General features: G+C 43.6%; 2 protein-coding genes and 2 long non-coding RNA genes across 6 annotated transcripts; 2 read left to right on the forward strand and 2 right to left on the reverse strand.

Moving 5' to 3' along the window:
• Nucleotides 1–12,168: 12,168 nt before the first annotated feature.
• Nucleotides 12,169–17,577, reverse strand: LOC126992349 (uncharacterized). Of its 2 annotated transcripts, none has more exons than XR_007746491.1 (6): nt 17,315–17,577; nt 16,586–16,663; nt 16,184–16,308; nt 15,315–15,385; nt 14,728–14,904; nt 12,169–12,904 (listed from the first exon to the last, which is right to left on the reverse strand). It is a non-coding gene; the product is annotated as an uncharacterized LOC126992349 (long non-coding RNA). The 2 variants fall into 2 exon arrangements; XR_007746492.1 differs by lacking the exon at nt 12,169–12,904 and adding an exon at nt 14,534–14,557.
• Nucleotides 17,578–22,377: 4,800 nt separating this feature from the next.
• Nucleotides 22,378–27,086, forward strand: LOC126992360 (neogenin-like). The gene is made up of 5 exons (XM_050851067.1): nt 22,378–22,532; nt 24,284–24,389; nt 24,679–24,786; nt 25,861–26,066; nt 26,828–27,086. The coding sequence occupies exons 4-5, from the start codon at nt 25,869–25,871 to the stop codon at nt 26,993–26,995; spliced, it is 366 nt and encodes a 121-aa protein (XP_050707024.1). The 5' UTR covers nt 22,378–22,532; nt 24,284–24,389; nt 24,679–24,786; nt 25,861–25,868; the 3' UTR covers nt 26,996–27,086.
• Nucleotides 27,087–27,916: 830 nt separating this feature from the next.
• LOC126992361 (uncharacterized) lies at nt 27,917–48,129 on the forward strand. 2 transcript variants are annotated; one of them, XR_007746497.1, is made up of 6 exons: nt 27,917–28,075; nt 28,726–28,914; nt 29,482–29,644; nt 30,154–30,299; nt 46,632–46,891; nt 47,991–48,129. It is a non-coding gene; the product is annotated as an uncharacterized LOC126992361 (long non-coding RNA). The 2 variants fall into 2 exon arrangements; XR_007746498.1 differs by lacking the exons at nt 46,632–46,891; nt 47,991–48,129 and adding an exon at nt 36,830–37,836.
• LOC126992359 (uncharacterized) lies at nt 30,318–46,132 on the reverse strand. Its single transcript, XM_050851066.1, has 2 exons — nt 45,105–46,132; nt 30,318–35,999 (listed from the first exon to the last, which is right to left on the reverse strand). The coding sequence occupies exon 2, from the start codon at nt 33,224–33,226 to the stop codon at nt 31,517–31,519; it is 1,710 nt and encodes a 569-aa protein (XP_050707023.1). The 5' UTR covers nt 33,227–35,999; nt 45,105–46,132; the 3' UTR covers nt 30,318–31,516.
• Nucleotides 48,130–55,499: the final 7,370 nt, after the last annotated feature.

A 55,499-nucleotide genomic window follows, 5' to 3' on the forward strand; every position in this document is an offset into this window, starting at 1 on the left:
TGTCTGCCTCACACGCCACCTCCACATCCGCCTCGGCTTTAAAGGGTCCCGATGGCGTCAAGATAAGCTCCGATAATCTTTCCTTATTTATTGGTGACCGGTTGGTCGGTTGCTGGATGTGCCTTGCTCCGCGCCCGGCCTCGTGTGGCGTATGTCTGTGTGGCTGTATGTGGATGTTTATGCATGAAGTGGTGTATGTCTGTATATCTGTATGTGTGTGTATGTTTCTATGGCTTTGGATGTATGAATGAATATGGTTTGTCTGTATTTCTCTGAGAGTATACGTCTGTGTGTGTGGGTGTATGTATTGGGATTATGTATGACTGTCTATGGAGTCTAAATATCTGTCTTCGGAAGAAAGGAGGAAAACAAATAGTTCAATGTGATGACTGTTGATTATTGCATTAAACTTATCAGTATCAACGAGAGAAGCAATCTGGAAATGGATGAAGCTACGTATATTGAGCTCACTCATCAGTGACTACATGTTTTCCCTTCCTCATTATGCTATATAGTCTGTCAGTGAAGGGAATAAGAGAGAGAAGAATATATGAAGAGGGTAACGCTTGCCTCTCCTCTCCCTAGACTAATATATAAATCCTGCTTGCCGATGTCCTGTGTTTTATGTCCGTTTTGGTTTTCTCCCTCGTATCTCTCCTTGGCAGGGCCGTGATTGCATTGGATCGGCCTGATAATCTTCTTATATTTATAGGCGATCGTATTCTCCTCCTTCCCCTGTTTGTAAGGTTCGGTACTGATGTCGTATTGTATATGCTCTTTTGTTTTCTTCGCTTTTTTCGTCCTTCGGTGTTCTGATGATGGTCATTTTTGCTTCTTGGTTCCCCTCAATAAACAATCTTTCTGTATTTATTAGCGATCGATTGCTGTTCTTAACCATGTATTTAAGGGATGATTGTGATGTCGTATGCTATAGCTCTCTTGTTTTCTCATTTTAGTCTCGGTGTTCTACTGGACATGGCCGTTTTAGCTTCTCAATTTCCCTCAATAAACAATAGTTCTGTATTTATTAGTGATCGGGTGCTGTTCTTTCCCGTGTATTTAGGGACTGATGGTGATGTCGTATGCTTTGTGCCTGTGTTTTCACCTTGTCTCGTTTTTACTGGTCATGACTGTTTTTGCTTCTCGATTCCCCTCAATAAACAATCTTTCTGTATCTATTAGCGATCGGGTGCTGCTCCTTGCCATGTATTTTGGGGTTGATGGCGATGTCGTATGCTTTGTGCTTTTGTGTTCAGCTCCTTGCCACGTCCTTTTTACTAGTCATGATCGTTTTTTGCTTCTGGATTCCCCTCAATAAATAATCTTTCTTTATTTATTAGGAATCGGGTGCTGCTCCTTCCTGTGTATTTAAAGGCTGATGGTTATGTCGTATGCTCTGTGCTTATGTTTCACCTTCTTGTCTCGACGATTTTACTGGTCATTGTCGTTTTTGCGTCTGATTCTCCCAATAAATAATCTCTCAGTATTTATTGGCGATCGGTTCCTGGCGGCGGACTCGTAAACTAGGCCCCGATGACGCCGATGACGTCCCCGATAGCCCGAGAGTGTGAGGAGGTGGGAGTGTTTTGTGTGTTCCCGATGGCGCCAGATAGATGACTCGTTTCCGTGTGTTTTGGGCCGTGTGTTGGGACGCGCCGATGACGCCCGCTAGCCCAGGGCAGGGTCGTATGTGAGGCCTGAGTGCTGGTTTGTTGCTTCGTTCTTGGTTGTCTGGCGGTGAAAATCTTGTATGTGGGGAGTTTGAAGTGAGTATTAGTAAGGTCATTTGTTTTCTTTCGTATGTATTGTTCTTGTGGGTTCGTACGTAAGGCCTTCTCGCTGTTCTGTTCCTTCGTTCCTGGTTTGTCTGCTGCTCGAAGTCTTGTATATAAGGGAGTGAGCTGAGTTTATTAGTACAGCCTTTCTTCTTCTTTCCTGTGTATGTATGTAAGTAAGGGTTCTTGTAATCTTTCCTATGTATTGTTCACGTGTGTTCGTACGATGAGGCCTTAGTGCTGTTTTGTTCCTTCGTTCTTGGTTGTCTCTCATTGGAAGTCTTGTACATAGAGAGCGTGAAGTGAATATGTGAGTGGGTCTTCTTGTATTTTTTTCTGTGCATTTTGTATTTGTGTATATATTGCTGGATTCTCTGAGACGGCTCGAAAGAGTATGCGAGAGGCGTTATAAATCTTTCCTGGTGCTTGTCTTGTTGGTATGCGTGAGTCTTTACATGTATCTTGTCTATATGTTTATTTTCACCTGGAACTCCCGACGGATACCAACACCCTGCTCTGCCCATCCCGACGTTATAACATACAGTGCTACACAACCTTGTCCGTCAGTTATTAGTAAGCGTGTTGCCTCCCTATCATCATTGTTTCTTGCTGTGAGTCCTGAGAGATCCCCGATACCCTGCCAGGCTTGTTGGTGTCTCGCGCTGATCAGTTTTGCGACATTGATTACTCGTGTGATATCCTGATAGTCCGTGCGAGGTGGTAATGTGTGTGCTTTGGCGACTCCTAATGATTACTCGTGTAGTGTTCTGATAGTACATAAGGGGTGGTAATGGGGGGTGTTTTGGGGGGAGTCAGGTATGTGGTTCTTTCTTTGTTTTCTGCTCACCTGCAAGTTTTGATTACTCCAGTGTCCAACAAGCTAGGTGTGTGATGTACTGATAGACTTCTTTAGGTGGTAATACGTTTCTTATCGATGTCCCAGAGTAGCATTAACTCGGCGTCTAAATGGCCCTCAGAATCTTCAAGGTGTAATAAGATTCTGTTAGCACCATGATCCCCTTGGGCTTTACATGAATAACTCTTTTTGTCTTCTCGTAGGCTTGATTTGATCCCTCTAATGCTCATATGAATTTCCTAGTTCTTTTCTTTTCGGCAGTAGTGTTAGTGATATGCATTCATCTGCGAGTTCAGGGAGCGCCAGTGCCATTAAGTTTCATGTAATAACCGGTCCTCCTTCTCTTACAAGATCTCTAAGTTCCACGTAATGCTTCTCTTTCTCATCCAAGGTCTCTGTGACGTATATTACTCCTCCTTCTCTCTTCCTAGATCTCTTAAGTTTCATCTAATATTCCTCTTATTCATCCAAGCTGTCTTATATATAATTCTCCTACCTCTTCCAAGGCCTCTTAAGTTCCATGTGATGCTCCTCGTTCTCCTTCAAGATCTTAAGTTTCATGTAATCCTCCTCTTCCTCCTCCAAGGTCTCTGTTTTATATAATGCTCGTCATTGCCTTCTGTCGAGAGTACAAGCAGCTCTTTTCGTCTCAAGGTCTTCGCGTGTCGGTCCCACTTCTCGATGGCGCCGATATTCGTGTAATTCTCGTGCGCCGATCATCTGTTTGCCGGCGGGGCGTCCCAAGGCGCCCCGATAAGTCAGTCTTTCGCATGCCGATCGTCCGTTTCTTGGCAATCCCGATGACGGCTGATAGGCTGCGCTCCTCACCCGCGGGAGACGATCGGGAGGAGGAGGAGGAGGAGGAGGAGGAGGAGGAGGAGGAGGAGGAGGAAGACGAGGCACTTAATTTACCTTTACTTGCCCTTTTTTTTTTTTTTTCATTTACAGGTTTGAATCATTCGCCGCAGTCCATATTTTACATTTTAATCATATAATCCTGTGTGTGTGTGTGTGTGTGTGTGTGTGTGTGTGTGTGTGTGTGTGTGTGTGTGTGTGTGTGTGTGTGTGTGTGTGTGTGTATGTATGTATGGCTTTCTCTGTCTACCTATGTCTAGCTAGCTTAACTATGTATGTATGTGTATTTGTGTATGTGTGCGTATTTGTGTATCGGTTCTATATCTATATCTATATCTATCTATCTTTATGTGTGTGTATTTATGTATGTGTGAATGTCTGCAATATAAACTTTCCCTTCGCAATGTCTCGGTGGGCGGCAGGAAGCATGCGAGAGAGAGAGAGGTCGTTGGGTCGCGGCGGCGTTGTAAATAATGGCAATGATCGTCCACGGCTTTGTAAGGACCCCGCGCGCCTTGTATCTGCGGCGAGGATCGTGAAGGAAATATGAGGCGTGTCCTGCGGGTAGTGGCGGGCCGTCCAGGTTGTCGTGGGGGTCGTTTATTCTCTGTAAATCATGGGCAGGCCGAGTCGAGGTGTCGTGGAGGCGAGGAAGAAGTCATGTCGGAGCTTGGCGAGGGCTGGGCGCCGTGTACGAGGTCGTGGGGAGTCTGGTTCGTCGTCTTGGGAGGGGAGGAAGTGGGGAGAGGAATGGTGGAGTGTTGCAAAGACGGTTGAAGAATAGACGAAAGCTGGAAACTATATAAGGGAGATAATGCAGTAAGGGAAGGGAGATATGAAGTAAAAAGAGGCAGGAAGATGAGGAGGGGGGGAAAGAAAGAGGGGGAGGGAGATTAGAAAAAAAAAGGGGCTAGGAGAAGGGGTAGAGGTAGGATGTATGTCCGTACGTTCATCAGGGCAGGAACACGAGAAGGGTTATGATGGGGTGGGAGCCGCGGCTGACCCATCCATCTTAGCCCTCCTCCTCGCTTAAGGGGGGTGTCTTGCTTGCCCTGTGTGTGTGTGTGTGTGTGTGTGTGTGTGTGTGTGTGTGTGTGTGTGTGTGAATATGTAAAGTATCGAGTGTTTTATGAATATACTCCACACTTTTTTTTTTTTTGCGTATTTCATCCATCGTGTTCTGTTTAGCGTAGTTTATCCTCATCCCCCTTTTCTTTTTAATGTTATAGTTCACGAGGTCTTTATTCCACATACTTTTTGGTTATCTTTTTCCATCGTGTTCCTTTTAGTGTAGTTTATCCTCACGTCTGTTTTCTTTTTTGTCTTGTAATCGTATATTTCACAAAGTCGATATTTCACGTCGCTGGTTGGCATGCAAATATTCTACCTTTTCTCTCTCTACTTCTATCTTTTCCTTTTTTTTTTTTTTTTTTTTTACATATAATCTTCGTTTTCTTTTTATTTTGCTTTTCCTTTTTCTTTTTTCTTTTTCTCCTATACAAACGTTCTTCCTTTTCTTTGTTTTACTTTTCTATTCTTTATCTTTTTATTATTATTTTGTTTCTACTTTTCAGCTCTCATCACATTTTTCTTTCTTATTTTCTTCTCCTTTTTCTTTCATTTCCATTTTTTCTCTCTCCGTTTAATCTTAGCTTTTCCTCATCCATCAGATCTTTCTCGCTCTCCTCTGTTCGCGTCGGGTCGAATGTTTCACTCTGGATGTTGTACACGGATGTTTCAATGTTCACTACACGCGTTTCTGGCCGGCAAAAATATATATCCATTCTTCTACTGTTTATTCTCCTTGTTCCTATCTGTTTTCCGTCCATCCATCACTCTGGTACGCTCAATTAGGAAGTTGCATGTTTTCCTTTCTAACTTTGATGGGTTAAATGTGTTTTTTTCACTTCGCTGTGGTCTACTGAAGCTGGTGGTTTATTTTTTTCGTTATAATATTTTTGTTTTTGTTTGTATCTTTGTTTCATTTATTTGCCATCATTTTTTTGCTTTCTTCTCTCCGTTTCTGGAAGTTAAATCGATAACTTTATTTCTAGTTTTTCCTGTATCTTTTTTCTTCCATACCTCCATCCATTCTTTAATTTTTACCTTTTAGTTTTAGTCTATTCTTCTATTTCATCTATATATCGTTCAATTATTTTTATTTCATATCCATCCTTCTCTTCTCTTGATTTTTTTCTTCATTTATTCATTTTAATCTATTATCTTTTTTTTTTCCGGCATGACACTGTTTCTCATTTGTTATTTTCATGTACCTCTTCCTATATTCCTCTCTCCATATGTTCGTCTTTTAAATCCATTCATCTATTTCTTCCGTCTGGTAGGCCGCTATTTCCCCTCATCCATCCATCACTTTGCTACGCCAGCCGATACTTCTTTTCTCATACATTATTTTTTCCGTCCCTATGTACTCAGCTTATCCCGCGGTTACCTTGCCACTCAGTCTTCCTACCTACGACCGTCTCCTGTTTACCCTCTAATAGCACACACACACCACACACACACATGCTCCCTCCTCCTCTTCCTCCTGTAGCGGCAGCCTAGGCCGCTACAGCGAAAACCAAACATTTCTGTTTGTGTGTTTTCGAGGCAGCATACGTTGTAGCTGGTACAACGCCGTTTGGGTCCGTTAAAGCCGCCTTGTAGGTTAAAAGACACAACTAATAGCCAGTGATGACTCCATTGAGGAAGCAGTTTATTTTCGAGTATATAAAGGACTTTAATATCCTGGATGGATATTTACAATGGTTGATATGCAGAAATATATACAATGTTAATGATATGATGTTAATATGTATGTTAGTGAGTTTGTTATAATGTTAGCTATGATATATGTGTATGTGTTTGGATGTAGTGACTTGGGTAAGATGAAATACAGAAAGTGAGGAATGGTATGTGTGGATATGAAGGCAGACTGAAGAAAAGGTTCAGGAAGAGGAGAGGCTTAAGAGAAAACGGAGAGATTTAGAGGGTCACTACATAACTCCCCCCCTAGTGACGAGGTAGGAGGAACGTTATATGTTTCGTGTGACACTGGACATTGTTTTGGGGCACTGGAGTAAGAGACACTGACACAGTGTTGGTTGGTGGAGGATCTGGACGCAGAAGGTACGCTGGCTTGACCCGGTCGATGGCGATGACGTCGGACTTGCCGTGGCGGTCAATTGTTATGTTCTTGCGCGTCCTCTTGATGACGGTGAAGGGGCCATCGTATGGTTGCTGCAGAGGCTTCTTTGTGGCGTCCACTCGCACGAACACGTGTGTGCAGGTGTCGAGGTCCTGGCTCACGAACGTTTTGGATGGTGATGTACGTGGCGGCACTGGCTGGAGTCTCTGCATTGCGTTCTTGAGGGTCCTGGCGTAGTCCTGTATGTCGCAGGGAGGGCCAGGAGTGGGCGAGAGAATCTCTCCTGGGAGGCGGAGAGTGGTGCCGTACAGGAGCTCTGCAGATGAGTGGCCAAAGTCTTCCTTGAGGGACGTCCGTATGCCGAGGAGGGCTAGGGGCAGAGTCGTAGTCCAGTCGCTGCGGTCCTTGACTGTCGCTGCCAGCGAGGCCTTGAGTTGGCGGTGGAAGCGTTCGACAAGACCATTTGACTGAGGATGGTAGCTGGCGGTTCTGATCCGCTTAACTCCCAGTATGGACATGACCTTGTCCCACAGGTTCGACTCGAACTGGCTTCCACGGTCGGATGTGAGGCTGAGAGGCGTACCAAAGCGCGACACCCAGGTGTTGACGAAGGCTCTGGCGATGGTGTCCGTCGTTATGTCTTCGACCGGGACAGCTTCGGGCCAGCGTGTGAACCTGTCAACGCAGGTGAGGAGGTACTTGTAGCCGTTGGAGTGTGGGAGTGGGCCAACGAGGTCGACGTGGACGTGTTCAAGTCTAGAGGATCGGGGCGTGAACGCTGCTGGAGGCGAGACGGTGTGGCGCGTCACCTTGGAAGCCTGGCACTGGACGCAGGTGCGGGTCCAGTCTCTGACGTCCTTGTTGATCCCCGTCCATATGAAGCGCGAGGACATCATCCGTTGTGACGCTCGGATCCCGGGGTGAGAGAGGTCGTGCAGCTGGCGGAAGAGTGGGTACCTGTGGTTCTGCGGCAGGTAGGGCCGGATGGTGGCGGTAGACGCGTCAGCGTACAGGTGCACGTTGGTCCCGGGGAACTCGACTCGCCTCATCGACAAAGCGGGGTTATCCTTCAATTGCTGCAGCTCGGCGTCGTCGACTTGGTCTGCAGCAATGGCGGCATAGTCGATGAGGGAGGAGGATGTTGCAGAGATGTTACGGGAGAGAGCGTCGGCGGGGATGTTGTCTTCGCCTTTGACGTACCGGATGTCTGTCGTGAACTGAGAGATGAAGTCGATGTGGCGCAGCTGCCTGGGAGAGTAGGTGGACTTGTTGTTGATGAAGGTTGTGGCAAGAGGCTTGTGGTCGGTGTATATGTGAAATTCCCGGCCTTCGACGAAGTATCTGAAGCGCTTGACAGCCTTGTAGATGGCGAGAAGTTCTCTGTCGAAGGCGCTGTACTTCTTCTCGGCGTTGTTGAGTTTCTGTGAGAAGAATGCAATGGGTCTCGAGGCTCCGTTTACGTGCTGTTGCAAGACTCCACCAACGCCGGTGTCTGAGGCATCCGTGGAGATTGAAGTAGTGGCGTCTGGAGTAGGGAAGCTGAGTGTGGTAACAGCCTTCAGTGCCTCCTTGGCTTTGGGAAAGGCGTCGTCAGCTTTGGGAGTCCAGGCGAGTGTGACGGACTGGCCTCTCTTGCAGGGCTTGATCATGGAGTAGAGTGGCTGGAAGATGAGCGCGCAGTGTGGAATGAAGCGGTTGTAGTAATTGATCATCCCGAGGAACTGCTTGAGCTGGCGCTGAGTTGTCGGCTTCGGGAACTGTTGAATGGCGTCGCAGCGGGAAGAGATGGGAGTGATGCCTGAAGGAGAGACGGTGTGGCCGAGGAAGTCGACGGAGGTAACACCAAACTCTGACTTGTCAACGCTTATCTGGATGCCGTAGTCCTGGAGACGGGCGAAAACTTGCTCTAGATGTTGGCGGTGTGTGTCGGCGTCAGGACTGGCGATGAGGACGTCGTCGATGTAGGCGAAGCAGAAAGTCAGTCCTCGCAGCACTTCGTCCATAAACCTCTGGAAGGTTTGGGCAGAGTTCTTGAGTCCAAAGGGCATCCGTACGTACTCGTACAAGCCGAAAGGTGTAACGATGGCTGTCTTCGGGATGTCCGCTGGGTTGACTGGGATCTGGTGGAAGGCTTTGATGAGGTCGATCCTGGAGAAGATGGTGGAGCCAGCAAGCTGTGAGGAGAACTCCTGAATATTCGGCACCGGATAGCGATCCATGACGGTGCGCGAGTTGAGGGCTCTGTAGTCGCCGCATGGTCGTATGTCACCGTTCTTCTTGGGCACGACGTGGAGGGCAGACGACCAGTTGCTTGAGCTGGGGCGGATAACACCTTGGCGCATCAGCGACTCGAACTCGGCCTTGGCTTGTTGGTAGCGTTCTGGAGCTAAGCGGCGAGCCTTGGCGTATGCTGGTGGTCCGGTCGTCTCGATGTGGTGCGTGACGTGGTGCTTCACAGGCTTGTTCGCTGTGTGTGGCTGTGTCAGCGTCGGGAAAGACTTGAGGAGAGACGCGAACCGGTTGCCTGCGCCGATGGTGGAGATGTGGGTGCTTTCGCCTGCTGCTGCTCTGGTCCTGGTTGAGATGGATGTCAGTGGATCCAGGAGCTTGCGACTCTTGAGGTCGATTAGGAGATTGTAGTGAGACAGGAAATCGGCGCCCAGGATAGGTTGTGAAACTGTTGCCACGTAGAAGGTCCACTCGAACGACCTGCGAAGGTTGAGGTTGAGCTGGAGCGTCTGTTTCTTGAAAACAGGGATCCCTGTGCCGTTAGCAGCGTAGAGGCGAGCGATGGTTGGTAAGGACCTCTGGCTTGGTGTGGCGGGGAGGACGCTGACTTCGGCTCCAGTGTCGATGAGGAAGTTGGTGCGGGAGAGTGGGTCGAAGATGTGGAACAGCATCGAGGTGTGTTGGCGGACGCTGTGAGCTGTTAGTCCACGCCGGGGCTGTTGTGACGAACCCTGGAAGCCGCAGGGAGATGTGCACTGCCTGGCATCCTTGCCGAACCTCCTGTGGTAGTAGCAGACGCCGGAGCTATGTGAGGGGTTACTACTGGAGGTGGAGTGGCGGCGGGGTGACGAGGAGTGGTGGTGCGGTGACGAGGAGTGGCTGTGTGGTGACGAGGAGTGGCTGCGTTGGCTCCTGATGTCCCCCCTGAGCGTGTTGACCTCTGATCGTAGCTTAGTGATAAGAGCCGTGAGCTGGTGGATCAGACTGGCGCTGGTGACGGTGGGGGCATGGAGGCTGGCCACGCCCTGCGCAGCGTCGTCGTCAGACACCGTGGAGGGGCACGTTAGGGCAGGGTTGGTGTCGGTTGTGGAGGCCATGACCGCGTGTAGAGGCGCTGGCAGTGTAGCCAGGGGCCGCGGCGGCTGGAGGCCGAGAGTCGCGTCAGGCATCCCGGAGGTGTAACGGAGCACAGCACTAAGCGGTAAACTACGTCGGGGAAGCACTGACTACCGACGGGGAGCACTGCCGGGAGGGGCGTCACTACACACACACTCACTCACTTATGGCTTGTTACATGCCATGGGTGTCACTGCGCAATCACGCACTCGCTCGCTGTTTGAAACAGTGATGGTGGGTAGGGGCGGAACGGCACTAGTGTTGTTGTCGGGGCGTCACTGCACATGCATGCACACATGGCACGTCACTGAGCACTGCTGGGTGTAGGGGCGACGCTGCACTCGATGTCCGCGGAGCAGGTAGAGGCGCTGATGGTAGTCGGGGGCCACTACGGCGGGAGTGCCGCCTCAGGAACACCAACGGTAGTGTCGATGCTGCGGGAGTAGAAAGGCGCCGACGGGGGAAGCCGGAGACCGCAACGGCGGAAGGCTGGTGTGCTGGGCTGGCGAAGGAGGGAGACAGCCGTGGGAGGTGTGTGCGGCGGGTAGAGGCTGATGCACGGAGGTGAGTTACCCGTAGGAGCGGGTGGCTGGGCTGGGTGGGGCGAGGTACAGCGGGGTGAGGGAGCCGTAGGGGCGGCGTCGGAATGGCTGGCTGGGCTGGGCAGGGTGTTGAGGTACCACGGCGAGTAAGGCGACACATGCGTGGGGGGTGGGCTGCCGGCTGAATCCTTGAGGGAGGCCGAGGCGAGGTGGCGCGGGCGAGGGCAGGAACTGGCCGGCGGCAGGAGAGGTCACGTTGGGAGGGCCGGAGGCGGAGCGCGACCTGCTGCGGGCCGGTGGATCCTCCGGGGGCGGTAGCTTGGGCCGCGACGGAGCGGACGAAGCATGGCCAGCAGCGACAGCAGCAAATACCCGAGGTGTACCTCGTAATTCAGGTCCGGAGGTCACCAATTGTAGCGGCAGCCTAGGCCGCTACAGCGAAAACCAAACATTTCTGTTTGTGTGTTTTCGAGGCAGCATACGTTGTAGCTGGTACAACGCCGTTTGGGTCCGTTAAAGCCGCCTTGTAGGTTAAAAGACACAACTAATAACCAGTGATGACTCCATTGAGGAAGCAGTTTATTTTCGAGTATATAAAGGACTTTAATATCCTGGATGGATATTTACAATGGTTGATATGCAGAAATATATACAATGTTAATGATATGATGTTAATATGTACGTTAGTGAGTTTGTTATAATGTTAGCTATGATATATGTGTATGTGTTTGGATGTAGTGACTTGGGTAAGATGAAATACAGAAAGTGAGGAATGGTATGTGTGGATATGAAGGCAGACTGAAGAAAAGGTTCAGGAAGAGGAGAGGCTTAAGAGAAAACGGAGAGATTTAGAGGGTCACTACACTCCTTCTCCTCCTCGTCTCCTGCAGCTCCGGGAATTACTTTAGTATGCAAACGATTTTTTGATCAACCAAGCGTTTAGGTGGCGATTTTATATTCGGCCCTTATTGAAAGCTACGACTCCCTTAAGACTCCTAAGCACGGGTGTTGAGGCAATATTCGCTGGCATCTATTTACATCGCGGACGAAAATTACCCTCGTATGCCCCCCCGGAAATTTAAAGTTCATAGGATGTTTGGCAAACGTTTGTAAAAGGTGCGCAAACTTCACAACATGAGCTTCAGTTGAACCTCAACCAAGCCTGAAGAGTACCTGTTTTTGGGTACACTTTTTGGTTTGCGCAAACCTTATATGAACTTTAAAAACACCTAAAAATGAGCTGTAAAAAGACTTTTAATGAACCTTAAATGAATTTTTAATGGATCTCAAAAAATCTTTATATGAGCTTTAAAACACCTAAAAAGGAACCATAAAAAGCCTTTTAATGAACCTTAAATGAACCTTTAACAAACCTCAAAAAAACTTTAAATGAACTTTAAAATGCCTATAAATGAACCATAAAAAGCCTTTTAATGAACCTTAAATGAACTTTGAATGGACCTCAAAAAATCTTTATATTAGCTTTAAAAACACCTAAAAATGAACCATAAAAAAGACTTTTAATGAACCTTAAATGAACATTGGATGGACCTCAAATAATATGAATCGAGTTCTAAAAAATGCCTTCATAGGAATTACTGCCATTTGAAGAAAACAACATGGTTTCCTTCTTGTTTTATTATCTCCACATATACATCGCATTCTACCATAAGGAAATCCATTATGCAAAGGTACCTCTTTTATCTATATACCTTATATGAATCAGGCATTTGTAATTATTTATGATGCTAGCAAAAAGAAAGTTTTGTGTTATTTTGCATGTGTTGTACTTAGTTGACACTGACAGTGGAGACCAGTGCTTATATAACACTCAATAAAGAACACATGCATAAAATTATTTTAGCCACAAATTTGGTTTCAGGCCAAATCTGAATCATGTGCTGCATCAGACTCTAACCTCATCAGCTGCATGTTGTCATGAACTTTGGACAGAGTTTGCAGACTGGAATGTTTCCTCATGTACACTGTTACCAATCTGAAGTATGGCTCTTCCATGTTCAAATTTGTGCTTCTTTGCTGCTGCCCTTGTAGCAGTATTTTTTAAATATGTTGAAAGAGCAGTTGATGCCTCTTTAGTATCAACTGAAAGGGTTTTTATTGTTGTTAAGAGTACTGTATCCATAATTGAAGGCATCATTTTGCACATTGACAACTTTTTTGTGCCTGACTTCCCAAAAGCGCTAACATATTGCCATACTGAATCATCAGCTAATCTTTGCATTATCGACCTAACTATATCCAGAGCAGCTACTTTAGCATTCTTCTTAGGCTTGGGAGCTAACTCAATGAGGATCTTAAGGAGGTCGTTCCTGTTCTTCTTAGAATTTTCACATCCTTCCGAGAACTGCTTCTCCCGTTCAAGTAACTGTTGAAAAACATAATTCTTAGTTCATTATTGTTTATTTTATGTGTACATGAGGAACAGTTGTGCAATACAGATATATGAATAAGTCTGTTAATGTAAGCCTATTACATACTACTGCAGAGATGCTTGGTAAAATTGTACTTTTTAAATAAGATAAGTGACAAGAGAACAGGAGATTGAATTACCTTGGTTCAGTCCTACACAAGTATGGAAGAGCAGAAGGTGATATAAGAAAGGGAATGAAAGAGTGTTGCTGGGCGAGGGGTCACACACAGGCCGCAGAGATGACATGATCAAATGAAAAGAATAAGTTAACTGACTAGGAAGGTGCATTTGCACAAGACGTGGTAGCTAGGTGTTAAGAGGAAGAAAGCACATAAATGGGACGACAGGTTATTGCAGTATTTGAGGAAATTATACAGCAGAAGTGAAAGGGGATATGCGGAAGCAGATAAAAATTAAATGGGAACATATCCTAAGAGTGATCAGAAGTCTGCCACATCATAACCAAATAAGACACATACACACCACAAACTCAAAGTATCCCACCTCCAAGCACTAATATACCCATATCACAAAAAAATAATCACTTCAAAATTTTATGTTAACACTTAGAGCAATTGGCTTTAAGCTAATTGTTATGAACTAATAAAAAAATAGGGTACTGTGCTGTAGCACTTAATAATTTCATGTAAATGCACTTGAGGTGAGGATATTAAAGAATGCAGATGGTGGTAGTGGTATGGATGTAGGTATGGTATGGTACTGACTGTGGCAAGCAAGTGTTGCATTTAAATATTTTCTTTATACTGAACATATCAAAGTCATGCAGTTTCAACATTTTTTGTCAAATCTAGGCACTAAATTTGAATATAAATTCTTTACAATTAGTTATAATAATTTATAATCATCCAGTCAAATGACCATCACCAGACATTCAAACAGAATTATACAAGGAAAAATTCATTAATCTAAATACAAAGCATCATGCACGTCACCCAAGCAAGTTAATATTGTAAGAGGCATGTCTAACTACATATACAACTCAGTACATTGATGTAAATATTATACATATGTATGAAGGCTCAAAAGGAGTGAAAGGACAATGTGAACAAAGTAACACCCATCAAAAATATGTGATGAATTAATTGCCCAAGGCCAGTTTCAACCATGTGAGACATGAGACAGCCTCTGCTATGGCTGCATCAGCAGAAAGGCCTCAAACAAAACCACCCACTTCCTGCTACAACTTTCTGTAACAATTGGTGGCAATGAAAGCCTTTTCATGAAGCTGTGAGTGGGACTTACACATGGGACAACAGTGGGCTACCATTGTGCCATGCCTGTACAAAGCAATAAGTTATGCAAACCCAAAAACTGCAGAAGCGTGTATGCAGGTCTATCTTTTCAGCACTGAAAATGTCAAAGCAATCTGCCCAAAACTGAAATTACCTGAATGCTCAAAAGATAGGTGTGCTATATCGCTTCCTTAAACAAAACTATAATAATAATGCCTTATTAAGAACCACCACCACTATGTTTATCAAGCAGTATGATACAAAATCATGCTACTTCACCCAATAATCTGCTGTTATCAACATCAGATGTTCAGTCAAGTAACGGGACATGAAAAGCAAATCATGTTCTCGTTCTCTGTAATTTCAGATGTAAATATGATATAAATTGTTAAGAATTGCTTCCTGTTATAAACGAACAAAACATGTTTCATTCTATCATATAAAAAATATCATAGCATTCCGAAGTTAAAGAAAATAAAATTTATTATTTAATCCAATTTTGATTACACCACACTGATTACTTACTTCTTCCAGTGATGTAGCTTAAAAGCCAAAAGACTTCAGTTCATCAAAAGGGTTTTCAATAATCGACTCTGTACATTCAGACGAGTTCTCGAGCTTGCTCTTCAACTCTCTCACCTCCTGCTTCACATCTCGCACCTCCTGCAGCAAGACCCTGAGAAGATCGATCACACTCACATCCTGCAATAAAGGATATTTTGCCTGTATTTACAGAACATGGCACAGTTAATTAATCTCTATTACAAATGTAACACTTCTCCCATAAAACATCACCAAAAATACATAACAGCAAAAATGCAGTATCTGGAATTCAACATGGGAGAGGCAGTACCATACATACTGGCATGCCTACTTACAAGAGCCTTTGATGTATACATTAGTTTGTGACTCGTGAATTAATTACTTGCCAAAATATGTACAGTACTCTTAAATCTTTATGATGTTTGCAACTGTTGGAACTTTATACAGGTCTGGCTAACCCCTGGGAAAACAAAAAACATATTGAATACAAAATATACAAACTTATATCACCAATTCATATTCAAGAGTAAACTTGTAAGTTGTAAATTATTCCACAACTTCATACACACCTCCTCCATCTTGTGTTGTGTTTCAAAACTACTCGGAAGACTTTCAGCAATAAGGCTCAGTGTAGCATCCCCTGTAATGAATTCAGCAAATCAAAATGAGTCTTTCCACCGAGAGCACGCATTGAAAGGGGGGGAGGAGGAGTGGTAGCAAGGATGGTGGAGAACAGGACAGACAAGGGATAGGGCAAAGGTTATAGGCAACAATCAGTGATCAATGACAAAGCATTGGTGGTTGTGGGCAGTAGTGTGTGGGGATGGCATAGATATGTAATGAATTTAATTCTAAATTTAGATGTATATTTCAATCTCAGAAGCCATGGAAATGCAAGATATGTACGTCAATGTTACTAGCAGGGGTGTGGAGTCGGAGTTAAAATTTTCCGACTCCGACTCCAGGAAATTTTAAAGTTGCGACTCTGACTCCAACTCCTGCCCCTATGCCCCTCCCCCTCTATTGAAATTTTTTCTTTTTTTTTAGATGCCTGTAGCACCGGTAGACTCTCTTGAGGTCCTTTTTCTTACATGTATTTACATCCAAATTACGCAAACTCTATTAAAACAACATCTAGATAATGTAAAAGAAAAAAAAAATCACAACTACATTACATGATAAATGATATTACGTTAAGGAGTCGGAATCGGGGGTATTTTTATCGACTCTGACTCCAGCCAAAAGTAGCTGACTCCACCGACTCCGACTCCACACCCCTGGTTACTAGTATAAACTTACTTGATATAAAATGTTACATCTAAAGTGGTACAATGGTATCTGCATCGTAACATTAAATATATGTGGCAAAATATCAGTAAATATGTATATTATTTTAAAGCATATAGTATTATGGTATACAACAAAATGTTATACTTACGTGAGCCCTTTCTGTCTGTCGTGATGACGTGCGAGGTCTGCAAGAAGATATGTCTGAGGTGCACTTCTTCTTGCAGACAGGACGGTCATCATCAGACTCTGATGAAATCAGCATGGCCCTACTACCTGTCAAGAAAGAACAACATTAATAAAGAAATTTAATAGAGAACTTCAGTGCTCTTGATGCTGAGGTAGTGGGGAAAATATCCTACATGTAAATGCTTGAAAGCGATAACTTTCAGTGTTTTTATGATGGACCTTACGGAAGATGGCAAAAACAATTCCTCCCTTGGGGTTTATCCCCAACGAAACTATGAAAAAAAAAAATAATAATAATAATAATAATATTATGGAACATTATTATAACAAATTACATAATAACACAAATAATACTTAATTCCACCTAAACTTGAAGATACAGGAGATCCTGAGTGTTCTGAATCAGACTCGGATGATGCAGGTCCTGACATGGTCTTGAATTCTGCTGGTTAGAGCAAAACATTACAAAATGAAAAATGACAGTAATCCATATCATATACCAGTATACATTTTTAGTATTTCAAATGTAGTGTATAGCATAAATGGAAACAATAGGGCCGGGAGGGCATGAACTTTTTTAACCAACAACCAGGATTTTTCCACTATTTGACTATGACTATAATGTGCTTCTTAGAGCCTCGGAAGATTTTCAACCCTCAAGGGAGGAGGGCAGTCGCCCCCTTCAGCCCCCCTTGGCTACGCCCCTGGTGCCTCACTGGTCAGTTATATATATCCAAACCTAAATTAATGTACAGGAGTGAATTGAGTCAGTTGACCGTGAAATATCGGCACATGTGTATGACAATTCCCCACCCCCGGGCCCATACACCCGGCCACCTGTCACCCGTATACTCATTAACTTTTTAAAATTCGATAGCGCAGTTTCTGGGCTTATGCCACATATGTATGGGGTTCAAAATGTATAGAATAATGAGATCTAACCCATGGTTAGGATGAGAAATAGGACATATGTGTAACATTCGGGAATAATACCGAATTAACACCAGGCCCCCCGAGGTTATCCACAGGGGAAGAGAAATTACAATTCTACCCCATATTGTTGTAGAATATATATATAAAGACACACACTTACCACAAAGTAGGGTGGACACCTTTACCGTAGCCGCCAGCAATACGGCTGTGCAGGTGTCCTGTCCAATGAACCCTCCAGCCTCCAGGAATGGCAGCTGTCCCGTATTCCTTCTGCAGCGTGCACGCTCGCCGACGACAACAAAGTGGCGTGGTTGGTGTTAACAAGCAATGGAAGACATTGGGAGCCAAAAATGTGCAAGAAACTGACTTCCCATTCCCAACCGATGATAAAGGTCTCTGATTCCCGCCCAAACTAGCGTTGGCGCCGCCCCGCGGGATGGCGCTGGCGGCAGAATTCAATTGTCCCGCGCAGTTCAAATTTCGCCTCTCTCTCTCTCTCTCTCTAATTATATATATATATATATATATATATATATATATATATATATATATATATATATATATATATATATATATATATATATATATATATATATATATATATATATATATATATATATATATATATATATATATATATATATATATATATATATATATATATATATATATATATATATATATATATATATATATATATATATATATATATATATATATATATATATATATATATATATATATACATATATATATATGTGTGTGTGTGTGTGTGTGTGTGTGTGTGTGTGTGTGTGTGTGTGTGTGTGTGTGTACATGTGTGCCATTTTCTGACCAAAAACTTATAACAATTTTGAGGAGGGATCAAAAAGTCTGCAATCAAAAGGTGAAAAGATGTTTGCATGATTAATTTGAACAACTTTTGAATCAATATTTCTGGCTGTGGGAGTATTGAAACCATTACGAGAAAACACTATCATTTGTGTTATATAGAGTTACAGCTTATCAATTAAAGTGTTGACCACATGATAAAAACGATTGTTAAACGTTTGTTAAACGTTTGTGATTCACCATCCTTAAAAGTAATTTTATAAACCTTATAGATAACAGTAATTTCAATATTTAAGCTAACAAACCCCATGCAGCAGATATAAGAGTATATTGCAGTAATATTTAGTCACATATTGAATCACAACTCTATGCATAAAACGTTCGTTAAACGTTTGTTTGACGTTCATGAATCACAAACCTTAAAAGTGCCTTGATAAACCTGAAATGAACAGTGTATGTGAAGCTCGCGAACGTTCGCTTCCGGGGGGGTGAAAGCCGATGGACAGATTAGATAAGCAGATTTAAGGAGATAACGCGATGAGGGAGAGTTAGGCAAGCATGAAAGTTGATAGCAGCGACGCAGGGGCCAGAAAAAATGCGCAAATGAGAGGTGCTGAAGGAGGGAATGAATATACATCGTCTCAATGGGTAATATAGATTAAATTAGTAGATCATGGAGATAACGCGATGGGGAGAGGGAAGTCAGCAAGCCAGTAAGTAAGTATGAGACACGCGGAGGCCGGCCAAGGGAAAAAACTAGCTAAATGAAAGGTAGTGAGAGAGAAAATTAATATACATCGCCTCATTTGAGTATTACATAGATGATGAGATAAGAGGATTAAATAATGGAGCAGTAGGGAGGGAGAGTTGTAGGCAAGTAAACAGAGCAGACCAAGCGAGGCAGTAGAAGGGAGGAGGAAGAGGGAGAGGAGGAGATGAAAAGGACGAAGATGCTAGGACGAAAACACTAATAAAAGGAGACATAGAGGAGGAGAGAATTAATGTATATGTACTTAGCGCTTCAAAGGAAGACTAAATAAGTAGATTAGAGAGATGAAACACGATAGATAGACAGATAGTTAGATAGAGAAAGACAGACAGACAGACAGAGATAGAGAGGACGAACGAACGAAAGAAGAACCAGAAATTAAATATAAAATTAAGTAAAAAAATGGAAGAGAGAGAGAGACAGAGAACGACAGACATAGAAGACGGACAAGCGAAAACCCAGACCCCAAAAAACGAAAAAAAAATATATTGAAAAAAAATGAAAGGAGAAGATGGAGCAAGGGGAGAAAAAAGAGGAGGAGGAGGGGGAAGCAGGAGGAGGTGTTGAAAGAGAAAATGAATATATATCGCCTGCCTGAGTAATATTCGTGGGCGTCGTCCCCGCGTGTTCTAAAACTATGCAACAGTAACAACAGCCTTGTATACACACGACTGTTATAGCGCGTCCCCCAAGAGGCTGCAACAACGGCTCCGAGTTACGATAAGAAGTTTTGAATTATTCGTCAGATTACTCGTAGAAACCAAACACCTGCATGTGTGTATGTATGGGGGAAGGGGAGGTTGTGTGTGTGTGTGTGTGTGTGTGTGTGTGTGTGTGTGTGTGTGTGTGTGTGTGTGTGTGTGTGTGTGTGTGCCTATAACTGTCTGCGTTTGTTGTTTGTGTATCGGATTGTGTGTCTGTATTTTTCGGTGTGTGCTTGTGTCTGCCTGTTTGTTTGTCCCACTCTGGGTCCCCGTGCGTGTTCACCATTCTGTTTGTGTCTGCGTGGTTGTCTTTCTCTCTGTCTGTACAGCTGCCTGTGTGTGAATATGTGACTCAAAATATTTCCTCTTCTGATACCAACACGAACGCCATATTTCCGCAACGAACTCATAAAATCTATCTAAGCCAGTCCATTATCGATACCTTCACTAACGCCATCTGTGCATTAAAAACACAACTCTTCTGTCAAATACAGTGAGCACACTTTGACTTCTGTCAGGAATTTTTGGAATACAATTATACGAATACTTCCTAATACGGTTTTCCACTACTACTACTACTACTACTACTACTACTACGAGAATCAGCACTCTCTTAATCAATCAATCAATCAATGGGGGCATACGCCAGGGGGTGCGTCGCCTCGCCCACCCTACGACGCCAAGCCCGGGGGTCCCTCCGGGCGAGTCTCCTGCAGGCCCCCTTCCCAACCCGAGTACCTCCCGGCAGGATCTATCGACTTGCTTAATCCACGAACTCCGTGGGCGTCCCCGTGGCCTCCTCCACTCAGGATTGTCTCTCACAGAGACAACCCGATGAGCAGGATCAGCTTCCGGAAAACGTGCCCGTATAGCCGGAGTTGGCGTTGACGGACTATGCAGGTAATATATGTCGAATCAGCCTCACGGAGTAGTCGCCTGTTTGACACAAAGTCCTTCCAGCGATATCCCATGATTCTGCGTAGACACTTATTACCAAAGGCATCAATCCGCCTCTCCAAGTCCCCGTTTAGTGTCCATGTCTCACAACCATGGAGTAAAACAGGGAGCACACGGGACTTGAAGATCCGCGTCTTTGTACACCTGCACAGGTATCGACAACGCCATATACTCGTGTTGAGCGAGTCCATAGCACCGTGGGCCAGACCAATCCGCCGTAAGACTTTCTGGCCAGACTCACCGTTGTTATGAACTACGCTACCAAGATACGTGAAACTTTCCGAGATTTCAACGTCCTCGCCACACGCATGAACAGACTGTACTGTGTCATCCAGCAAGCCTCCAAACACCTGTACCTTGGTCTTGGCCCAGGAGACCTGGAGTCCCAAGGGCTTCGCCGCCTCGTGCAGTGCCTCGAGAGCCATCACCAAGACCTCCAGCGACTCCGCCAGGATTACTGCATCATCGGCAAAAACAAGGACCCTGGTATTGCCAATGGATGCTCCGCAGGTCCACAACTCTGCCCAGTACCCAGTCCATACAGGTGTTGAAAAGCGCTGGGGCAAGGTCACAGCCCTGCCTCACTCCCGCATTCACGGGAAAGAAGCTGGACAAGCCCCCACACACACACTTCACAGCACTCTCTGTCCCAGAATACAGGCCAGTCAGCAAACCAATAGTCCTCGCAGGAATCCCACGGAGTCGCAGAAGATCCCAGAGTGCCTCACGATCGATGCACTGAATCAAACGCCTTCCTGAGATCGACACAGGCTGCAAGCATCCCCTGTCGAAACTCACCTCGGCGCTCCACCACTCGTAAACCTTCTATCAGTCGATCAATCTCATTCAAGCATTCAGTTAGTCAGTCAACCAGTTTGTCTGTCAGGCAATCGGTCAGTCCGTCAGACAGTCAATCCATCATTCATTCAGTCAGTCAGTTAACCAGCTATATAGTCAGTCAGTATATCATGCGGTCAGGCAGTCAGTCAGTCAATTAGTCAACCAGTCAAGCAGTCAAGCAGTCAGTCAGGCAGTCATTCAGCTAGTCAGTCAATTAGTCAACCAGTCAGTCAGTCAGTTAATCAAGCAGTCAGTCAGTCAGTCAGTCAGGCAGTCATTCAGCTAGTCAGTCAATTAGTCAACCAGTCAGTCAGTCAGTCAGGCAGTCATTCAGCTAGTCAGTCAATTAGTCAACCAGTCAGTCAGTCAGTCAGGCAGTCATTCAGCTAGTCAGTCAATTAGTCAACCAGTCAGTCAGTCAGTTAATCAAGCAGTCAGTGAGTCAGTCATTAGAGGAAACAAGAACAGTTTTGTGGTGAGGAAGGTGCTTGAAAAATAGTGTCAGTGGAATGCAGCACTTATATTTACCGGGATGATGTCAGCAAGGAGAGTCAATTAACAGTTTAACTGGAGCACACAAGTTTAGCAACTAGACGAATACAAATGAATAATAGATAAATTTACACATCATAGATAGACAACTATAATATAAGGGAAGTACAATGTTCCAAGTACGACAATTTCGTGTCGCTGGCGAGTCACACGGGCGTGAAGTTGCCAGCTCGTTACACTCAGCATGTTATATTTGCCGATCTCCCACCCAAAACCTGTCTCTGGCGCCCAAGAACGAGACTCAGATATAGTTATCACTAAAACCGTTGATTCCTGATGTGTTTTGGCAATGGTTAAGCGTCGAAAACCGGTACATGCACGAGGGCGAGATGATGAAGGCAAGTTATCCCAGCATCGTTTCCAGATTGTCGTACTCGGAGCATTACATTTACCAGCTTCTCCCGCATAAATATCACCAGGAAACAAGAATAATAAACCATTTCAACAATAACTACAATTAACTATCGTTATTGTGACCCAGGAAACAGTTTTTGGGATGGAAATTGGGAAATATGAGAAACTGAGTACGACAATCTGGCAACGTTGTACAATAATCCCAGCCATCAGCTGTTCAGTGTTTGTTTACCTCGCGTGGTGGGAGAGAGGAAGGGACGCGGTGCTCCGTGCTGCCCCTTGTTATCCTTGCTATCCACGTGCCCCCCCTTGTTATCCTCGTGCTCCCGGCCTTGTAGCGGTGCCGTGGCGGGGCGTGTAGGCGTTGACATGTAAGCCCCGGTCGTCTACCCTCCGTGCCCTATGGGGGTCCGTGGACGGGGCAGGTAGTTTGGGTTATTCTGAGTTAACGTGGAAGGTCAAAGTGTGGGGTCAGGGTCACCGGGGAAGGCAGTGAGGTCAGGTTATGGTCGGGGTCAGTCTTGTGGTGGTACCGACTGGGTTGCTGAAGTGCTAGTCCCTGAGGTCAAGGCCAGGGTGTTCCAGAGGGTCAGCCGCCTCACAGCCCAACACCTTGGTGCTGTATGAAGTGTTCAGTGTCCACACAACACACTGCCGGATTGCCTTGACGCTGCAAGTAGAAGGGGGGTTGAGGGGGGTGAAGGCCCCTCATTAGGTAGGTTAGGGCAAGTTAGGTTTGGTTAATTTAGGCTTATTGGGCAGGCAGTGCGGGGAGCAGAAATATGCGGCACAGGACGGGACATGGAAGCAGTGGCCCACTACACTTGCCGGTGTTGTGAGGAATACCTCCAGGCAGAAATATGTCGCTGTGCTGTCCACCACTGTTGTGGCAACACTGGTGTTTGGAAGCAGAGAATGAGCTCCAAGATTCAAGCTTTTTCTGTAATAATTAGGACACCAGCATGAAAGCCTTGCAAAATCAAGCAAAACTGAACTTTTTAAAAAATCTATTTATATCACAGTTTTTGCTGAGTACCTGCTTTTGGTGCATCAGTTTTGCATTTGTCGGAAGTTATCAAAAACATTAGGGCATCAAGCATCTCATAGCATCCACTGTTTGATCTCTCTGGGGGACACTGGCTTTGGCTTCCAGTGTAACGCTCCGCCCTCAACCTCTGGTCTTGAACGCCATCACCACTGACCTGACCACCCTTTTCACAGCGGCAGGCATCCACCCAAGGTCTTAAACCACCCCAGACAAAATGCAGCAGTCATTTGAGGGTGGAGCGGAATATTCTGGAAGTGGACCCAAACACCTGGCCGCCCTTGTGGGGGGGGGGGGGGGATATCGAGATGCTTGACGCCCTAATGTTTTTGATGCATTCCGTCAAATGCGAGACTGATGCACCCAAAGCAGGCACTCAGCAAATACTGAAATACAAACAGAATTTTTCTGAAGAGTTCACTTCTACTTGATTCCACAGCCTGACTTTCATGCAGAAAAGAATTTTAAAGAGGAGAACCTTGCACCGGTCATTTATTTCCTCTCGTTTACCAATAAATAAAACAACGAGAATGGTCTGCTACATTTTTGTTAACAACAGTGTCACTCATTGTACTGAAGCGTAATTGCCACAAGCCCCAGAGAAACAGGGAATTTACAATAACTGAAAAAAATAGTTCAAGCCAGGTGGACCCTGTGACCTAAAACCCACGGACTGGAACTCTGAATATACCTCACTGGAGGGAACTTAGTCTGTTAACCCGTCCGCTGCGGTTGGCATGGATTTGGATTTCACTGTTAGCCTAGTCTCATATAAATAGTTTCATGTCTTTCTCTGTCTCTGTGGTGGATAGTGGAGTGTTTCCCATGTGGTGTTGGTGTGCTGGATATCCTCTCCCAAGGTGCAGGACTGCATTTTCTTCATTGAATTGTAGCAGCCACTTTTTGTTCCACTCCTGTAGCTTGATGAGGTCTTCTGCTAGGAAATGCACAGTCAAGGGGTCAAATATACTTTTCCCATTTCATTTCAACAGAGTAAATTTTAATGTAAGTGGAGTTTTTCCATGTTGAGAATATGCTAACAGCTCCTCATTTTCATTTTCCATTTCCATCTTGCAGCACTCACGGTCATCGGCACTGCCCATACACTCAGTCCACCCTGGCGGGGACCTCACCAATGACCTCCATGAAAACAGGGTCCCAGACAAGCCAGTTGGTCTGAAGGGTGAGTGTTTCCCTCAGTGTTGTGATTTACATCCTCTGTCCCCTTCAAATTGTCCCTCCTACCTCCTACCTCCTTATCCATCACTTACATTCTTAATTCCCAACAAACAGTATATACCTAATATATGTGTTGTGCATAGAATTTAGGATAACTTACAGGTACAATACATTCGTATAATTTTGTTTTCATGGTACAAAATATTCATGTTTGGAAGCCATGATAAAACCTAGAAAGTGATCATGATGGTGGAGTAACTGTGTTATCTGCAGTGTCTTGTGGTCCATTACAGCCGTGGCGCTGCTGTGCGGCTACACCATTGCCTGGGACCGAGGCGTGGCGGACATCTACTCCAAGAACGTGGACAGCAAGCAGTGTGGTTACATCATTGATAAGCTGGGTGTGTAAGATGATCATTTGTGACTAATTCTCCATTTTCTGGCCTAGTAGTATGCAGACCTGCAGTGTGATTCTCCACAAGACAGGGATTTTGAATTAGCCACTTCTACATTTGTGTTGAGCCAAGAGAAGGTAAAGATTTTGTTAGCCCGTCAAATGCGATTGGCACGGATTTGCCTTCACTGTTAGTCTGGTAACCTTTCTCTGCCTCTCTGGTGGACAGTGGAGTGTTTCCCATGTGGTATTGGTGTGCTGGATATCCCCTCCCAAGGTGCAGGACTTTACATTTTTCTTCACTGAATTTTAGTAGAAACATTTTGATCCATTTCTATAGCTTGGTGAGGTCTTCTGGTAGGAAATCCACAGTCAGTGGGTTAAATGATATCATAGTTAACCATTTATTGAGTCTGTTAACATTTCACACACACACAAACACACACACACACACACACACACACACACACTCACTCACACACACACACACAGAAAAGTATTTACACAACATCATAAAAGTTAGCTCTCCATATTGTGAAGACCCTGGACCATGAGGGCAATTATTGAGGGAAAGGAGGTGGTATTCTAAGTTGCCATTTTCAGACTCATCATCGTTCAGGCTCATTCCTCTGTCTGCCCTGAACTCTCAGATATTTCCTGGGTGGTCATAATGTTAGTCAGGTTATTCATTGGTTATCCTTGGCCTGTTATCTGTCTTTCTACCTGTTGTCTGTTAGTCTATCTTATTTGTTATCTGTTCTGCCCAGTTTAACCCCTTGACTGCGGATTTCCTAGCAGCAGACCTCGCCAAGCTACAGGAATGGAACAAAAAGTGTCCGTGGCTACAATTCAGTGAAGAAAAGTGTAGTCCTGCACCTTGGGAGGGGATATCCAGCACACCAATACCACATGGGAAACACTCCACTATCCACCACAGACAGCGAGAGAAAGACCTGGGACTATGTTACCAGGCTACAAGTGAAGGCAAAATCCGTGCCAATCGCAGCGGACGGGTTAAGGGTCGTGAAAAAATTGTTGTATTGTTACGATTAGGTCCATAACAAGTTCTCCATCTCCTCAGAACCCAACATGGAGTTTGTGATAAGCCTGCGAGCCTTCAACAACGTGGGTGACGGGCAACCGGTGTACCAGCAAGTCCGCACCCAGCCAGAGGAGGAGGAGGTGGTGGCACCCACGCTGGACCCGGCGGTGTGGGTGAAGGCCGTGGTGCTGACGCCCTTCACCGTGGTGCTGCAGTGGGCAGACACCATGCTGAGCCAGAACCAGGTGATTTATTTATTTATTTATTTATTATTATTATTATTTTTTTTTTTCAAGGGAGGCAACTCAAGGTAAACAAATTAAACAACAATTAAAAGGCCACTAGATGCCGTTCCAAACACAAGCATGAAGAATGGGAGGTCAAAAGAGGTCAGTTTTGGGTAGTGTTGCTGGGCTGCTTCAGGGAGGGCAGTCATCAGCTGGAAAATATATGTTTTATCTCATGTTCTTTGTGCACTGTGTCACGACTTGCCACTTGCATCAACACAGCAGCGGAAAAGTTAGTCATTTGTCAAGGAACTTATTCACCACTTACACATTCTTGTTTCCCTGCACACACTCCCTTATTCGCCTCATATCCACCTCTCCACATCCTTATTCGTAACTTGCATCCTTCTCCCTCCTACAAACAGCCCCTCATTCACCTCATATCTTCCTCTCTATATCCTTATCCATTACTTACTCATACTCTCGTCCCAGCAAACTCCCTTATTCACCTCACGTCCACCTCACACATCCTTATCCATAACTCATGCATCCTCTTTTTCCTGCACACAGTCCCTTCTACACCTCATATCCTCCCTCATACATCCTTATCCTTCACTTACACATCCTCTTTTCCTGCAAGCACTCCCTCACACCCTTCCTATCCTCCTGTCATTCATGTCTCATTTCACAAGCCAGTCCTTCATCCAGTGACCTTTCTTATGTTTTCCCTCCGTCCTTGTACCTGACTCCCTGTTAATACTGACCTTTGACTCCTGCAGTACAACAGCTGCACCACCTTCTCGTCCTCATCCTCCAGCCGCTACGTCAACGCCACGGATGTGACCTGCCTCATTGACAGCCTCAAGCCATCAACAGTGTGTGAGTTTGCTGTGAAGACCATCAGGGTGAGACCACAGTGCTGGAAGCCTTCGTTCTTCTTTCAGTAAATATTCACTCAGTCCTGCAACACTTCTCAAGGAAATCCTGCACAGCTGAATCCTTGCTGTGATGAGGCACAGAGAAATTATGACTCATAGGGTGAGCTATTATTAGTGTCTGAGATATTGATTTTTTCATTGACCTTTTGCAAATACTTAAAAATGAACCTTACATAATGGTATTAGAAACAGCACAGCAGGGTTGGCAATGATTTAATCAAATTGATTTAATCAGATGATTAAATCATTGATTTTATTTGTATTTTTTCTGAGTAAAATATTCCATAGGTAAAATGATGTGCTCCAAAGATGATAAAGTAAAACAACCTGTTCATGTGCAATGATTCATTTATTCTCTTCAAAGTATAAAAAAAAAGATTCCTACATTATTATATCCTCCTGCGCTAATGTTGCCAACTTGACATGTTTTTTACTAGGTAAAAAATCAGCCTCCTCTAGTCTTTACTAACTTGGCTGGCAATGTATCATAATAGCAACCAAGGTTTGCAACCAAACTGTAACAGAATAGAAGTAGATATTCTTCTGTATGGTAATAATATAATATTCTGTCATGAAAATGACAACTTCAGGCAACTCTATCTGTCCTAAACCTGCTCCTGTACCAACTACAAACAAGTACTGAACAAGTATGTATCTGGATCCTTGACTGTGCTCAGACTTACAGGCCTAAACTTAAACTTAAAGTAACCTATGGAAACTTTTGAATCACTCACCAGGATATATATATATATATATATATATATATATATATATATATATATATATATATATATATATATATATATATATATATATATATATATATATATTTATATATATATATGTATAAAATGCATGATAGGGGAACTTTGAAGTTTTGGTGTGCCAAAATCACACTTTTTCCCACACACTTGTCCCCATCAGGTTTGGCGTGAGTCCCCCTATAGCCTGGTGGCCTCCAACACCCTGCTGGTGGCCCGGCCGTCCTGGCCCTCCCTGGCCAGCCATCCACCACCACCTTCACCCGGCAGCCGTCCACCACCACCTTCACCCGGCAGCCGCTGCAGCGGAACAATGGGAGGATCACAGGTGAGCTGATGGGTTACCAGGATGGCATCTTCAAATTATAAAAATAAAAAAGAGTCAGTGTGCCAAACCACAGTGATGTACTAGACTACATAGTTAAGGGAACACACCTTCACTGACGTGGAAAAGACCTGGATATATAGTAAATAAACAGTGACTTAGGTCATGGTGGTGGGCAGCGTGGGCCAGGCAGGAAGCAAGAACCATACATCTTGTCAGCCACTATAAATACAATTTGCCTGAGCCACTACCGGGCTGGGGTCATCCAAGAGGCCCCTCCAAAGAGCCTACTGGAGCTATGGGCAGCACTTAACCCAGTAGCTGCAGGGATCATGTTTCTGAAAGGCCACTCTAAGCACTGCCTTGGGCCGACCATCAGGACCCACCGGGAAGAAGCCTACCGGCGCAATAAGCCGTGACGTAAAAAAAAGAGAGAGAGAGAGAGAGAGAGAGAGAAAATCATCACTCAGGCAAACCATTTTATAATATATATCAATGCATTTGTGATCAGTTTATGCATCATCTATTTTGGGGGGCTTATATCATAGCAAAAATTAGGCCCGTCGCTGCTTCACGGTAAAGCCACAAATTTTGCCTGTCACTGGTACACGGTTAAAAAAAGATTATTGAGAGAGTAATTTTGTTTGTTCCAGGCTACGTGATATTCCTCACCACGGACCAAACCGTCAGTGATTGGGTGACGGGGGAAGTGACGGGGGACTGGCTCACCCTTACCGTCCATGGACTGACGCCTTCAAGGAAGTATTTGCACAAGATGCACTCTCACAATGTCAAAGGTTTTGGTCCATTCTCCTCCGTGGAAAGCTTCACGACTCTTCCAGGTAAGGAAGTGTTAGTCTTAGGGAGCCGTCATTGCTGTGGTGCATCAGTCACTGTTCTCCCAGTTATGCACATGTTGTGTCCCACCACACTGTCCCTCATCATGGAGCACTCCCTCCCTGAGGCTGACTTGAGGCCCATTACCTGCATGCTGTGTGTTGTGGTGCATCAGTCACTGTTCTCCCAGTTATGCACATGTTGTGTCCCACCACACTGTCCCTCATCATGGAGCACTCCCTCCCTGAGGCTGACCTGAGGCCCATTACCTGCATGCTCTGTGAATGCCACCTCTGGCTCTGTGGGCATGTGGGTAAACCCTGCTTTCCAGGTTGTTTATGTAAGACACAATCCTTAGTAAAGAGTGTGCCCAGAAAGTTGGGTTAGAGCAGGTTGATGGATCCTGCTGGGAGGTACATGGTATGGGGAAGGTGCCTGCATGGGGACCTGCACAGAGGAACCCCCAAGAATGGTGTCATAGTTTGGGTGAGGCAGGCTGGCAGAGGCCCCATTGATTGACTGATTGATTAAGCCAATGTTAAAAATATTATACATCTGCTCCTGTGTTCCAGCTGTTGACAAGAGCATCGGTGAGCCCCCAGGCTGGTGTGTGGAGCGAGAGGCCTGATTGTGCTGGTGATCGCTGGCGTGGCAGGAGCCATGACCAGCTGGGGGCCTTCTTGGCCACCACACTGTACTGCCGCGGGTCAAGGCGGAGCCCAGGCCAAGCATTGTGTAAGGTGGCAGGACAGTTTCTTGTTGGTGTGTTTCATCCCATGACTCATTTCAGCAATCCTTTACACTGACTGCAGGAACTTTTTATTCACTTTGTAATATGGAGAACAAGGCTGCAGGGCATAGTCCACAAAGACTTAAGTTTGCCAAGATTAGAGGAAGAAAAAGAAAGGTAAACTTGTTCTTAGGAAATGTTCAAGATGGACTTTCATTTTGTGCTATACATAGTTGCAGGGTAACAAGTGACCTCTGTTTGTGATATCTGTGTCTCTTGGTGGAGCAGCTAACACGTGTTTCTAACTTGTGATTGCTTGCAGTGTGCTGGCTGGGAGCTATTTCTTTAAATGAATTCAAATATGCTTTGTTGAACTCAAACCTCATGCCTTTAACATCCATCCTGTTTTGAAGATTTCATGTGCCCTTCCATCTCCCTCTGGACAGCCCTGCGAGGTACAGCAGCAGCACTCAGTAGTGTTTAGCAGCTAGTAAGATGCATCACTTCCTTGCAGTCTTGGCGGCAGCTGCAGTGAGAGCAACAAGCCTGGCGTCCAGCCTCCAGACCTGTGGATCCATCACGGCCACTTGGAGCTGAAGAACTTTGACAAGGGTGAGCACAGCAACTCCCCCAACCACGCCTCCATCATCCAGCACACAGGTGGGTGTCTTTGTCAGTCACTGAACAGTGTGCAGCTCATGGGAGTCCTGTCATTTGTGTGGTATTTTTTGTAATATTTGGTTGCTGGTGTTTTGTTGCCAGTCACTGCTGCATTGTAGTGTGCCAGTGACGCCACACACAACCTTACACAACCCACAGACACTCCAGTATGAGAGTCATCACACATTACAGAGTTTCCATCTATCTCTATCCAGACACTCCCTCCTTGCCTGCTCAAAGTTTCTCAAAGATCTTTCCCCCCTCTCCCTAACGTACTCTTGCACCCTATCCCTCCATTTCACTGGAGGTCGTCCTCTAGCATTCCCTCCCTCTATCTCACTCACATACACCCTTCTGGTCATCTTACTCTCCTCCATTTGCTCCATGTGGCCAAACCACTTTAAAGTCTGTCGCTTCACTTCTTCCACCACTCCACGCTTCTTCCCTTCACCCCTGTGACACATTCCAAAACGCTCGTACACACTTTCATTACTCATTCCATCCATTCTACTCACACCACAAGCACTCTTCAAATAACTCATTTCCAATGCCTGCACTCTAGACCTCTGACTTTCATTCCAGGCCCTCGTTTCACTTGCATATGTGAGGGTTGGTACTATTATTGTATTTCTCAAATCCCTCTTTACCTCCATGCTCACACTTCTGCCATTCATGATTTGTCTCAAAGACCCTACCACCCTTCTTCCTTGCAATGCCCTTTCTCTTTGTTGGAATTATCAACACCGTGGCTAAGATCTGGAGGTGAACGGAGGGAAAGGGCTGGTGGCGGCTTGGTCTCGCTCTTCTTGCTGAGTCGTGTTTATTTTCAACAACAGGAACTTGTACAGACAAACTCGAGAAAGGCAAATATATACCTATCTCAGTTCAACTAAGAATACAAAACTTGATTTACAGAAACTAGATGAAATTAATTATAATAAAGGAAAATAATGGACTCAGCAATTTCAGCTTAAACTTCTGGATTTATAAAAATATGTGGAGGAGTAATTAAAGAAACTGTACTTTCATGGGAAACTTAAATAACTTCTTCACTAACTTCAACATTCTCCCCACCATAGGAGTCTAGCACTCCTATTACATATGACAACTGTATTCCTGAGTATAAAGCATCAACCTTAAATTATTCATACATATCACTTACGAAATACAATTCACAGCCTCAGAAACTAGTCCGTCAACTTGAACTTCAACTGAAGTTACAAGTCAAGTTTTCTAGGAACTTTAACAGACCTACCAGAGCGAGTACGAGTTTCAGCAGCTGTCTCAGGAAGTGGACTAGAATCTGAGGACTCCTGGACAGCTGCATCAACTTCAGGTAAATCTTGGACAGTCTCATTAACATCAGTATACTCATGGCTAGATACTTCCAAGTTATGTAGCTTCTGAACTGCCCTATTTAGTACTCCTCTGGAAGTCTTCACATTTACACTTCTGAGAACACCATCCTGACCAGCGAAAATATCCACAACCAAACCCAGGGGCCATTGTAGCCTTGGAATGTTGTCCTCCTTCACCAGGACTAAGTCACCTTTTTTAATACTGCATTTTGAAGTGAAACCCTTAACAACTGGGGACAAATTGGAAATATAATCTGAGCTCCATCTCTTCCAAAATTTGTCTAAATTCTGGTTTCTCAAATGTTCTCTATTCCTCAGATCTTGAGGGGAAATACAGGAAGGTTTAGGGTCGAACTCAGAGTGAGTACTAGCATTTCTGCCAATGAGGAAATGTGAGGGAGATAAAGGCAGAGAACTATTAGGTTCATCCCCAACACAAGTGAGAGGTCTTGAGTTTACACATGCTTCTATTTCATGTAGTACAGTCTCTAGTTCACTTCTGGATATATACTTAACACTTAAAGTTTTCCTCATGGCAGACTTCACAGTTCTTATCAAACGTTCCCACCATCCTCCCCACCATGGAGAACGGGGGACTATAAACTTCCAGTGTGGAGATATGTGACCATAAACCTTCTGTATTTGCCCACTGCAAGCAACAAAAGTTTTGGCATTATCTGAGTACATCACTGAAGGTAGCCCTCTCCGTGCAATGAATGTGCGTAGGGCAAGCATGCAATCCTCAACACTCATAGAGTCAGTGAGCTCTAAATGTATAGCTCTGACAACAGCACAGGTGAACAGTAAAATGTAAAATTTCTTAGAAGGGAAATCAGAGCAAAATAGAGGACCAGCAAAATCCAGGCCAGTCACTGTGAATGGTGGAGCAGCTTTAACTCTCAGTTCTGGTAGTGGGGCTACTGGCTGGCTACAAGCTCTGGAGTCATGTCTCTGGCATCTTACACATTCCTTGGTCACAGTCTTAGCAATTCTTCTAATTCCTATAATCCAGAAACTTTCTCTCAAGGTAGATACAATGGTAGAAACACCTGCATGTTTGAGAAAAAGATGCTGAAACTTGACCAGTAGCTTTGCTAGGTGACATTTTGGAATTATTATTGGATGTTTACAGTCAAAGCTCAATTCAGCATTTTCCAGTCTACCTCTGATTCTCAATAAACCTTTATCATCTAGAAAGGGATCTAGATTAATCAACTTTGACCCCTTAGGAAGAGGCTTGTCACTTAGCAGAGCCTTAATCTCATGAGGAAACATATCTCTCTGTACATGATAAAACATCTTTACCTTAGCATCATCCAACTCCTTGGCTGAAAGTGGACCAGAAATCTTATTATCAGGTGTTATACAATTATGTGTATACCTCAACACCCAAGCAACAACACGCTGAGCTTTACTAAAGTCACCCCACCTCTCAAACTCAAACACAGGTGGAGTAGGGTGTACAGTTACACATGCTAGAGCCTCAGTAGTCTTGTACTCCTCATTTGTACAAATTGATTCTGTTTCCTTTATACTAAGAGGTTCAGCTAGCCAAGATGGTCCACACATCCACAATTTACTTGACACAATCTGATCACCTAAGACACCTCTAGAAACTAAATCAGCTGGATTCTCATGTCCAGGGCAGTGATGCCAAGAACTTGGTGGAGTTAAGCTTTGAATTTCTGTGACTCTGCAACAAACATTTTCCACTTCACAGGGTCACCCTTGATCCAAGCTAGAGTTATCTGTGAGTCAGTCCAGCAAAATACCTTGGCATTCATGTTTAGATGGAGGGCATGCTTCACAAAACTTACTAATCTAGCACACAATAAAGCCCCCATCAGCTCCAATCTGGGCAGAGTTATGGTCTTAATAGGTGCCACTCTAGACTTTGAAGTGACTAATGCAACCCTGTAGGCACCATCTGGTAAGCAGGTACGGATATATACACAGGCACCGTAACCTTTCTGTGAAGCATCTCCAAAGGCATGAAGCTCTACATCAGTAAGGCTATTCCACTTAAGAAAAGGAAAATAACATCTGTCCATCTTCCAATCGCTGAGAGATGCTGCACTCAGGACCCATCTTTCAAATTTATGCTTCACATCCTGAGGCAATTTATCATCCCACTGAAGACTCAGCCTCCAAATATCTTGAAAAAGTATTTTGCCAAACATCACAAAGGGATTGATAAGACCTAGAGGGTCAAAGATCTTGGCAATCAAGCTCAGCATGCTTCTTTTGGTATATGTCAACTCAGTCTGGGTGTTCAATTCTAATCCTTCAAAAGAAAACTCATCAGAAGTGTTACACCACTGTAGGCCTAACACTTTAGTACCTTCTTCTCCATGTACTTGATCAACTTTATCCTGAAACATGGAAGTTACTAATTTACTGTTTGAAACCCACTTAGTCAGAGGCATGCCAGCATGTGCCAAAACCTCACAAGCCTCTAAATTTGCAGGCAGCTTCCTCCACACTGTCAGCACCACTCAGCCAGTTATCTACATACATATCCTCTTTCAGTTCTTGTATTACTTCAGTACTTGGATACTTCTCTAAATGATGCTTTATTGTGGCATTCAATAAAAATGGGCTGGCAGTGTTTCCAAAGGGAACCCGCAGGAATCTCATGTACTTAATCTCATCCTCATTTCTCAACATGAAACGGTGTACATCTCTGTCTCGTCTTTTCACACACAACTGTAGAAAGGCCTTGGTAACATCAGCAGTAAGAGCAATAGGCCATCTTCTAAACCTGATCATCACTTCTACTAAATCTGGGTTGAGTGAAGGACCCTTCAAGAGACAATCATTCAGTGAAATTCCATTATACCCACTGGCTGAGGCATCAAAGACAGGTCTCACCTTGGTACTGTTACTAGTTTCTTTAACCACCGGACAGTGAGGCATATAAAAAGTAGGATTCTCACAGACTATCTCATTACTAGGAATTTCCTCAACAATACCTTCTTGCACATAGTCCTCAAAAACCTTGTAATATGCAGTTTTCAACTCAACATCTTTATCTAGTTTGGCATGTAACTTATCTAGTCTCTTCATAGCAAGTTTCTCATTGTTGAGTAGGGCACTTTTCAAGGAGTCACTTTTCCAAGGTAATGACACTTCATATCTGCCTTTAGCATATGAAACATTCTGTGAAAACTCTAGCAAGGCAGCATCTGACTCAAGCTTATGATCTGATTCCTTGGACTGTATCCCTATAGTCTTAAGTCCCAAAACTTGCTTACATCATATTCAGACACTTTAGAAATACATAACATCTGTGGAGAGGTTGCTGGTACCTTAGAACTAGTGTCAGCATTCCAGCCCCTGACAATACCCAGCCAAACAATGATCTTTGGGTCAATACGCCCCCCACTTGCACAGACTCATTAGACATTATGTATTTCCAGTAAGCATCCTGACCCACTAGTATATCTATATCCATATAGGAATCACTCTGATAGTCATCTGCAAGAGGCACAGGAAATTTGCATAGTATACCTACAGGCACAGTGGTTCTCACTAAGGGTTGGCATATCACTGGAATCTCTACAGCTGTTAACTTGTGTGGTGCATCACTGCAATCAAGAACCTTCAGATCAAACAGGATGCACTGCTTTATATTAGAGGAATTATTACCCCCAAATACTGAATAAGAAATGGGTTTGCTGGAGTTCCATGTGGGTTTGCATTTCTTAACAAGTCTACTACTGACATATGTCCTACTGGAGCCACTATCAAACAACAACTTGGCCCTATGAAGAACACCATTTGCTCCTGCAACTCTCACCTGAGCAGTTTGCAGTATAGTACATGTCTCCTTATTAACTGATATATTAGACAAGGAAATTCCAGCAAAATTAGTATTTTAGACCCTTCTTTTCTTGTATTAAATCAACTCTTTTATCACTCATTAATTACTCCATAAATGATCTCACCGTCTCGTATCCCTGGTAGCGTGATCCGGCTTAAGTTGTTATTGGAGACTGGTGTTCGGGGATAAACAAGGGAAAAAGTAAATATACATTTATTTAAAATTAAATGAAAGTAATTGCCTTACGCAATATTCTATGCTCAGACGATCATAACACTGGCATATTCAGCAATGGATGCAACATATGACAAACGACATGTCTTAAACATAATACTACAATATGTGCTCAGTTGTTGCCAATAATAATAACACTCGTCGTTCCACAAGCAGTGGTTTGTATCTCTGCTTACATCACAATCATTATGTACTCTCTTCACAAAATCCTAATAACACATTCCTGTAGTATAATCTACTACAAGTCATGGAAACACATTATTTTACCACACCCAGTGGTTTTACCTTTGCTTTACATCGTAAACAAATAATCACAATCCTGTCCCACTCACAATCCTACTTCACATCTCCTACATTATAATCTCCAGGACAATACAGTCGGTTTCCCTTAGATTCTCGAATTTCTACTCACGATTAAGATCACAACAGCCATCCTCGGCTGAGTGAGTAGCAGGTCTGCTTGAGGCGAGAACCAAGCTCGGTCTACTCATACCACTGAGTTCTAGGCCACATTTTTCTTTGCTTTAGGCGGACTTACATCCTTGACACGCCCTTAATTTTCTACATAACCAATGGCCAATACTTCCTGTCACACCCATCTGCTCGCTCATTATGTTGTATTGTTTTACTTCTCCTGCTATTCGTGAGTCAGTCTTAAGACACTCCCTCAGTGATTTTTCTGTTAAATTATTGGCTCATAACATGTCGCCACGACTGACGTCACGGGTCAGAGTCTTTTTCAATGGTTGTTCACACTTTCTGACCACGCCCACTGGGCATCTGTTTTCTGTATCTGAGTCTGGGTATCTGTTTTCCTTTACCCTCGTTGTTTCCCCTCTTTGGTATTTGAGATGCTTACACTTATATATATGTCACCCTTTTTGTTAGTGTTTGTCCTGTCAGATGTTTACACAGTTGTATACCTGCCTTTCCTCTCTGGGTATCTGTTTTCCTTTACCCTCGTTGTTTCCCCTCTTTTGTACTTGAGATGTTTACACTTATATATATGTCACCCTTTTTGTTAGTGTTTGTCCTGTCAGATGTTTACACAGTTGTATATCTCACTCCTCTGTTTCCTCGTCTTCTGGGTCCTGACATACTTCCCCTTCCGGAAGATCTCGCCCCTGAGATCTCACAGGTGTTGGTGGAGAAGATACGCCTTGCAATGTCTGCAGTTGGTTCGAGTCTGGAATTAGGCGGCGTCGTGCGTAGCGTAGGACATAGGAATACCCCACGGCAGACGTCACCAGCAGAAGAACCAGGATCACGACAATGGCGAAGACAATCCACCAATGGATTGCGGGTTGAAAGGGCTGATCCGGCTCGACCACATAATTTAGGGGCTGCAAGCCAGCTGTTAGCTCCTGTAGGGGGATGGACTCAGCACTGCGAAGAGAACCTTGCCGAAGCATCAATATCCCATTATCCGTCAGGCTGACAGTATGTCTGTTTACAGGATGGGTAGGGCATGTGAGTGTCAGAGTGATGGGGGAGGCAAGTGAACAGGTCCAGTAGCCAGGACCTTTTATAAACATAGGGGGAAATGTTTTCAAGATCATTGTGTGGCAGAGGTTGATCACTGACTCATGTTTCAAGAAAGCAGCCGATTCACAAGAGGCTGCGTCACTAGCCTCATAGACGGGGCCTGTGGGAGGACAAACTAACATATGGTTATTCTTGTTACAGTGTTTTATACTAGAAAGCATAAAATATATTTTCCTATTCTCACTGAAGGCAATACATCTTGAATCAACACTATACATAAGAAAGTAAGTGCTATTCTGCACAGAAAATGGAAGGGAGTCGATTCGAAAGACATCAAAGGTGTCAATCGGATCTCCTCGCAAAGGTTTGGTGAAATAGAAATTACGAGAATCGTGCAAAGCCGTTGTCCTGGAGGACAGTTATTACATCCCTATATAGAGCTAAAAAATCAAGAACTGCAAGGCACAAAAGACCTGGAGGCCGAGCCTAGGCTTCCTTTAATGTACTGAACAACTGTTTGTTTCACATAATGGTTGGAGTTATGTATGTTTGCAGGGGAGCCTGCAGACTCAAATATAAATCTTGTATACCTGGTCTTATGTGTCTCAATGCTAAGTCAAAATATAACAATTCTTGTTGGAGCTTTTTTCTCTTCCTAATGCCATAGTCTATACTAAAATGGCGCACAACTTGGTTCAATACATCTACAGCTGAATATAGCCTGTTAAAGGCAGATTGCATGGCATGCATATTACTTAATGATGTTGAGTTTTCCATAATAAACATTTAACTATATAACATCTTTCTCAGTTAATGACTCTAGTCCTCTATTTTTCCATGAATAGCATCAACTTGAGCCTGGGTCGCGGTACCAAATAGGTTATTAGACAAGGATCCTCAAAAAAATTATTTCCCGTTTTTTTTTCTTTTTTCTATAATTCATAGAAGCATGCAGCTTGTTTTGAATAGTAGTCATCACATAGCCTAAAACTTTTCTTAGATGATGCAACAATGAACTGAAGTCTTTTTCAAAATTAAAGAGTGTGTATTTTTTTGCTTTTACAGCTGGATACTCAGGTGACATTTGAATAACATTTCAAGTAACGAAGCAGTTAAAATCTGTGCTTTATATAATGCAGCTAAAACATTTTCTGTGAGGCTAAATGGTACTATAGTCTCTGTCTGTGAGGACTATAATATAGATAGTATGTTGGTGTGAAACTTTGGCCAGCACGTGTTGGGGACTCCTGTTGTGTCATTGAGTCGTACACCGAAAGAGTCAAATCAATCTGTGGTTTATTTCGTCATATTTCCGCTCAATTATTGCATTTTCATCCTTATGCATTATTCCTGTTCTATATCGTAGTAGTTTTGACATTACATTAGGCAACTCTTGTACTGTCGAAGAGCGAAGGCTTTATCTATGCCGAGGTGGCTCTGAAAGTTTGGGAGTAACCTGAGAAGGTAGGGCCTGTGCATCAGCTGTTTATTGCTGTTGTAGAACGAACATTATTTAATGTGTCATGAGTAGCAGTCACCTCTCCGCTACGAGTCATTATTTTCGGTAGAAGTTTTCTCAGCGATTTCAGGGTTGAGCAATGCAAAGAATAGATCAGTGTCTGTCTCTGGATTTAAAGGGTATGCTCGCCTAATCGTTGGACATTGCTGCACGTCGATGCAATCTTCATGAAGGACTTTTACTCTATCTGTGGGGACCGTTGAAACCTTACTAGTCCTGAGGTTTATAATTTTTACCATTATATCACTGATCTTCTCTGTTACCCTGTAGGGTCCATCAAAAATAAGTTACAACTTTTTATTTACTTTTTTCTGTGGTCTCGTTTGAGGAACACTGTCTCCAACGTTGATAGTTTTGATTTTGAAGCTTTGTATTTCTTTTCTATTTCTTCTCTACCTTTTTCAATGTAAACCTGGCATCTATCATAAACTTTATTTGCAATTGCAGCCATTTCCTTTTCATAGGAGTCAATATCATAAACTTTCCTTGCAATTACAACCATTTCCTCTTTACAGGAGTAAATATCATAAACTTTCCTTGCAATTACAACCATTTCCTCTTTACAGGAGTAAATATCATAAACTTTCCTTGCAATTGCAGCCATTTCCTCTTTACAGGAGTCAATATCATAAATTTTCCTTGCAATTACAACCATTTCCTCTTTACAGGAGTCAATATCATAAATTTTCCTTGCAATTACAACCATTTCCTCTTTACAGGAGTCAATATCATAAACTTTCCTTGCATTTCCTCTTTATAGGAGTAAATATCATAAACTTTCCTTGCTGAATTTTTTTAACATTTCTTTATAGGAGGTAAAGGATCTCTAAAATTCTCTCTTTCTCTCTCTTTCCTCGATAAATATCATACCAGGGCTGCTGAGGGTACAGGAGGATCTCTAAAAATTCTCTCTGTCTCTCTTGATAAAATGGGGACTCCTTTTATGGTGCGATAATATGGCCATTATAGGCCAGATGTCTATAAGTAGCATTATATCCCAAACGGACACATTTCCTAGAACATTCTCCTCAAAATGTTAACAACAGTATAATTTGCGCGCTTTATTATTCCATTCCCATTTGTATGGTAAGCCGTTATTCGCGTGTCGCACAGGTAGCTTCTAATTTATCTCCTGCATCACGGAATTAACGAACTCTGAACCTTGATCTGTAACAACTGTCTGAGGAACACCGTGTACACAAACAACATCCACGTACAACGCCCTTGCCATTTCACGGGCTTCCTTACTCCGTAAGGGTACTATAATCAAATACCTTTTAAAAACATCAACTATGGGCATTACGTATCGAACCCCATTGTCCGATACACCCATGGGACCCACAAGGTCCATGTGTATTCTTCCAAAAGGAGCGGTGACGTCTGGATATTGCCGCCAAGGAGCAGGGTGCAAGTTCCCAACTCACTTTTAAAACGACTACCATGACGCACTTCCTTACATAATTTTCTACATCCCTTTTCATTCCAGGCCAGAAAGCGAACTTTCTACACCGACATAACGTAACTTTGGTTCCTCCGTGCCCTGCAGTGGCGACGAATGAGCCAGAGTTATCGCCTTGGAAATACTTGGGGGGTAGAATCACCACCTTAGTGGCTTCTCCGTACGGACTCACTAAAACACATCATTTATTTCCACCTGTAACTCTGACAGGGGCGGCATCTCACATTATGCCCATCTTCAACACAATATACATAACATCCACCTGTACCTCTAACAGGGGCGGCATCTCACATTATGCCCATCTTCAACACAATATAACATAATTTCCACCTGTACCTCTAACAGGGGCGGCATCTCACATTATGCCTTTTTTCTCTGAGTCTTTGCTCAATTTTCATTCATGGGGCTTCCTTCTTTTAGCATACTTATATGCTGGCTGCTCATCAAGCAGCTCACTAATCTCCTGAATACTCCAGTCAAGTGTGTGGCCAATACACTCACTATTCAGGTCCATACATATCATATATTTTATTTTCTCATTTTTCGGCGCCTGTTTCTTTTTCTGCACTAGTGCAATACCTTGCCCCTCATTATCCACGTGTTCCACGGTTTTTGTTGTTCCCCATCCACAAACATTATCGCGCGTGTCCTTCTAATTCAATCTCAGTGTCCTGTGAGCCTTCATCCTTGAAAAAAAAAAAATCTGCTACTATATTTTCCTTGCCAGGCAAATGATTGATTGTGAAACCATACTCACTCATGAGAGTCTGCCATCTAGCTATCCTGCCGTTGGGACTAGCTACCTGTAACAACCATACTAAAGGTCTGTGATCCGTGTGGATCTCAACAGGGTAACCCAGTATTAATGGGCGGTTTACGTGTAACCCATAAATTACAGTTAAAGCCTCTCGTTCAACTATACTGTACCGCTGTTCTGCCGCGTTCAATTTCCTACTAAAAAAGATACAGGTCTTAGTTCATCATCATTATCCTGTTATTGCAATACTCCACCAGTATTGTAGTAGGATGCGTAGAGTGACTGTACCAAGCATTCTATCCTTAAGGGTTGAGAACGCAATTTTTGTTTCATCCGTCCATATGAGTGGAGTTTTGATTATTTATTTATTTTATTTTATTTATTTATTTATTTATTTTTTTTTTTTGTACCTTTCTTCTCTTTGTAAATCTTTAGAAAAGGAGCAACAATTTGTGAATAATTTGCAATAAATTTGCGATAATAATTAGTCAATCCAAGAAATGACTGTAAATCATGAACAGTTTGGGGGGCCGGGACGTTTTGTATGGCCTCCAGCTTGCTAGACTGAGGTCTTATTCCCTCTGAGCGGATGGCATGGCCCAGGTAATCTACTTTGTCCTTAAAAAAGTTACACTTCTCCATCTTAAGAGTCAGTTTGGCTTCCTTTAAGCGATCCAGAATTTGTTCTAAGTTATCTGCGTGATTAGAAAATATATCGCCCAGGATAATTATGTCATCAAGGTACACCTGAACCTTGTTGCTTAATAGTCCTGTAAGGACAGTGTTTATTATTTTCTTGAAGCAGGACGGGGCTGTTTTAAGGCCAAAGGGGAGGGAAGTAAATTCCCAATGTCCTGCTGGAGAAGAAAATGCCGTCTTCTCTCTGCTGATTTCATCTTGGGGGATTTGATGGTAACCCTGTTTCATGTCTAGGCATGAAAAAAAACTTACTATCTCCCAATTGATTGAGTATGGTAGTTATATTAGGGAGTGGGTACCGGTCGTCCCGTAGTGTTTTATTGAGTGCCCGGAAGTCCAGACAAAGTCGTAGTACTCCATCTTTTTGGGGCACTGTGATAAGTGGGGCATTATAGGGTGATCGCGAAGGGCGAATCACACCCTGTTGCTGGAGCGATATAAGTTGTTTATTTACTCTGTCATGATAACTGATAGGAATGTTATATGGACGCCTGTACACTACTTCATCAGTGTTTTGCTTGATGGTGCTTGAAAAAATAGGGCGTTACTGTTAACCCCTTCAATACAAGCAGAAACAACACCTCCATGCCCATATCATATTTTTTTTTTACAGAGAAGAATAGTCCAATGACCATGACGCACATACAGCGTCTCTAGGATATGGTTCGAGAGATGAAATGACTCATATACTGCGTCATGGTACTGAAGAGGTTAATGGTTCTTGTTCTGTGGAAAACACTGTTATATATTTATCTATTAAGGACTTTAAAACCTGATTCTCTCTCTTCACTTGGGAATTTAGCGTCAACAATTTGATAGAGGCTTTTCTTCCTTACTTCAAGCTCTGCGGGCTTCAAGTCTGTTTTAGCTGTGTCAGCGGTCTGTACACTAGATACTTGTGGCAGATCAGCGTATAGCTCATGAGTGACAGGCTTCACAAATCCTAACGTTGTATTATCATCTATCTTTACACTCACTTTCAATATTCAAATACGGCACAGTGACATAAGATCTTTGATTGTCAGATGAAGGGGCTAACTTAACTATCCCTGAGCACAAGACTCTAGCCTGAGGAGTACTAACACAAGGCTCAAATAAAGCTTCACTTGCCTGTAGTTGCGTCACTAGCGTTATGTAACCTGCAACAGATGCATGCAGTTGCAAAGGTTCCGCTGCTTGGCAACGTACGGCCTTATTTTCAGTGAGACCTTCTTCATTTCCATCTACATTTAGCTAAGATCCTTCACCTCTAGATATAAGACATATTTTTCCTGGCATAATTGTATGGTTTCGCCTTCTATTATCAGTTTTAAGCTTCGTTCTTTTTTTCCTCATTTAGTTGCAATGTTTTCAAAATAATCTCGTGCTACACGACAAATCAGTACTCAACATAATATGAGTCGGCAAATCTACATCGCGTGTTATCAATAAGTCTTGGAAACTACTTTTTCCTTCCATATTAACTTGTCTTTTACCGTCATTTTCAATATGGTATCTTTGCACAGAGACAATATTCACGGGTTTCGCTTCACAGTTATTTACTGCGAGCCCTAATTCTTTAATAAATTCATCCGTTAAAAACTCACACACGCTCCTGTTTCTAGGAGTGCTGCCACTTTTGCATATGTATTATCATGAGTAGTGCGATCTGCCTAACAAAGTTACTCTTGAGTTATGTTGATTATAGCCTTCTTGTCATTATTTTTAAGGTCACTCCCTTGTTCGTTATAGCCTTCTTTTCCTTATATTTATGTGAGGCGGTTACTCCCTTGTTCGTTATAGCCTTCTTTTCCTTATATTTATGTGAGGCGGTTACTCCCTTGTTCGTTATAGCCTTCATCTTATTATATTAAAGGTTACTCCCTTGTTCGTTATAGCCTTCATCTTATTATATTAAAGGTTACTCCCTTGTTCGTTATAGCCTTCATCTTATTATATTAAAGGTTACTCCCTTGTTCGTTATAGCCTTCATCTTATTATATTAAAGGTTACTCCCTGTTCGTTATAGCCTTCATCTTATTATATTAAAGGTTACTCCCTTGTTCGTTATAGCCTTCATCTTATTATATTAAAGGTTACTCCCTTGTTCGTTATAGCCTTCATCTTATTATATTAAAGGTTACTCCCTTGTTCGTTATAGCCTTCATCTTATTATATTAAAGGTTACTCCCTTGTTCGTTATAGCCTTCATCTTATTATATTAAAGGTTACTCCCTGTTTTGTTCTTTGCTCATTTTCCGTTTCTTCCACTGCAAGTGTGCATATTTATTTATTTATTTTCATTTATTTATTTAATGTTATTTGTAGTAGATAACTGAGGGGGGCACTACCCTGGCCTCCTCTTCCTCTGATTCTCTTACTTCACACATTTATCTTAATACTTCACACTATTGTCCATATGCTTCATTTTTTTTTTTTTTTCTTGACTTTTTATCCATACCTCACACTTTTCTTAGTATTTCACATTTTTTCTAGATCATACTCTACACTTCCTGCCTGGGGGACGCGGGTTAGGCCTTTATAAAGTCACTCTATGGCTGCATGCCCGCCGCGGCACACCACCACCCTGTGAGGCGTAGAGCCCCGTGCTCCCCTCCATCCTGGGGTAACAATCCTAAAACAAACAAACCTGAGAGGCAGGACGCTGCCGCTGCCTGTCACCTGACACCCTCTCACTGATGAATGGATCACGGCGCGGGTGGAGAGAGACTGCCCATCCCTCTCCACTCCGCCCGGGAAGGGACTCATGAATTCTCGGTTGAGTCGCGTGTGCTACCCATTGCACTACAGAACAACAGTGGTTGGCCAGAGTTTCCATTACCATATCGTCAAAGTCCATGTCCTCCGGAAGAACCATTAATTATATAATTAAATCGTCACTATTATTTCCGCCACTTAAAACGAGCAAAGCTTAGTAAAAATAAGAGGCGTTTTCTCGTCAGAGTAAATTAAACAAAAGCACTGTAAGCATATGTCCCTATTTATCCCTATACCGCTGCCGCCAGTTTTGGACCCTTCTTTTCTTGTATTAAATCAACTCTTTTATCACTCATTAATTACTCCATAAATGATCTCACCGTCTCGTATCCCTGGTAGCGTGATCCGGCTTAAGTTGTTATTGGAGACTGGTGTTCGGGGATAAACAAGGGAAAAAGAAAATATACATTTATTTAAAATTAAATGAAAGTAATTGCCTTACGCAATATTCTATGCTCAGACGATCATAACACTGGCATATTCAGCAATGGATGCAACATATGACAAACGACATGTCTTAAACATAATACTACAATATGTGCTCAGTTGTTGCCAATAATAATAACACTCGTCGTTCCACAAGCAGTGGTTTGTATATCTCTGCTTACATCACAATCATTATGTACTCTCTTCACAAAATCCTAATGACACATTCCTATAGTATAATCTACTACAAGTCACAGAAGCACCAAATACCACACCCAGTGGTTTTACCTTTGCTTTACATCGCAAACAAATAATCACAATCCTGTCCCACTCACAATCCTACTTCACATCTCCTACATTATAATCTCCAGGACAATACAGTCGGTTTCCCTTAGATTCTCGAATTTCTACTCACGATTAAGATCACAACAGCCATCCTCGGCTGAGTGAGTAGCAGGTCTGCTTGAGGCGAGAACCAAGCTCGGTCTACTCATACCACTGATTTCTAGGCCACATTTTTCTTTGCTTGAGGCGGACTTACATCCTTGACACGCCCTTAATTTTCTACATAACCAATGGCCAATACTTCCTGTCACACCCATCTGGTCGCTCATTATGTTGTATTGTTTTACTTCTCCTGCTATTCGTGAGTCAGTCTTAAGACACTCCCACAGTGATTTTTCTGTTAAATTATTGGCTCATAACATGTCGCCACGACTGACGTCACGGGTCAGAGTCTTTTTCAATGGTTGTTCACACTTTCTGACCACGCCCACTGGGTATCTGTTTTCTGTATCTGAGTCTGGGTATCTGTTTTCCTTTACCCTCGTTGTTTCCCCTCTTTTGTACTTGAGATGTTTACACTGTTATATATGTCACCCTTCTTGTTAGTGTTTGTCCTGTCAGATGTTTACACAGTTGTATATCTCTCATTCCTCTCTGGGTATCTGTTTTCCTTTATCCTTGTTGTTTCCCTCTTTGTTAGTGTTTGTCCTATGAGATGTTTACTCTGTACTGTTATGGCTATTCCTCTTGTTTGTTCGTTTTCTGGTTCCCGACACATCTCATACCTAAAGTAACACACCCTAGCCATTGCATTCCATAGTGAATAACTCCCTTCCTCTTCCTCACCCCCATTCCTCCCTTCATGCATCTCATACCTAAAGTAACACAGCCTAACCATTGCATTCCATAGTGAAGAACTTCCTTCCTCTTCCTCCTCCCTTATTCCTCCCTTCATGCATCTCATACCTAAAGTAACACAGCCTAACCATTGCATTCCATAGTGAAGAACTTCCTTCCTCTTCCTCCTCCCTTATTCCTCCCTTCATGCATCTCATACCTAAAGTAACACAGCCTAACCATTGCATTCCATATTAAAGAACTCCCTTCCTCTTCCTCCTCCCTTCATGCATCTCATACCTAAAGTAACACAGCCTAACCATTGCATTCCATATTAAAGAACTCCCTTCCTCTTCCTCCTCCCTTATTCCTCCCTTCATGCATCTCATACCTAAAGTAACACAGCCTAACCATTGCATTCCATAGTGAATAACTCCCTTCCTCTTCCTCACCCCCATTCCTCCCTTCATGCATCTCATTCCTAAAGTAACACAGCCTAACCATTGCATTCCATATTGCAGGACTCCCTTTCTCTTCCTCCTCCCTTATTCCTCCCTTCATGCATCTCATACCTAAAGTAACACACCCTAACCATTGCATTCCATATTAAAGGACTCCCTTCCTCTTCCTCCTCCCTTATTCCTCCCTTCATGCATCTCATACCTAAAGTAACAGCCTCACACACACTCCCAGGTTGCCGTGTGAGTCCTGATTGCTGTGGACATATGATGGCCCTTCTGTCTGGCCTGGCCGAGGGCCGCATAGTTCTGGCACTGGAGGGCGGCTTCAACCTCACCACCATCAGCTACTGCATGACGCTGTGTGCCAAGGCCTTGCTGGGGGATCCGCTGCCCCCCCTTGAGCCCCAGCTGGTGCCCAACAAGAGTGCCGTGCAGACCATCAATGACGTCATCCGTACCCACAGGCGCTACTGGCCGGCGCTCTGCTTCAAGGTGAGTAGGGGGGTCTTTAATCCGACCACTGCAATTGGCACGGATTTGGCCTTCACTGGTAACCTGGTAACATACAGCCCCAGGTCTTTCTCTGCCTCTGTGGTGATAGTGGAGTGTTTCCCATGTGGTATTGGTGTGCTGGATATCCCCTCCCAAGGTGCAGGACTTTACATTTTTCTTCAGTGAATTGTAGCAGACATTTTTTGTTCCATTGCTGTAGCTTGGTGAGGTCTTCTTGTAAGAAATCCACAGTCAAGGGGTTAAGGGGCAGGACTGGTGAAAGTTATCCCTCATGTCCTGCTGGTGTGTTCTGTGCCTGGTAGTGTTGTCAGTACATAATATAGAAAGCTGCCTCATTTCCAGAACTATATATTGGACATGTATTAGTTAGATCTCTCAAAACATTTCTTCAGTTCTCAGTGGCAATAGTTATTGTTGTTGTCAGACAGTAAGAAGTAAATCATGTTTTGCAGTCTTTTCTTGTGGTTTGAGTCCTTGTGGTGCCTGACCCTGGGCAAGGTTACTTTCTTTACTGCCCTCACACTGCTCCTTGCCTCCCTGGAGCAGAGTCAGGGAGAGGTTGTCTACATCTAGCATCAGTATAATAGCCTTGGTGATTAGTAGAAGGAGATAATAGAAGGAATAGAAGGTTTATTTTGATTTCTATTAGTTTTTTTTTCATAATATCTCTTCTTCCTTCTCCTCCTCCTCTCTCTCATTCTTCCTCCCTCTCTCTTCCTTTCTTCCTCCCTTTCCCTCTCCCTCTCCTCTCTTCCTTCATTACATTCTTCACCCATTCCTCCTCCTCCTCTCCTCTCCCCTCCAGGATTTATACCTCCTCCTCCAAATCGGTTCTCTTTCCTTCCCTCCCTCCTCTCCTCCTTCTCCCACTCTCTTTCTCTCCCTCCCACTCTCCCTTCTTTATCCACCTTTTCCCTTCTCTTTCTCTCCAACACTCTTTACTTCTCTTTCTCTTCTCTCTCCTCCCTCACTCTATCTCCCTTGGTCCACTCTGTTCTCTCTCTCTCCTTCCCTCCATGTCTCCCTCTTCCTCCTCCTCTTCTAGATTTGGATAGTAATATGTTTTAATGTATTGCAGAAAGAAGAAAAGAAGAGAAGGAAGAGGAGGAGAGGGTATATGTGTGTGTGTGTGTGTGTGTGTGTTATATGGACAGAATTCAAACTGATTTATTTCAACATATATTTTATTATTATTATTATTGACAGACAGACTTCCCTTCTTCCTTCCTTCTCTTCTTCACTTCCTCCTTCTTCTTCTTCTCTTTCATCTTCTTCATCTTTTGCTTCTTTTCTGTTGGGGTTCTGATAGGAAGAGAAATAATAAAAATAATGAGAAAGAATTAGCTCTAGAGAGAGAGAAAGAGGAGGGGGGGGGGGACCCATATATGTGTCTGTGGAGGCATGTGTCTGTGGGGGTCATCCTGTGGATCCTGAGAGAGAGAGAGAGAGAGAGAGAGAGAGAGAGAGAGAGAGAGAGAGAGAGAGAGAGAGAGAGAGAGAGAGAGCACAGCCTTCTGTCTCTTTCTCTTCCTTCTTATTCTTTCTGTCTTTCTACTACTACTACTACTACATTTCCTCAGTAGTTAGTCAGTGTGTGTGTGTCTCAATCTCAGAAGTGCCTCCATCTGTCCCTGTTCTGGCACTCTCGCTCTTCAATTTCTCTTCTTCTATCTCTTTAAATCTTCACTTCTATACCCATGCAGTCTTCTTCTACTCCTCCTCCTCCTCTTCCTTCTTCTTCTCACTTTCCCTGACAGCCCCTCCCTCAAGCCTTCCCTCTTCACAAACCCATTCTCATCACGTGTCCAAATCATATCGGCGCAGCACACTCCACTCCTTTTGCTGCCACACCCACACCAAACCACTCATACACGCTTCATTCTGCCTTGTCCTGACACACCACACACACCTCTTGTATAACGCCTTTCCACTGCACGTATTCCCCCTTGCTCTGCTGCGTGTCATGTACAGTACTTGGCTAAAGCTGTTTCTTGATCCCCTCTTGGCCTCCATGCTCACACTTCTTCCCTTTCTAACTCTGCCCTTCGCTGCTCTCTTCCTGACCTCACCTCCCTGTGGATCTGGCCGCCCTAAACTCATCTATATTCCTGCACTATTCACTTCTCTCCCTCCCACGTTCCCATTCATTACAGTTTATTTATCTCCTCATTCCCTCTCACTAGCACTCCATTTCTTGTTACAATTGTCACTTTTCTCCCCTATTTCTCTCCCATTTATCCTGGTGTGTGTGTGTGTGTGTGTGTGTGTGTGTGTGTGTGTGTGTGTGTACCTCCTGTAATAATAAAATAATGTAGGAATGCTCAATAAAAATAAATTACAAATATATATTACTATTATTATTACCATTGTTATTATCATTAACCCAAGAAGGAGGAAGAGGGATAGAGAGAAGGGAAAGGAAGGAAGAGGAGGAGGGAGGGAGAGGAAGGAGGCAAGGGAAAGGGAGGGGTAGAAGAGAAGAGAAGAAGGGAAGGGAGGTGAGGAAGGAAGAGAAGAAGAATGAAGGAAGGGAAGAAGATATGAGAAAGGAGGAGAGATGGAGGAGGAGGAGGAGGTCATAATCTATCTTCCTCTGCACCGTGAAGCTAAAAGAACACTTCTTATGACCCTCCCTGCCCTCCTTTTTGACCTTTGGGAACAGCTGATGTGCGGGGCAAATGCTTCCGACCTTAGGAGGGAGGTGAAAGGGAGGAGAAGAACTAGGGAGGAGGAGATAAAATGGAGAAGTGGAGGAAAAGGGGGAAAACCAGCGGCAAAAAGACATGAAATAATGACAAGAAATATCAAGGAAAGAGAAAAACAAAAGTAAAGAGGAAAATAACAGGTTAGGGAAATAAAACAAGGAAAGTAACAAATAAAAAAGTTAAGGAAAAAAAAACAGAAATAAAACAAGAATATTAAGAAAAGGAAATAAAGAAAAGGACACTGGCCGAATCACTCCCCCAGCCGCCCCTGAGGCCTTAACACACACACACACACACACACACACAGTAATTCCCTAAACAGACCCCACATTTACTGGGCCAATGCGACATGTTTTCAGCCCCCAAACAGCCCCTTCCAAGCCCTCTAGTGTGCCCAGACCTTCCTGTAGAGGCCAGGGCAGCTCAACAGATTAGCCCCAGCCCAGGGACGGGTTTTAATAACACTAACAGACGTATTTTGACAACAATGACAGTCACCAAGAACCTGTAGAGTGGACAGGAGGAGGAGAAAGGAGGGAAGGAAGGGAGAAGAGGAGGAGCAGAGAAAGAAAAATTGAAAGAGGAGGAGAAGGAAGAAATGATGATGAAAAGATGGAAGAAAAGAAAGAAAAGGAGAAAAAATGAATAAAAAAGAAATTATGTGCTATTTTTTACCTTTGTTCCTAAGTCTTCTTCCTCTTCTTTTTCTTCTTCTTCTTCATCTCATTCCATGGAAGAAGTTAAGTTGAATTAGTATTCGTATACTAAAAATAAGAAAACTGTGTGTCCCTGCCTCCCTGATACGTTCCCTGCCTTCTAGCACTATAGGTCTGCCGCCTCGTCCAGCCTCCCTGTTATATGTTTAAGGCCGAGATTTTTCTCTCTTTTCTACTACACCCGGTCCCACACGTCCTCTGCGTGTATTGAAACACACGAGACATTAATCAAGACAAGGAGAGGGTTTTGTCGGCTGCCCGGGATTGAACCCGTGACCAGCGTGACGGGAGAGCCACTGCCTTACCAGTCGGCCAAAGAGGTACCCCGCTCGCTCAGTGGGTAATGGGAGGCTTGCCCGTCAGGCCTAGTCGCTGCACTACATATGCATTAAAACAACACTGAAAACAATTACAATTATGAAGAAAAGAATGGAATTGACGGCATTCCCTCCTAACATCTTAATTCTCCCTTTCAATACCTCCCTCATGTATTCCCTCCCTCTCCACACTGTAACAGGCAAGTGACAAGGGCCAGGAGGAGGAGGAATTAGTGATAAGGGAAGGCATGCCTGACACCACAAAACCTCAAAACTGCCAACTCTCTGAATAAGCTGAAAAACTAAAATACTGGAGCCTACATTATTCCCTCACCTCCTCTCCATCTCCTGGTTCCTTCCGTCCAGGAGAGAGCAGCGGAGTTCCTTGAGCAGGCCCTTCCACTTGTAAACCTGGGACTTCTTGGACGTGAGGCATCTTGGACAGCTCTGTGGTGAGGTGCTCAGGCTGGGGAGGAGGAGAAATGTGTAGGGAATGTGTTGGGGGAGGGAGGGGAGAGGGGAAGGGAGGAGGGGAAGGAGGAGAGAAGAGAAGTTAGCAAGATTTTATTGTATATTAACCAGACATGGAGCAATTACTTATGTTATGTAATCGATTACGATTATGATTACTTCATATTTTCATGATTACGATTACAATTACAATAAAATTAAGTGTAATCAATTACGATTACGATTACATGATGTATTAATCGTGACTACAATCATGATCACAGGAAGGACTGAAAGGTGAACTTGCAAATTTCACACATGTACCATGCTGAATATTTAATTGGTTGAATTACTACAGATATTTAGAGCACACACTTGCTGTACGAGAAACTATTAACTAGACTTTGATAATGTAATCACAAAAGTAATCACGATTACAGGTGTACTTTTATAATGTATTCGATTATGATTACGATTACTTAAAAAAATAAGAGGGTAATCGATTATGATTACTTGAAAAACTGTAATCGATTGTAATTGATTACAATTCGAGATTACGATTACCCCGTGTCTGATTATGAACATGATTCATAACGCAGCATGACTAAGGTAAAGAAGAGGATATATTAATTAACATGATTCATAACGCAGCATGACTAAGGTAAAGAAGAGGATATATTAATTAAGATGATTCACTACGCAGCATGTCTGAGGTAAAAGCATGACTAAGAAGAGGATATATTAATTAACATGATTCATAACGCAGCATGACTAAGGTAAAGAAGAAGAGGATATATTAATTAACATGATTCATAACGCAGCATGACTAAGGTAAAGAAGAAGAGGATATATTAATTAACATGATTCATAACGCAGCATGACTAAGGTAAAGAAGAAGAGGATATATTAATTAACATGATTCATAACACAGCATGACTAAGGTAAAGAAGAAGAGGATATATTAATTAACATGATTCATAACACAGCATGACTAAGGTAAAGAGGAAGAGGATATATTAATTAACATGATTCATAATGCAGCATGACTAAGGTAAAGAAGAAGAGGATATATTAATTAACATGATTCATAATGCAGCATGACTAAGGTAAAGAAGAGGATATATTAATTAACATGATTCATAACGCAGCATGACTAAGGTAAAGAGGAAGAGGATATATTAATAACATGATTCATAACACAGCATGACTAAGGTAAAGAAGAAGAAGAAGAACAAGAAGAGGAACAAGACCAGGAGCATTATCCAGGGTCTGTGTAAAGCCTTTCTCTAAGCCCGCCCTGCACGCGGAGTTGTTGGTTGTGACGCCGCACGTCTCGGTGCTCTGAGCCAGAGCCGGAGGGCTTCCTGGCCCGCCGCTGCCCCTCCATCTACGGGGCCAGGCTCTGGAGATTCTTCTCAGCCTACTGGAGGGATCTGAGGGAAGGAAAAGGGAAATCAATCAAAGTTCTTCCTCACTAAAGATGTCACTTAATATGAACTAAATACTGGCAGCCTCTTTGCTATTTTTTGCCTTCATTAAATTCCTGGAGGGTCTGAGAGGAGGAAAAAGGAGTATGAGTAACAGCAAAGGCACAGCTCTGCCTCACCATAAGATGTCATTTACAGCAACTAAAAACACTGCGGCCAGCTTCCTAACTATTTCTGGCCTTTGTTGAATGATTCCTGGAGGGTCTGGGAGGAGGGAGGGGAGAAGGGGCAGAGGGAAAGGAGGAAAGAAGGAACAGGAGAGAAGGAGGAAAGAAGGGAAGGAGTGGCAAAATCACAGCTTTTCCTCACCAATAGATGTCATTTATACCAACTAAAAAATGCTGGCAGGTTCCTAACTATTTCTTGCCCCTGACATATTTCTGATGCTGGCAGGTTCCTACTATTTCTTGCCCCTGACATATTTCTGATGCTGGCAGGTTCCTAACTATTTCTTGACCCTGACATATTTCTGATGCTGGCAGGTTCCTACTATTTCTTGCCCCTGACATATTTCTGATGCTGGCAGGTTCCTACTATTTCTTGCCCCTGACATATTTCTGATGCTGGCAGGTTCCTAACTATTTCTTGCCCCTGACATATTTCTGATGCTGGCAGGTTCCTAACTATTTCTTGCCCGTGACATATTTCTGATGCTGGCAGGTTCCTAACTATTTCTTGCCCTGACATATTTCTGATGCTGGCAGGCTCCTAACTATTTCTTGCCCTGACATATTTCTGATGCTGGCAGGTTCCTAACTATTTCTTGCCCTGACATATTTCTGATGCTGGCAGGTTCCTACTATTTCTTGCCCCTGACATATTTCTGATGCTGGCAGGTTCCTAACTATTTCTTGACCCTGACATATTTCTGATGCTGGCAGGTTCCTAACTATTTCTTGCCCCTGACATTTCTGATGCTGGCAGGTTCCCAACTATTTCTTGCCCGTGACATTTCTGATGCTGGCAGGTTCCTAACTATTTCTTGACCCTGACATATTTCTGATGCTGGCAGGTTCCTACTATTTCTTGCCCCTGACATATTTCTGATGCTGGCAGGTTCCTAACTATTTCTTGACCCTGACATATTTCTGAAGTGTTCTGAGGCAGGTTCTAAAGGTGACTTGAGCACTGACATATTTCTGATGCTGGCAGGTTCCTAACTAAAAGATGTTGATTAATAATGACATATTTCTGATGCTGGCAGGTTCCAACTATTTTCTTGCCCTGACATATTTCTGAAGTGTTCTGAGGGAGGAGGAAGGTGTGTGTGTGTGTGGAGCACTGGAGAAAGTGAAGCTCTTCCTTACTAAAAGATGTTGATTAATAATAACAAAAAAAAAATCATTGGCAGCTTCTATGTTATTTCCTGCCTCTGTTAAATTGGTAGGGAGGAGGAAGAAGGTGGTGTGTGTGTGTGTGTGTGTGTGTGTGTGTGTGTGTGTGTGTGTGTGTGGCTGGAGGGAGGCAGCTATTAGCAAGTTCAGAACAGCAGTGACTATGAAATTAAGGCATAGAAGATAGGAATTAAAGAAGAATGAGTGTGATGGCAGTGACTTAGAGAGGACTGAGTGAAGCAAATGGCAGTCAGGACAAAATGCAGAAATAAGGAAGGACAAGTATTTCAGAGTTTACCAGGGAAAGGGATGTAAAAAAGTGATGATTTTGGTTAACTCAGGCATTAGGAAGTTAAATAGCAGAGGAATGAGCTTGAGCAGAAAGCCTTGGGCACTGCAGAAGGCAGGAAGGAAGCAGCTGTTAGCAAGTTCTGAACAGCAGTGACTATGAAATGAAGGCACAGAAGACAGCACAGGAAGGGAAGAATTTGAGTGTGGTGACAGGGACTTAGGAAGATGATTTAGGACAGATTGTAAATGCTTCATGTGGAAGAGTGCAGCAGCTGAGTATTGTAAAGGATAGGGAAAAGTTGCGTGAAAGGCTGCGTCAAGTTGGCAGACGATGAAGTTAAGGTCCATATTGTCAAACTCCTCACAGGCTTGCTCCATCTATTTCAAAAGGCTCTCGCAGAGGTTGTTGGGGTTTCCATGGGCGGTTTCCTGAGCCTGGCGGTAGTTTTGCATGGCTTCTGTGCCTTGAAGGAGACAACACCCAAGACAACCCAGTTACTCTTCCCTGTGGGCTTGGGAAATAGGTGCAGTGGGAGCCTGATACATTTAGGAAGACAGGGACACAGAGATACAGACAAACAGAGATGCAGGGTGGTGCTGCTGATAGTTTCACACGGCTTTTGCACCCTGAACAGGAAAACACCACCCAGGAAAACACAGTTAGCCTTCTCTGTGGCCTTGGGGAATAGTAACAGTGGGAGCCTGATATGCTTAGGACCATAGGCTGACTTACAGCGCCTCATTTTGGGTGTTGATGACATAGAATCTCTCTCTCTCTCTCTCTCTCTCTCTCTCTCTCTCTCTCTCTCTCACACACACACACACACACACACACACACACACACACACACACACAAACACACAATTACACTGGAGTGAAAAACAGTATGCACATGGAGGAAGAAGAGGAGGTGAAAAATTGATAATATGAACTCCAAAAATATATCATCCATGTAAAAGTTAATCTAAATTCAGCCTTTAAAAATTGCAACAATTCTGCCATACATCAATGCACTCATGTTATATTAAGTGTTCTCTTCACAGTGTCCTCATGATATCAGGCTGTGTGGTGGACCGTCCCTTCCTGAGTGGACAATAGCCATGTGGCAGGCTGGGCCAAGGTGCCAGAAGAAGACATTAAGTTTTTGAGAGATGGGATGAGAAGTTTTCAGGTAACAACTTGAGATAAGGACAGAGCAAGGGTGTTTGCTGTAGAGGAGAGGGCACAGCTGCATGTCACCAAAGAATAAACTTGATAGGGGAATGCTTTGCCTGGGATTCTTACAC

The sequence above is a fragment of the Eriocheir sinensis genome, unplaced genomic scaffold (genome assembly GCF_024679095.1).
Source record: "Eriocheir sinensis breed Jianghai 21 unplaced genomic scaffold, ASM2467909v1 Scaffold45, whole genome shotgun sequence".
NCBI classification, from domain to species: domain Eukaryota; kingdom Metazoa; phylum Arthropoda; class Malacostraca; order Decapoda; family Varunidae; genus Eriocheir; species Eriocheir sinensis.

What these genes read in the sequence shown, in the direction of transcription:
- LOC126992360 (XM_050851067.1), top strand. Translation starts at nt 25,869, where the DNA reads ATGGAGTTTGTGATAAGCCTGCGAGCCTTCAACAACGTGGGTGACGGG. An exon ending in CCATGCTGAGCCAGAACCAG is followed by an intron (nt 26,067 to 26,827) that starts GTGATTTATTTA and finishes TGACTCCTGCAG; the next exon opens with TACAACAGCTGCACCACCTT.
- LOC126992359 (XM_050851066.1), bottom strand. Translation starts at nt 33,226, where the DNA reads ATGTGTGGACCATCTTGGCTAGCTGAACCTCTTAGTATAAAGGAAACA.